The following is a 56,931-nucleotide window of genomic DNA, read 5'->3' on the forward strand; positions in this document are numbered from 1 at the left end:
AAGGCAAGGAAAATGGCTTTCATGGTGACGATCGGTTTCAGATCCCACTCAGTGAGTCCCAATGATCCGATGAAGGAGAAGTCACACTCAAGATTGGATGAAGAGTGAGGTCTAGAGCCCTGGCATTTATGGAGGGTTCAGTGAATGGAAGAGGAGGACTTGGAGTTGACTGACGCAGGATCTTTTGTCTCAGAATAGCTCATGTCATCATGACCTCAATTGGGCACAAGAAGAAAGATTCAATACCATCTCATCCCACTTTCCATGCAGAACTCATATGGTACCAAGTGATGGACAATAACACTTTCTAGATCTGGTTTCACTGATTCAAAGACATTCAGGGGAGAAAGGTGATTTATCAAGATGACAAACGTCAAGCAGAACTTCAGAAGGGACCATGGAAGGGAAAAGATTGCAACCTAGATTAGGGTCTTTGGAAATGATAATGAAATCAGAAATCAGAACAAATGTTTTCTTTGAGACAAAGAAAGTATTGGATTACATTAATTGTTCAAAGCTCAGTCAACTGCAAGACTCCCAGAATGCTTCGCCTTTGTTGGAAAGATTCAATCCTGGGATAATAACTTGTTCAGATTATTATTATTAATATTCATTTTAAAACCTGAACTTTTCTGCCCTCAGAAACTTAAATTGACTGATTAAATATTCAGCACGATGTATAAACTTTCTTTGGTGGAGAAATTTGCTGCTTACATCAGGTTTGTGTGTGGTCTGTTAGGGAATTCTCTATTGCCTCCTTGTCTATTTCTGTCCCCAATTTTGATTTCCCAAGCCCAAAGGAGACCCCAGTTGAAGAGAACCATTCATTTCTTCATCAGGATTGGCACGAATTCCTATGTGAGCGATTCTCAGAAACGTTACTTTATACACTGCAGTTCCCCATACTTTCCAACATTTCATGGATAGAACAAGGATACACAGGGCCAAGCAACAGCAGAATATGGTCAAGCTAAAAGTTAATGTGGAAGCAGTTTAGATTTTCCTGAGCTTACTGGGAAGGGATAGATTGCTAAATTAACTGATATGAACTACGTTTGTTCTTTGAGCTCAATTTTCAACTGGGATTAAAGGGGGAATATGGGAAGAAAAGAAAAAATTGAGACATTTTGAAAGATGAAAAAGTGGAATGGCAGAAGATGAATTGGGACTGTTGCTACCAAGTCAGGGCAGTTAGAGGGCATTTGTTTGAAGAATGTTTTGCTGGGAAGTGTGTTTCTGGAAGTTGTAGTATAAACAAGTATGTTTTTTTCCCCAGATTTGCTTCTGAAGCTTTCCTCATCCTGCACCCCACCAAATGATTCCCATTCCGCACTGGGTCCTGTTTTTTTCTGCCAGGGAGAATGGAGGGTGAGGTTAAAGAAGGCTGTGATAAACATTCAGATGCCCAATTTATTTCCATCACAGTATAAAACATAACGGAGCCCCCGGTGGAGCAGCAGGTTGAACTGGCTGAGCTGCTGAACTTGCTGACTGAAAGGTCGGTGGTTCAAATTCGGGGAGCAGGGGTGAGCTCCTGCTGTTAGACCCAACTTCTGCAAACCTAGCAGTTTGAAAACATGCAAATGTGAATAGATCAATAGGTACCGCTCTGGATGGAAGGTAACAGCGCTCCATGCAATCATGCTGACCACATGACCTTGGAGGTGCCTATGGACAATGCCGGCTCTTCGATTTAGAAATGGAGATGAGCACCGACCCCCAGAGTCGGACACGAGTTGACTTAATGTCAGGGGAAAACCTTTACCTTTGCCTTGTAAAACATAAATATTAAACACTATTGTTATTATTGTGTGCCTTCAAGTCATTTTTAATATGAGCTTCTCACTGGGTTTTCTTGGCAAGCTTTGTTTAGAGTGTGTGCGCCTTTGTCTTAGGTTGAGAGAGTGCGACTTCTTCCAGGTCACCCAGTGGGCTTTTATTGTCAAGCCGGATTTCAAAACATGGTCTCCAGAGTCTAACAACAGTATCACATTAGAGATGAAAGAGTAGGCAATGAGTATGCATCCCATCTGAAATCCTGTGGTTCCTCTTGCAGAATTCTGGGGTTTGCAGTGAGACCCAAAGCCGCTCTTTTTTGAGAATTTTAAAGGCCTCTCCCTAAACTACAAGCCCTAGAATTCTGCAGGAGGCTGCCACAGGATTTCAGATGGGATGCATACTATTTGCCTACTCTTTCAGCTTTAGTGTGATAAGGCTCACAGTTCAACATTTTTATCCACTAAAAGAGACTGTGCAAGATTTACCATATATTTAGACATTCCAAGAGAGATTTTGGCAGACATTGATCATAGAGTCATTTTGGAGCATCAGGTGATTTCTACAGAAGTATCCTTTCAGTTAAAAAAGTGAAGTGTTTTGTTTGCATTGTTTTCACTTTCACAGGGGATTTCAGCCCCTAACAGAAGAGAGCCTACTGTACTGTTCCAGAGGCACGCTGCAGTTGTCAAGGGGGTCAAAATTCAGGAGAGGTGAGTCTCAAGCAGCCCATCATGAAGAAAACTTGCCCATATTTTGGACTGTCACTCTATGAATGCTCCAGCCAATTTGACCAGTGGCCTTGCTGACTGAAACGTTCTGGGAGCTGAAGGACAAGACCAATTTTCCAGCCTCTTGTGACATATAGGTGGTCAATTACTAATGAAACAAATACAGAGGGAGATGCCTTCAGACTAGAGTTCTAGTTCTTTTTTGTGTTTAGAAGTCAAAATCAAAAGTAGACCCAGAAATTAATTGTTAAGCAGGGAAAATAGATGCTGTTATGTGAGCAGTGTGCTATATTAGGGTTTCAAACCATTTTCAAAGGCACTTCTAAATGTGTGACAGGTCAATTTTTCAAGATTCGATGTGGACGTGAACATAATTGTATTCCAGGGCAGATTCTGGTGAGTTTTGAACTGAAAACAGGCAGGGAGGCTTTAATACATTTAGCTTTGCTCTCCTTTGTTCATAATGAAACTGTTGTTCCAGATTCTTCATGATAGCCTTGATTTTAATCTTTCTCCTTTCATTCTTCTTCTGCTTAGGGGTGTGCTTGATGTGCTTGATCACAATTGCTGGTAAGATCTACTGCATCTCTTTGAAACAGCAGAATCCGATCTAGAAGCACAAAACAGATTCCTCATGGAAGAGACTATTCTGAAGCTTTCTTCTTGTGTTGCTCCATTGAGGTCAAGATGACACAGTGGAATTCAGAGACAGAAAAACAAAAACACCAAAATAGGCACCAATCAACTCCAAGCTCATCCCCCTCCATTCTTTGAACCTCCATAAATACCAGGACTCTGGGCCACACACTTCATTCAATCTGGTGAGTGACTACTTCTTTGTTGAATCCTCCAACCAGAGCTTCACCATGAGGGCCATTTTCCTAGGCTTTGCAGTACTACTGCTGTTCATCGTGGCTACAGAAGGTAATGGGGGAAAGGGGGATCCAACTGCTTTCCTTGAAAAAATGGTAACAGGATTGATAAGAGGTTTGCTGGCTTCTTTTATATCAAAGGTTGTGTAGTGGATTACTTCCTTGAAAGACAGGGCCATTTCTCCCTTAGAGGTTTCCTCAACAATATCTCAATGTCGGAATGGTAAATTTTGCATGTCAGCTCCTGGAATCTCAAACACCAAAATTACTAAAGTGAATTAGTATCCCAAAAGACCACCATAGGCATCTAGTTCAATCCCATTCTGCTCTGCAGGAATACACAGTTAAGATGTCCTGAAAGATGCCCATGTAACCTTCATTTAAAGACCTCCAGAGAAGAAGACTTTATCACTCCCCAAGACAGTCTATTCCATTGTCAAACTGTTTTTCTGTAATGTTCAGGTAGAATCATTTTCTTGGAACGAGAATCCATTGGGTTGTTGTATGTTTTCCGGGCTGTATGGCCATGTTCCAGAAGTATTCTCTCCTGACGTTTAGTCCACATCTATGGCAGGCATCCTCAGAGGTTGCGAGGTATGGAGAAAACTAAGCGAAGAGGTTAATATATATCTGTGGAAAGTCTAGGGTGAGAGAGGTCAGTGTGAATGTTGTAGTTGGCCTCTGGGGCATCCTTTGAATCAACTGCCCTTGGTTGATTCATGTCTGGAAATCAGACATGAATCAACCAAGAGTGTTGCCTTTTATTTACTGTTCTGATTTTTGAGTTTTTAATACTGGTAGCCAGATTTTGTTCATTTTCATGGTTTCCTCCTTTTTGTTGAAGTTGTCCACATGCTTGTGAATTTCAATGGCTTCTCTATGTAGTCTGACATGATAGTAATTGGAGTGGTCAAGCATTTCTGTCTTCTCAAATAATATACTGTGTCCAGGTTGGTTCATCAAGTGATGATGGTTCATCAAGCTATGACTGATTTCTCTGGTTGAGTTAGTCTTCAATGCCTTTCATGTCCTTTGACTCGTGTTTGGGCAATGCTGCGTTTGGTGGTCCCTCTGTATACTTGTCCACAGCTGCATGGTATCCGGTAGACTCCTGCAGAGGAGAGAGGATCTCTCTTGTCTTTTGCTGACCGTAGCATTTGTTGGATTTTCTTTGTGGGTCTGTAGATGGTTTGTAAGATGTGCTTTGTATCTATGCCCTAGAGCAACAGGAAAAAAAAGTCAGTTCCATCTTCTAAATGATATCCTTTCAGATATTTACAGATGGCTATCGTGTTACCTCTTCTTCATGCAATGAAGGAGTATGTTGTGTACTGGGAGAATGGAAATGATTCTTGGAATCCAGTCTATGGATACTAGCCAATAGGGTGCCATATCAGTGGAACAAGGACTGTGCGTCTCCATTAATTTGGCCCTAATTGTTTCCATACGATGAAAGATGTAAATGCAGCATTGGTATGGAGTTAGAGACTGTCATCACCTTTCCTTCAGACTATGGGCCTCATCACATGGAGGTCCAGAAGCCTGGGGATAGTGGGGGACAGTGTGGTAAACCCCCAGTCAGTACCCAGCTTCATGCTCTTACTGCGGTTGGTTGTGGGCTACCATCCCATGATGGTTCCCCACTGACCCCGACTTCATCAGACGAGACGAGTAGACAGTGAATCTGCTCTAGTTGCCACAACAGCAATTTGTTTGCAATTGCAAGGCTGCTATAATTAAACTCAACATGCTGGGCAGCTCCTGAAAGTCTGGAATGGCTCAACCTCTCAAACAATATGGGAGCCATCAGCTACTAGTATCTGTTGAGTCAGTCCTTGATTAATCAATGCTAACTCACACTTTCCCTTACAAACCTTGTCCTGGTCTCATCATTACCTAATTCTGAACTTTCCTTTTTGCAGCCTATCCAAGCAAAGGCAAATGCGGCACTCACTGTCATCATGCATATTGTCAGAAACATTGTGCCTATGGAGTAAATGCCGCTGCAAACTGCGCCTGTGCTGCTCAAGGATATGGATATCAGTGCTGCCTCCCACCACCGCCACCTCCTCCACCTCCTCCACCACCACCGCCACCACCTCCACCACCACCTCCTCCACCACCACCACCACCACCGCCTAAAAAACATCACTGGGCACCACCACCACAGCCTCACAAGAAAGGCTGAGCACCTGGAGAACCAAGGGAGTAGAATGGCATCAGACCTCTATTCAGCAGTAAAAAAGTAATGGTAAAAAAGTAAACAATAAAAGTTGTAAAATCTCAACATCTTTGTAATGTGTTGCATTTTGGTAAACTGAGTAGTACTTTTAAACATCACTGACAGAATTCAATTTTATATATAATTGATAATTATGATTCTGAAAAAGCTAACAAAACATCTACAAACAAATATAAAAAGGAAGAATGCAAGTCATAACACAAGATACCAAGACAGCAAAAGGAGAAATGCATTTTCCTAATATAAAAACCCACTAGTACAACAACCATTAGACTTTTCCTATGTACAGATCTAATGTATCTTATTTAAGGGTAGGCTTGTGCAATTCGGCTGGAGGGCGATCCGTTTTTGGTATCCAAATTTTGTTGGGTACTCAGACCCCTTTTTCGAGATCCTCCCAAAAATTGGTTAATGGGAAAATCTGTTTTTCGCTAGGCAGCCAAAAGATCCTGGAAGATCCGGCCCATTGGTGGGAATGGGAAACTTACAAGGCCCTGGGATCCTTTCCTTTCTTCCTTTCAAGGAGACCTGGGTTTGAGGAATGGGGTTAGGGAATCACCCTTTCTGGGATCCTTTAGTTTCTTCCTTTAAAGGGAGTCTGGGTTTGAGCAACGAGGTTAAGGAAGGGCCATTTCTGGGATCCTTTCCTATCTTCCTTTCAAGGGAGTCTGGGTTTGAAGAACGGGTTTAAGGAAGCACCCTTCCTTAGCTCCTTTTCTTTCTTTCTTTCAAGGGAGCCTGGGTTTGAGGGTTAAGGAAGCATCCACAGTGTGCTTCCGAAGAGAAGAAGCTGTGCCCAGCAGCCATGTGGGCTGTTTTGTGCGAAAAAACATGGCGGCTGAGCCCTTACCTTTACAGCCATCCAAAGAAGCAGTATTGGCCGAAGGGAAACTGGCCAAACCGAATCTGTGAACAAACCTATCTAAGAGCTTTAGGTTCTCTGCCTGGTGGTTTAATTTCTTCAATTTTCCATGTCCATTAAAAAAAGAAATACGGAAAAAGCATTTTGGCGACGATGTGCAGCTGCGGGAAGGGGTGACCAGCTAGTTGAGGACGCAAGCAGCAGAGTTTGGTGGGGAAGGAGTTGCCAAGCTCATTCATCACTATGATAAGTGCCTAGATCTGAATGGCGACTACATGAGATGTGGTATTTGGGTGTGGCTTTCAACTGCATATGGTAAATGTTTTCTCCTATACTTTGTTCATTTTTAATTCCAAAACGTAATCTACTTTCTGGATAACCCTCGTATCTGGGACACACAATAAAAATGGAAAAATGGGAGATGTGGAATTGCAAATTGAACTATACTTATTCTTATGATCTCAAAGAAAATTGGGAAAAAATGATGTACCAGTGGTACATGACCCCCCCCCCCCCCCCCCAAAGTTTGCTGTCTGCTTTGCTCTTGTCCATTATAAGGAACTTTGGGTTAGTTGATTTTGTGTAGCTTTTATTCCTGCTGGTAAGTTTGGCTTCATGGAGAAAGAACAAAGAGAGGGAGGCAGGCTGGAATTAATACAGTATGAAGAAAAGGATGCTTCTTCCTCTTCGATTTGTGCTTTGTGCTTCCTTGCCACAACTTTGTGCTTCTACCATTGTGCCACAAATTTGTACTTCCAAATTTTTAAAGTTGATCTTTCTCTTTTATTGTTCCATGGGAATGCGCAGGTTTTGCTTTGCTGTCATACTGGCTAACACACATTTTGTTGCCTAAAATGTGCTTCCTTGCCACAACTTTGTGCTTCTACTATTTTAAAGTTGATATTTCTTTTTTTATTGTTCCATGTGAATGTGCATTTATACATTATTTGTTATGTATGTTATCTAAATATTTTCTCATTTAAAAACCCTTAACCAAATAAATGGGGGGAAGGCGGGGGGAGAACTGATTAGCATTTCAATGGGAAAATTCACTTTGAGATAAAAGCATATTGAGTTAAGAACTCAGTCAAAGAAGGAATTGAACTCTTAACTCAAGATATCACTACAGTATGATCTACAGCCAAGAGCATTAAAAAATTGGCAGGAGTCATCATAGAACTACTGGGAATCATCTTCGAGATGCTCAGACTGTAAATCCATATTCTAGCATCTCCCTTCCTCTCCACTTTCCGATAAATATATAACACTGAGATGGACATTGAATTCAGGACTTTAAAGATGACAAAGAATTTGTACAACATGATAGATACAGCCTTGCCAAGATATTCTTTCAAAAACATTTATTGGATTATAATAATAATAATAATAATAACAATAATAATAATAATAATAATAATAATAATAATAATAATAATAATAATCCAGACTGACAAAGTTCTGGAACACAACACACCAGACATCACAGTTGTGGAAAAGAAAAAGGTTTGGATCATTGATGTTGCCATCCCAGGTGACAGTCGCATTGACGAAAAACAACAGGAAACCTCAGCCGCTATCAGGACCTCAAGATTGAACTTCAAAGACTCTGGCAGAAACCAGTGCAGGTGGTCCCGGTGGTGATCGGCACACTGGGTGCCATGCCAAAAGATCTCAGCCGGCATTTGGAAACAATAGACATTGACAAAATTACGATCTGCCAACTGCAAAAGGCCACCCTACTGGGATCTGTGCGCATTATCCGAAAATACATCACACAGTCCTAGACACTTGGGAAGTGTTTGTCTTGTGATTTTGTGATATGAAATTCAGCATATCTATCTTGTTTGCTGTGTCATAATAAAATAATAATAATTTTTTTTGTGTCAGGAGCAACCGGGATTGCTTCTGGAATGAGAGAATTGGCAGTCTGCAAGGACGTTGCCCAGGGGACGCCCGGATGTTTTGATGTTTTACCATCCTTGTGGGAGGCTTTTCTCATGTCCCCACATGGCGCTGAAGCTGATAAAGGGAGCTCATCCACACTCTCCCCGGGTGGGATTCGAACCTGGTAGCCTTCAGGTCAGCAACCCAACCTTCAAGTCACAAGACTTTTATTCCCTAGGCCACTGGAGGCTCCAATAATAATAATAATAATAATAATAATAATAATAATAATAATAATAATAATAATTTGTTTTATTTATTATCCACCTCTCCTGATGGCTCAAGTCAGGCACAACAAGATAAAAACATATGAACATAAAATATATACAATAAATTACATAGAAAAATATACAAAACTATAAAAACTTGCACCAAACACCGATACAAAATTGATATATAGCAGCAATAGAATGTAAATCAAAATTCATGATTGAAAGTTGACTGGGTAAGCCTGCCAGAAGAGATGTGTCTTCAACTGCATTTTAATTTCTGACACCTCCTTTAGCTGTCAAATCTCTTCTGCCAGGTCATTCCACAGTCTTCTTGGGACAGCTGATGAAAAGATATTCTGGGTGATGGTTTCCAGCTGGGTTCTGGCTGGTTGGAGAAAGCGTCCGTCAGAGGACCTCAGTGTCCTAAAGGGTGGATTGTGCAGGAGAAGGACATCTTGTAGGTAACCTGGATCCAAACCATGTAGGGCTTTAAAGGTCAAAACCAACACTTTGTACTTTGAAACACAGGTGCAAATAAACATAGCAAGAAAAAAGAGAAATGAAGTGTGGGAAAACACATAGGAAATACACATGGGCTAAGCAGGTAGTTAAAACTAAGTAGACACTAGGTTAGTCCCATTTGTTCCAGTATACCTTTAAATCATTTATATCCAATGGTGATTTGTTCAGAGAGCCTTTGCATTTTTCTAAGGCTGAAAGAGTTTGGTGTGCCCAAAAGTGTCCTGTGGGTTTCCATGTTGAGTGGAGATTCATCTCTTACACAGGAAATCACCAGATATCATGAAGACATCCAGGATTGACTTCTGGGCCACTTTAATTTTGTGGCCAGTGTAGACAAATTCTCTAAATACTGCTGTCATCAACCTCACTCTTCATCCCATCTCCTGAGCAACTTCTCCTTCAATGCATTATCAAACCAGACGTTCACCATGAGGGCCAGTTTCCTTGCTTTTGTAGTACTCCTATTGACCATTTTGGCTACAGATGGAAATTGTATGTGTGTGGTATTCATTAATGTGTTTTGAGGGGTAGCAGGTTTCAACTAGATGTATCCTGGGATTTCACTGAATCAAAAGTATGCATAGAAAATTGCATCTTATGCGTCAGGGATGGTCTGAAATGGTCTGAAATGACACTCCTTGCATGACTTCAGGAGTGTTGCTAAAGAGTTGTTTCTGCACTCCAGCTCAGTGTGGGAAAGAAAGCAAATCACAAATAAAAGCCAGTTTGGGGACATAAAACTGCTTCTAGGTATAAGGGGTCAAGGATTATCCACATGAGCAAATATTTGTGGCTCATGTGGGCACACCTATACTGACCACTTAGGTCATTTTCAAACTGGTATAGAAGAAGGCAGTTTCAATGTACAAATCCTGGAATCAGTTTGAGACCAGGTGGTGATTACATGCAATGTAGAAGCTAGCCTAAAACCACTTCTAGAATCTGCAGTATCGATAGCTTGAGACCTATGAAGAATGTATTTTTAAAAACCTCCCTCCTCTGGAAAGTGAATGTGCATGCTTTAGGTATCCACACAGTGATTTATATTCTGTGGAGCCGAGCTTGCCATGTGATGTAGTTTGCAGTAAAGGACACTGATGCTCATTAAGGGCTCAATCTTGGGCTATTCCACAGTTTTGCTTATCTTGGATTATAGGTTTAAGGTGTCTTACAGCATGCTTTTGTGATACACATTGTCTAGCTGGTGATAGAGTTTATTAGTTTTAGTTGGTAAGGTAAAGGTAAAGGTTTTCCCCTGACATTGAATCTAGTTGTGTATGACTTTGGATGTTGGTGCTCATGTCCATTTCTGAGCTGAAGAACCAGTGTTGTCCATCGCTGTCTCCAAGGTCATGTGGCTGGCATGACTAAATAGAGCACCATTACCTTCCTGCCAGAGCGGTACCTGTTACATTTTCAAACTGCTAGGTTGGCAGAAGCTGGAGCTAATAGCGGAAGCTTACCCCGCTCTCTAAATTCGAACCACCAACCTTTCAATCAGCAGGTTCAGCAGCTCAGCGGTTTAACCCACTGTGCTACGGGGGCTCCCTTTAGTTAGTAGGGGCAGGGAAAAATATGGGGAGATAATACATGGGGTCTATTTTTGTATTTGCTTTTTAGATTTTCTTTTCTTGGTTAATGTCTGTGTTTTTAATGTTTTTATTTTCAATTTGCTGGATCTAAATTACATTTTTGAAAACCCTCAGTTCTCAGCTATGTATATGTCTTCATCAGCCCCCTTGGAGACCATGTTCAGATACTGCCAGGCCAGGACAGCTAAAACCATCACACAGGACATGTAGATGGCGTAGTAATGGGTTTGTGGGACGATTGTCCTCCTGGGTGAACACAAGGAGCAGACAGAAGTGACAATTTGTTGGGTTCTGCTGGAGGAAGGATCAGTGCTGGGGATCTTCCGATAAATCTACCAAGAGAAGAGAAAAGATCCAGTAAGAGTCTGTCTCTCCAGAAAAGGCTAACATTGAGCAATTATTGCAGTGGTTCTCGACCTGTGTGTTCCCAGATATTTTGGCCTTCAACTCACAGAAATCCTAACAGCTGGTAAACTGGCTGGGATTTCTGGGAGTTGTAGGTCACAACATCTGGGGACCCACAGGTTGAGAACCACTCACTTATTGGTTCTAAAGAAATATTCAAGAAATAGAAAGTCCCTATTTGAGCAATTCAACATCCTGATTATGACTCATAATGGAAGAAAAAATATATACAGGCAATTGCATTATAACCTTTTGCAATGTGACATCATATGTTTACTGGGTTTTTAAGTAGGATCTATCTATCTATCTATCTATCTATCTATCTATCTATCTATCTATCCATCCCCTGAAGAAAGCCTTCGGAGTATAACCATGCTGAAGTGCACCCAGCTTTTTCACAAATAATACAACCATTTCTTGAGCATGTTCATCTTCAGTTTCTTTTGGGTATGGTCTATCATCCCTATATAGCTATAGTCATGTGCTGTCTTTTCATATACAGGTCTGTCTGAGCATAAGAATTTCAGAGGAGACCCTTCTATTGGTGCCATCATCCTCATGGGTACATCTGGCAGGAAAATCAGTGGAAACCTCTTTGGCGTCTCCTCCTAGACCAGTGGTTCTCAACCTGTGGGTCCCCAGATGTTTGGCCTAGAACTCCCAGAAATCCCAGCCAGTTTACCAGGATTTCTGGGAGTTGAAGGTCAAAAACATCTGGGGACCCTCGGTTGAGAACCACTCTCCTAGACTTTATTGAAACAAACTTTCGAGAAGTTCTACCACCTACTTCACTTTAATGTGCAGATGACTTTCGATTCTTATCCCAGCAAAGAACAACCTTTGACAGGTTTAACCAATCAGATACAGCTTCAACAATATTTGCAACATGCAGGGCATTTGGTGTCAACTTTCAGGAGTGAACCAACAGATACACAGATTTTGGGAAAATTATTCTACAATCCCCCAGTCAACATGGGAGTTTTAGTCCTCCTTCCCCCATTTTCTGCTAGGCTGCAAGGTATTTTCATGTTATAAAATTAAGACAAGTTCCCTGGAACCCACATTTAAAAAGTTATGTTCCAGTGGCACTGCTGCCATTTTCTTTGTATGATACGGAACCAAAGAAGTATAAGCAATTTAACACTCTGTTAATGGGGTTGAATGGGGTGAAATAATTCTTAATTGCTGCCAAACTGATTTCAACTGAAGCTGATCCTATGTCTGAGAAACCACCAAGAATCCTGGTCATCAACTGCTCTGTTCAGGTCTAGCAAATTCAGACTTCCTTGATTAAGATTATCCACCATCAATGAAATATTTTTCTTTTCTTACCTTTCACCTTATTAAACATTATTGTCATTGTTAATGAGTCTTCTCATGGTATGGCCTACAGATACCATGGACTGTGATATGTCCATGATATATAAAAAAAGGCAAAGGTTTCCCCTGACGTTAAGTCCAGTCATGTCTAACACTGGCGGTTGGTGCTCATCTCCATTTCTAAGCCAAAGAGCCGGCGTTGTCCATAGACACCTCCAAGGTCATGTGGCCACTGGCATGACTGCATGGAGCGGCGTTACCTTCCCGCCGGAGTGGTACCTATTGCTTTACTCACATTGGCATGTTTTCGAACTGCTAGGTTGGCAGAAGCTGGAGCTAACAGTAGGCACTCACTCCGCTCCCGGGATTTGAACCTGGGACCTTTCAGTCCGCAAGTTCAACAGCTCCGTGCTTTAACACACTTCGCCACTGGGGCTCCTCCATGATATATATATAGATATCAAAATGTTTATGATATGTTCAACAAATACCATGGATTGCCAGAAAGAGAAATTGATGGGTAGATATCAAGCCTGAAATCTCTGAATAAGCCAAAATGACCACGTTCTGCCCCCACGGTATTTAACTGCTTGGAAGGTGAACTGGTTGTACAGTGAACAGATGGAGGATGCTTAGACAAACAGCCAACAAGGACTTAATAACTGATACCTCTTTCATCAACCCCTTTCTCCTCCCTGGCACAGTACTCTGAAGAAAGATAAAGTTCTCGAGAGAGAGTCTCTAAATTACTTAACTTCTCTGATGTTCTTTTTTCTTTTTGGTGTCTATCTGGCTCTGGAGTGATTTCTATATTTGAATTGACTTTGTAATAACTCTGACTTGACTCCAATGTGACTCTGTCTGTGAAATGCTATTTTGTGGATCTTCCTAGCCTTCCATTTGTAAAATGGCTGATTTTCCAAGGAACAAGAAGGGTTTTGCCTGAGGTTCCACCCTTGAGAGGATACTTAAAGGAGAAAGGAGGGGGTGGTTTAAAGAGAAAGGGGCTATCGAAACTGACCCCCCAAAACTACACAAAATGCTAATTCCTTCTTACTAAAGAGGTTGAAATAGGGGAAACAATGAGGGTTCTCGCGGTGGCATGACAAACTATATTATTGTTTTTTGTGTATTTCAAGAGAAGACATGGCTAATTAGAAAAGGCAAGGGTGCTTACAAAGATAGAAGGAAGTAACAAAAGAAGAAGACCAAATTACAAATACAGTAGATATAGGATACATTAATTCCAGGAAGCCTAGCCATGAATTTGCAAGATACTGTATATACTCGAGTATAAGCCTAGTTTTTCAGCCCTTTTTTAAAGACTGAAAAAGCCCCCCTCGGCTTATACTCAGGTGAGGGTCCTGGTTGGCTTATATTTGGGTCAGCTTATACTCAAGAATATATGGTACATTTATTATTTTTCTCTTACTATTGGTATTATTACATTTATTATTTTTCTCTATTATTGTTGCTACTATTACATTTATTTTACTCTGTTTTTATTATTATTAATACATGTATTATTCCACTCTGATTGTATTATTATTATTACATTTATTATTTTACTCTATTTATTACTAAATGTATTATTTTCCATTATTATTATTATTATTATTATTATTATTATTATTATTATTATTATTATTATTATCGCATGTATTATTTTACTCTATTATTATTAAAAGGATATATAAGCACATTGTTATGATTGAGCCTCATGGCTCTGTTACTGACAGACATGGGCGTAAGACTCCTCGAGAGTCAGATACTCTCGAGGAGCGAGAAAGAAAAAGACTGCGAGACATTTTTGCAGCACCATCTGACGAAGAGTCTTTTGAGGGGTTTACGGAGAGAATGGAAGAGGGGCTGGTTACCTCGGAGGAGGATGAGATGGATTGGACTCGGGTAAGGGAGGACTTGGGTGCCACTGGCCATGATGGGATAGAAGATGAATGGGGACCTTCAGGATTAGACCCATGGCTCAGCTGGAGGGATGGGACGGGATCCACAGCTGGAGATGCTGTGGGGCGTAGTCAGAGGTGTTCCAGCTCTGATGAGGAAAGTGATGAGGAAACGCCCGGGTTAAGGAGGACAGCTGACAGTGATGAGGATTTGTAACTGGCATAAAATGGGGCTTGGGAGCAATTGCAAATTGCGTTGGGCAAGGTAATCGGGACAAACGCTTGGGATCTGTGTGGGACGCTTTCCTGAAGACTGGTGTGTTTTCCTGTGCTGAGACGTAAGTTGTTTTGGAATTCAGGGTCAGACGGCGGGAGGAATTGTGTGGGCATTTGTTTGTGCAAACCTGTGCTTACTCTTATTAGCTTGACCTTCCGTCGTCTTCTTGACGGACGCCATCTCCTGCTTTGAAAACTCGGACTGAACTGACCACGGCTTGTCTTCCCCCTTCTTGGACTTGGAAACTACAAACGTCTGCTTCTGGCTTTGATCTACGGAAAGGAACTGGGTCTACTCTTCTGCTACAATCCTTGGCTGATCTGTTCGTGTTGGAAATCCTGTCTGCTGTGTGTGTGGGAGCGACGCAAGTTACTCTAAGCACAGTGTTGGCAGCAGAGAGGAATCTGCTGCCAATTAGTTGCATTCTTTTGTATCTTTTGTTCCTCGGCTTTTGTTTTGTTTATCCCCAGGCTGAAGCAAGCAGTTTGTTTTTACCCGGATTAAACTCCGGTTTAATCCGGTTTATCTTTTGAACGTTTTTCCTTGTCCCTTTTTGCTCCTAAAGGCCAAAATTGCCTGGCCCTTGTATTTTACGGGCATTTTTGAGTTCTGTAATCCAATAAACTCTGTTATCTTGAACCTTGTGGCGTTCTGTCCTTGACAGATTGCCCAACGCCATAAAAAGTTTATTGCAGCAATAAACCCGTCAGGAAGACGATGGAGGAGTTAAGGGCCAAATTTGACCAATTACAAACGGCTTTTACCGTCAGCCAAGCTGCTCATGCTGTGAAAGGACATGTTTTGACTCCTGAACGCTTTGACGGGACCAGGTGCAAGTTGCTAAACTTTTTGGCACAAGTGGAGCTTTATTTTTCCCAGCTCAGTGCTCATGCTTTTCCTACAGACACTAGCAAGGTGGCATTTATTTTGAGTTTGTTGACCGGTCCCGCAGGACAATGGGCCACTAATTTAATTTTGGGAAATGACCCAGTCAAAGACAATTTGGATAATTTCAAAAAGTTATTAATTGACACTTTTGGGGATCCTCTCCGCACGGAGAATGCTGGGTGGGCCCTGTATCGGTTGAAACAGGGAAAGGGGACTGTTTTGGATTACTTAAATAAGTTTAACTTGTATCGCCACCAGCTGGATTGGGGGGAAAATGCATTCATGCTTTTATTTACTGCCGGGTTAAGTGATATGCTCCAGGATGAATTAGCACGCTTGGAGCCGGCTGAAAATTGGGATGCCTTAGTAGCTAAGGTGCTGCGTTTAGACGCAAGGTTCGAGGCTCGTAAACACTCGAAAGCAATGTGTGCGCCACCCATGCATATTACCAGGGCACCTGTGGTGATGGGGGAAGAGCCTATGGAGCTTGGGGTCTTTAAAAAGCTGTCTACAGAGGAAAAGAGCCGTAGGAGGCAGCTGGGTTTGTGTTTGTACTGTGGGAATGCGGGGCATTTTGCCAAAAACTGTAATGTGAAACCTTCCCAGCTTTCGGGAAAAAGGCCAGCCCTAGTGCGACGTGAGTCCAACGCATTAGGGCTCCTCAAGCAGTCAACTGAGGGGAGGAAGCATGTTTTCATACCCATTACATTATCTGTTGGGGGAAGGGAACTTGTTTCTACTTTGGCACTGCTGGACTCAGGGGCTACGGTCTCTTATGTAGATATTGAGTTTGCTAAGAAGCATGGCATTCCTAGAGTGCGCAAGGCATGCGACGTGTGGGTGGAAGGAGCAGATGGGAGACTGCTGGAGACGGGGGTGGTTAACCATGAAACCTCAGCAGTAATGTGGGAGGTGCAGGGAGTAACGGGAACGTTTGTGTGGGATATTACGAGCTTGCCTAGATATGATGTGATCCTGGGGATGGATTGGCTAGCTGTAGTAAACCCACAAGTAGATTGGGCGACACGTAAAGTAACCTTAAAGAGGCAGGACTGTTGCATTCTGAATGTTACTCAATCTGATATGGAGGGAGTGCCTGCTGAGTATGGGGAGTTCTCTGATGTATTTTGTAAAAGAGAAGCGGACAAATTACCACCGCACAGGCCATATGATTGCGCCATCAAGTTAGCAGAAGGTGCGAAATTGCCAGCAGGAAGGCTGTATGCCTTGACTGTACCGGAAAGGCAAGCTTTGCGGGAGTTTCTAGATGAAAATTTAGCCAAGGGGTTTATTCGCCCATCTAGTTCACCAACTGCGGCACCAGTATTCTTTGTAGCCAAAAAGACTGGGGAACTTAGGCTGGTCTGCGACTATCGGATCCTAAACAAATACACCATTCGGGATAGGTACCCGCTACCTTTAATCTCGGAACTGTTATCAAGGGTGCAAGGGGCTAAGGTCTTTACCAAGCTTGACCTGCGGGGGGCATATAACTTAATCCGTATACGGGAAGGGGATGAATGGAAGACGGCATTTAACACGTGTTTCGGATGCCACGAGTTCCGAGTCATGCCTTTCGGACTTTGCAATGCTCCTGCGGTCTTCCAGAGGTTCATGAACGATGTGTTCAGGGACCTAATTGACCAATTTTTAGTGATTTATTTGGATGATATCTTGATTTTTTCTAAGGACGAGAAAGAACATCGTCAACATGTCAAGCAGGTTCTGCACCGTCTGCGGGCTAATGGGCTTTTCGCCAAGGCTTCCAAGTGCGTCTTTCATGTGCCTGAAGTGGAGTTCCTAGGTCATGTAGTGTCAGGTAGGGAACTTAAAATGGACCCACATAAGGTTGACGCCGTCAACTCATGGCAGGAGCTTAAGACTAAGAAGGATGTACAAAGGTTCTTAGGTTTCGCTAACTACTACCGGGAGTTTATTCCGAATTTTGCAAAGCTCACGGTACCTTTGACGCAGCTCCTGCGTAAGAAACAGCCATTTGTGTGGGGGCGGGAAGCTCACGATGCGTTTCTACAACTTAAGTCTAGTTTTCAATCGGATAACATACTAACACATCCTGATGTTGACAAACCGTTCGTGGTAGAAGCGGACGCTTCTAGCTACGCGTTGGGGGCTGTATTGTCTCAGAAGGATTCCTCAGGGACCTTGCGTCCCTGTGGATTTTACTCGCGGCAACTAACACCCTTCGAGCAGAACTATACCATATGGGAGAAGGAGTTGTTGGCGATTAAGGTGGCGTTTGAGGTGTGGCGGCACTGGCTTGAAGGGGCACGGCACCAGATCGTGGTCAGATCGGATCACAAGAACTTAGAGCACTTGCAAACAGCAAAGAAGTTAAACCAGCGTCAAATCCGATGGGCTTTGTTTTTCTCCAGGTTTAACTTCAAGGTGCAGTTCGTGGAGGGGAAGGCAAACTTGCGGGCCGATGCTTTATCCCGCAAGCCGGAGTTTAAGACCAATGAGCAGGTAGTATGTCAGACCATCTTGCCTACTGCCTCTCTATGTGTTGTAGATAATGAGCTCGGGTTACATGACCAGATCCTTGAGGCTCAGAGGGATGATGTGTGGACTCAGGAACAACTGATGTTGCTATCAGCAGGTAACTGTACAATACTGCCGCATCTACAAGATCAAGACGGAGTATTGGTACGCAGGGGGCAGGTCTACGTACCAGTGGGGGCCCTCAGGTTGGAGGTGATTAGAGCCCACCATGACGAACCCATGGCTGGGCACTTTGGCAGGTTCAAGACCATACAGCTTATCACCAGGAGCTACTGGTGGCCAAAGATGCGGCAAGACATTCTGCGCTTTTGTGACAGCTGCGCTGTTTGCCAGCAGAGTAAGACGCCTGTTGGGCGCCCTAGAGGGTTGTTGTCGTCTCTACCTGTTCCTGAGAGGCCATGGCAAATCATTTCCATGGATTTTATTTCGGATTTGCCTAAGTCTGGGGGTTATACTTGTATTTGGGTGGTGGTGGATTTATTTAGCAAACTGGCTCATTTTATTCCTTGTTCAACCATTCCGGCGGCCCCTACGTTGGCCTTACTATTTACTAAGCACATCTATCGTTTGCACGGAGCACCCGAGGTGATTATTTCAGATAGGGCTCCGCAATTTGTGTCACGCTTTTGGAAACACTTCCATGAGTGCTTAGGGACTAAGTTAAACGTTTCTTCAGCCTTTCATCCGCAAACGGATGGACAGTCGGAACGGGTTAATGGGCTCTTAGAGCAGTATTTGCGTTGTTTTTGCTTGGATCAACCCACGGCTTGGGTGAAGTGGTTACCGGTGGCGGAGTTCGCTTACAACAATGCGGTGCACGCGTCTAGTCAGCATACGCCATTTGAGCTAACTTATGGTTTTCACCCACGGGGAGGTGTGGCGCCGTCGACCAATGTGGTCTCTTCGGACCCTGTGTACCGCTCTTCGGAAATGGCTGCATTGCATGATGTTGCCCGTCGCTTACTGTTGGAAGCTAAGGCAACGCAAAAGACTCAGGCTGACCGCCACAGGCAGGCAGGGGAGGAGTTGGAAGAAGGGGATTTGGTGTGGTTATCTTCCAAACATATTAAACAGGCTGGGGGAAAGTTTGCGCCTCGGTATTTGGGTCCCTTTCCTATCGTTAAAAAGATTTCTTCCGTTGCGTTTCGTTTGCGTTTACCGTCTAGTTTAAAGGTCCATCCAGTCTTCCATCGTTCGCTGTGGAAACTAGATACCTCTAGTCGTCGTGGTGCTATAGCGGAGGGTATCACTGCCACTTCTCCGCCATCGGGGGAGGAGGCCTTTGTGAGAGGGGATAGTGTTATGATTGAGCCTCATGGCTCTGTTACTGACAGACGTGGGCGTAAGACTCCTCGAGAGTCAGATACTCTCGAGGAGCGAGAAAGAAAAAGACTGCGAGACATTTTTGCAGCACCATCTGACGAAGAGTCTTTTGAGGGGTTTACGGAGAGAATGGAAGAGGGGCTGGTTACCTCGGAGGAGGATGAGATGGATTGGACTCGGGTAAGGGAGGACTTGGGTGCCACTGGCCATGATGGGATAGAAGATGAATGGGGACCTTCAGGATTAGACCCATGGCTCAGCTGGAGGGATGGGACGGGATCCACAGCTGGAGATGCTGTGGGGCGTAGTCAGAGGTGTTCCAGCTCTGATGAGGAAAGTGATGAGGAAACGCCCGGGTTAAGGAGGACAGCTGACAGTGATGAGGATTTGTAACTGGCATAAAATGGGGCTTGGGAGCAATTGCAAATTGCGTTGGGCAAGGTAATCGGGACAAACGCTTGGGATCTGTGTGGGACGCTTTCCTGAAGACTGGTGTGTTTTCCTGTGCTGAGACGTAAGTTGTTTTGGAATTCAGGGTCAGACGGCGGGAGGAATTGTGTGGGCATTTGTTTGTGCAAACCTGTGCTTACTCTTATTAGCTTGACCTTCCGTCGTCTTCTTGACGGACGCCATCTCCTGCTTTGAAAACTCGGACTGAACTGACCACGGCTTGTCTTCCCCCTTCTTGGACTTGGAAACTACAAACGTCTGCTTCTGGCTTTGATCTACGGAAAGGAACTGGGTCTACTCTTCTGCTACAATCCTTGGCTGATCTGTTCGTGTTGGAAATCCTGTCTGCTGTGTGTGTGGGAGCGACGCAAGTTACTCTAAGCACAGTGTTGGCAGCAGAGAGGAATCTGCTGCCAATTAGTTGCATTCTTTTGTATCTTTTGTTCCTCGGCTTTTGTTTTGTTTATCCCCAGGCTGAAGCAAGCAGTTTGTTTTTACCCGGATTAAACTCCGGTTTAATCCGGTTTATCTTTTGAACGTTTTTCCTTGTCCCTTTTTGCTCCTAAAGGCCAAAATTGCCTGGCCCTTGTATTTTACGGGCATTTTTGAGTTCTGTAATCCAATAAACTCTGTTATCTTGAACCTTGTGGCGTTCTGTCCTTGACACACATTTACATTGAAGATGATGAGAATAATGATTTAATCAGAGTTGGACTATCTTATCTTAAATTTGAGCTTTATGTAAATATTCAAAAACATTTAACCTACTGATGCCTCAATTAATATAATTGTATTGGTATCTGTTTTTATTTCTGAAATTTACCACCCTCAGCTTGCACTGGAGTCAATGTTTTCCCAGTTTTTTTGTGGTAAAATTAGGTGCCTCGGCTTATATTCAGGTCAAGCCGAGGTCCCCAAAAGTTTGGGGACCCCTGCTGTATATACTCGAGTATAAGCCATACTCGAGTATATACAGCAGGGGTCCCCAAACTTTTTAACCAGGGGGCCAGTTCACGATCCTTTGGACCATTGGAGGGCCGGACTATAGTTGGCCACTGAGCAATAATAATAATTAATAATAATAATAACAACAACAACAATTAAAAAAGAGGGTTGGGAGAGACCCTTTGGGCCATTGAGTCCAATCCCCTTTCTGCCTCTGTGCACCAAAAGCACAAGCAAAGCATCCCTGACAGATGGCCAACCTGCCTCAATGTTAATAATAATAATAATAATAATAATAATAATAATAATAATAATAATAATAATGGGTTTTGGAACACAATACTCCTGACCTCACAATCGTGTTAAAAAACAAAGTATGGATTGTCGATGTTGCAATCCTAGGTGACAGCAGGATTGAGGAAAAACAACTGGAAAAGCTGACACGATATGAGGATTCAAAGATCGAATTACAAAGACTCTGGCACAAGCCAGTCAAGGTGGTCCCAGTGGTAATCGGCACACTGGGTGCAGTGCCTAAAGACCTTGGCCTCCACTTAATACAATCGGCGCTAACAAAATTACCATCTTCCAGCTGCAGAAGGCACACATTATTCGCCGATACATCACACAGTCTTAGACACTTGGGAAGTGTCCGACATATGATCCAATACAACAGCCAGCAGAGTGTCTGCTGTGGACTCATCTTGTTGTGTTTCAAATAATAATAATAATAACAACAACAATAAAAATAATAATCCAGCATCTATCTTGTTTGCTATGTCATAATAAAATAATAATAATAATAATAATAATAATAATAATAATAATAATAATAATAATAATAATAATAATGGTTTTAAGAGAGGAAGAGACCCCTTGGGTCATTTAGCCCAACCCCCTTCTGTCCTTGTGCCGTGGGGGCCGGATAAATGGCTTCGATGGGCCACATCTGGCCCCCGGGCCTTAGTTTGGGGACCCCTGATATACAGTATAAGCAAGGCTGTTAATAACAGGGTTACTTGGAGCTCACTCTTTCATGGATTCAATAAACATTGACACCACGTTGATGGCAATGAATGACAACCATAAAACCTATTTGGAGTCTACAGAAGCAGTTAAAAGGGAGGTAATAAGCTAATGCAGCTACAGAATCCAGTGGAATGCTACTTTCTTTTCAGATGTGAAATGTGAACCAGATATATTCCCCTCAATAATAATTTAGTCTAAGAGAATCAGTGTGGCATAGTGGTTTGTGTTCTCAATTATGATTCAGCAGAACAGGATCAGAATCCTTGGCCAGCTATGGAAAAACACTGGTTGACAATGGGAAAGTGCTATACTTTTAGTTTTAGAAAACTCTGTAGGAGGATCATCTTCGGGTAAGTTGAAAATGACCTGAAGGCACAAAAAAAAGAACCATTCAACTTAAGGGGGATCAACAACAAAAGATGTGAACAGGTAGGCCTGGATTCTCTTGGGAAACCCACTAGAGGAAACAAAGTAGATGGATTAAAATGAATTGATGTAAATGTTGACTCTCCATTCCACACATGATTTAGTGGATATACTCTGTTGCTACTAGCAATAGGATTCCAGCTCGAATATTTACTAGAGTATTTTTTAAATCCCATCACACTACCATTGATGCCAATTCACCTCTTCCATATACTGGTACACGATGGCTTTGACAGCTTGGAGGTTGGTGGCATCCATCATCAATGAAACATCTTGCCCTTTCCGGATCTTCACCGGCCCCTGGAAGACCTGTGGATTGTTATAGCAGGCTGCCAAGATGACAATGGCTCTTACCTGGAAGGAAGGAAGGTGTAAAAATTAGGGAAAAAGAGACTTGCTTAAATTTGGCAAAAAGATTTTATCAGTGTTATGTGTGTGCACATGTATGAGTGCTTACATATGGGCTTTCCCTTTACCTGTCAAGTTATGGTGACCCTATGAATTTTGCAGGGTTTTCTTAGGCAAGAAATACTCAGAAGTGATTTTTCTAGTTCTTTCAATTCTTCAATTCTTGAAATTTTATCTTTTATTTATCACATCAATATTCTCCTCAAATTTCCTTTTTTATTTAGATTGATTTTATTTTGTATAATGTCTTATTATATTTCCATATTTATACTCAATATTTTTATTTAATCAATCCACCCCCACTATATAAAAAGTCTTGATTTTTTTTATTCTGCCAGAATTCTCTGTTCATTTATCCCAGTCCATTCTCAAGATTCTTTTACACTAGGCCATTACTTCAGAGAAAAATGTCTATTTTAGTTTAAAGTGTTTCTCTGTCACGACCCAGGCTGCAGAGCACCAATAACCATACACAGAGACCAGAATCTATCTAATATCTTTATTGAAGGAATATATAAAGTTAATAAAAGCAAGTATAAGAAATAGTCCAGAAGTAGACCTTTCAGGAAAGGTCTAAATTAGTCCAAAAAAGCAATGTCCAATATGGAATATTAAGGTCCAAAGTTGTAATCCAATAACCGAAACACTCACTTTGCCAAGCAAAGTGAGGGGAGATGACAAGGTCCTTTAGTCCATGAAACTAGAGCGAGGCTAGGAAGCAACTTGGTTCTTGGAAATAACAAGGCTTGATTCAAGGCAACAAGGAACGAGGAGCAAGAACAAGATCCGAGGCATTTACTTGGTAAAATCCGGGAAACAAGGCAAGGCTGGGTCTTGGAAAGCAAGGCAAAATCCGTGGAAGAACAAGGCTGGGAAACGAAGGCTTGAATCAGGAACAAAGGCTTGGAAGCGGAGTAGCTGTCCACACACACTACTCCAGTTGCTGACGAATTGACTCCGCAAGATTCCTCCGGGAGCAAGGAACCTAAATAGCCTTGTTTTCCCCACCAGAGAACACTTCTCTGGGGAACCAGAAACGAAAGTCAATCTCTGTGTCCAGATGTATGACTCCCTAGAATTTCTCATGGGAACAGGCTTTAATCATCTGAATGCTTTGCTGCTATTCTCAAACTCCTGCGATTAGCCTGTTGCACTCCTTTCTGCTGGAGAATGTAATTACGGCGCGAAAAAGGGGGGGAACTTGACTCCGGGCTTGTTTGGGAGATTTCTGGAAGACAAGCCTCCTGCAGGTGCAAAGGCTCAATTTCTGGCTGAAATGGTTCCCTTTCTGGCTGAAATGGAGGAAAACCCAAGTTCTCCTCTTCGTCAGTCACAACAGCGCTAGGAATGGGACTACATGACCCATGAGTCATCACATTCTCCCATTTAAATGAACTCTCACACATACGAGTATTATATATGATTTATCTATCTGTTTGAACATCTTTTTTCTTTTGTTTCCTTTTTGCAATTTTTGTTATTCCTCAGCTTGAAGATAAGTTTGTATCCACTCTTCCTGGTTCAGTCACATCTCCATACACAGTTTGTAAACTGTTTGTTTCAAAGTGTTTGTGGGGATCCACTTTATTATTTTTCTCATTCTGTTTCTGTTTCTTTTCTTGTTGATGTTGTTATTGTTATTGCCATTTCTTCTCTTCTCTTGCTAATGATTGCTTTCCATGGTCAATCTGATGTACTAAGACTCCTTTTCTTCGTTGGATCTGTACAGCCTAAATTTTGATTGGATTATTAATTACTATTATTATTACCTTAAAGTTCTATTCAATTCTGTTTGCAGTTTGAGTCACCCCTTCCTTAAATTGCAATAACAATGATAATATCTACAGTTGTGACAACTTTTTTATAAAAAACAAATTAAAAGCAAAATATTGAGAGAGGATAATAGAACTTTCTAACAGCAACGTAACTGGCTTATTGCTTATCTCCACTTGGAATATGGACTGTTTTCTTCCCTTTGCTCTCTCATTTCAATAATTTTGATTTACAGTCATTATAATTCTGAGCATTTCATCTTGTCTTATCTTTGGGGTTGTCAAAAACTGACACGCAATTACAGTAGAGTCTCACTTATCCAACACTCGCTTATCCAACGTTCTGGATTATCCAACGCATTTTTGTAGTCAATGTTTTCAATATATTGTGATATTTTGGTGCTAAATTCATAAATACAGTAATTACTACATAGCATTACTGCTTATTGAACTACTTTTTCTGCCAAATTTGTTGTCTAACATGATGTTTTGGTGCTTAACTTGTAAAATCATAACCTAATTTGATGTTTAATAGGCTTTTCCTTAATGCCTCCTTATTATCCAACATATTTGCTTATCCAACATTCTGCCAGCCCGTTTATGTTGGATAAGTGAGACTCTACTGTATTAATAATGTAATTTTAAGCTTGCAGTTCAGTCTTCCTCTCTTCTATATCCTCCTCCCTCAAAATAATAATCTCATTCAAAATCCATAAAAGGTTTGTTATTAGCTAAACAAAATTGCTCAATTTTCCTCCCAATTTTGGAAAGTGTTCCCAAGACTGTTGGGGATCCAATAAGCCCAATAACCACAAATTGATGGTCAAACAGAAGGAGTAAATCAGGTTCTTGAACAATTCTTATGGTGCTATATAATCTGCTATATAATCTTTCAATAAGACATTTGGTTGTGATTGCTTCCTTTTGCTTAGATGGCTTACCATAATTCTGTGCAAATCTACCTTGCACTGAGGCATTCACCGTGTGAAATTGTATATGGCCAAAATCTTCAGGCATTGTTAACCCTTGAGATCATCCAGTTTGACTCATGATTTTGTCAGAATAGGCACGTAAGAAATTAAGAATTACATGGTCTGGTTTCACAGAAAAGTTTTAGAACATGCCAAAAAGACATAAAAAAGTTATGTGGATAAGTAATGGGAAGGTAATGTGGACCCCCCTCCCTATTGCTACAAATGATGGACAACAACACTTGGAATTTTCTGACATACTAGATTTGTGGACTCATAAAGGAAAATTGCAATATTTTGTCAAATGGAAACATTTATCATCCAAAAAATTATTGAGCCCTCTCACATGACAAAATTATAGCATAATTCTTCACTGCGATGATCACAGAGTTTCTGGGATTTTGAATTTTTGGGTTTTCAATCAGAGAAATTACAGATCTAAGATCCTATAAGAGGTACCCAAGGGACAAATTCTGTCAGTGACAGTAGAACCTACCTGTGGGATAGCACAGAAGTTGAACACACTCTGGTTCTTCAGTCGGGACAGGTATGTCAAGACATCAGGGATGTGATGCAGGGCATTGGTGATGAGCTCATTCAGACATTGGATAGCTTTGTTGACATTCTCTGGCCTGGCCAGATCTGACATCGTATTTGCATACTTGCTCCACACCTGAGAACACCAAAGAGTTATAAATGCTGGGCGAACACCAAAGAGTTATAAATGCAGTTGCTTTCTGGGATGTTGGAATGGCACATCTAGAAGTCTGCCACTTCACCCTTTCACCAAAAAGACAATGATACTGAAGAAATCGGCCATTTTGGTTTGCACACATTATTGCTGAATTTGTTCATGTGTTAGTTTTATGTACCTTCAAGTGAACTCAGACTTATGGTCACTCTTTTGTGGGGTTTGCTTGCCAAGATTTTTTCAGGGGTTTGCCATTGTCTACTACGTACACAAGAAAGATGGTGACTTGCCCAAGGTCACCCAATGGATTTCCAGGGCAGAGTGGGAATTTGAACCCTGGTATCCCAGAATCCTCATCCAACACTGAAATGACCAGACCAGGCTGGACAAATTAGAATAATAGAATCATAGAATAGTAGAGTTGGAAGAGACCTCATGGGCCATCCAGTCCAACCCCCTGCCAAGAAGCAGGAAATTGCATTTAAAGTGATTTTAATGAGGGTTTCAGGCAATATAGTTGCTGTAGGGACTGAATGCAAAATAACACAATTTTAACTCAGCTGTGGTCCTTCCTGGGCTCAAACAGAATTTTCCTTCTTTCCCTATCATATATCCCACCTAATTTTTCTTACCTCTTGGGGCCAAAACTCTCTGCCTGCAAGTAGGTCTTCATGGTAATCCCGGATGATGTCGATTTTGTGTAGGAAAACCCCCATGGTGTTTGCGAGCTCGATGTCCTGGCCAACAGTAAGGTCCTCCAGTTTGGACACAGAGAAGAGTTGTGAGAGGCCGATCCCCAACTGACCAGAGGCATAATGACAGTACTGGAAAAGTTCAAAGATACGAAGCTTTAAGACATGGCTAGGAAAACACAAACTTTCAGTGTGGGTGTATCAGCAGTAAAAAAAAATGCAGTAAAAAGCTAGATGATCCTATTATTGCTTTGCTTGCCTGCATTCCCTAGAACCTTTTACTAAAAAAATATATGAACAACATAATAGAGAGAAATTGAGAGTGTAGATACTAGAGTTGTGCAAAAGTTTCAGAAGTATTGTAAGTTGCATTAAAATTCATTAAATCTGTACTTCCCAAGCGATATCCAACATGTGGGCATAGCTTGTACCTAGAACTTAAGAATCAAAACTTACCCAAATTTTTTTTGTTTTAATTTTGTAATGCTCGGAAGCTTCCCAAGGTCAATTTCATATTCATGGCAAGCAGCCCAAAAGGCTCACATTTAAATTAACGACCTCTTGCCATTAGAAAAGGGAAAGCAGAGTTCACTAGGAAAGAAAGCACAGAACTCTGGGAAATGGGTGGCTCTTGGAGGTCTCTTCCTACTCAATAGGGGAAGCATATTAATTAGTTTAGATGCTAAATGGCCATCTGTCAGGAGAGTTTTGATGGTGCCCTCCAACTCTAGGATTCTACAAAAAGGTAGAATTTGTTAATATTAGTTTCTATTGGTTAATATGAGAGACATTCAATGAAATAGCGGTTGTGGCTAAAAAAACATTTTTGTCGAAACATTACAAAATTTCCTAAAATATGTAGATGTATGAATATTTCTGAGAGTTGGAAGGAGTGATGCCCTGTTATATTGTGTTAAATAAAATGTAAGGAGATATCCCTTGTAGTTTTTTAAAATGTTGTTTATCAAAACTTTCAAAATTACCCAAAAATCAGTGGGTAAGTGAAATATTGTGACACTTGATGGTCTAAGTGGTAGAATCATAGAATCATAGAATAGTAGAGTTAGAAGAGACCTCATGGGCCATCCAGTCCAACCCCCTGCCAAGAAGCAGGAAATCGCATTCAAATCAACCCCGACAGATGGCCATCCAGCCTTTGCTTAAAAGCCTCCAAAGAAGGAGCCTCCACCACAGCAGAGAGTTCCACTGCCGAACAGTCTTCACAGTGAGGAAGTTCTTCCTGATGTTCAGGTGGAATCTCTTTTCCTGTAGTTTGAAGCCATTGTTCCACGTCCTAGTCTACAGGGCAGCAGAAAAAAGCTTGCTCCTTCCTCCCTATTGACTATCCTTCACGTATTTGTACATGGCTATCATGTCTCCTCTTAGCCTTCTCTTCTGCAGGCTAAACATGCCCAGTTCTTTAAGCCGCTCCTCATAGGGCTTGTTCTCCAGACCCTTAATCATTTTAGTTGCCCTCCCCTGGATGCTTTCTAGCTTGTCAACATCTCCCTTCAATTGAGGTGCCCAGAATTGGACACAGTATTCCAGGTGTGGTCTGACCAAGGCAGAATAGAGGGGGAGCATGACTTCCCTGGATCTAGATGCTATACCCCTATTTATGCAGGCCAGAATCCCATTGGCTTTTTTCGCCACCGCATCACATTCTAGGCTCATGTTTAACTTGTTGTCCACAAGGACTCCAAGGTCTTTTTCACATGTACTGCTGTCTAGCCAGGCATCCCCCATTCTGTATCTTTGATTTCCATTTTTTCTGCCGAGGTGAAGTATCTTGCAATTATCCCTGTTGAACTTCATTTTGTTAGTTTCGGCCCATCTCTCTAGTCTGTCAAGATCGTTTTGAATTCTGCTCCTGTCTTCTGGAGTGTTAGCTATCCCTCCCAGTTTTGTGTCATCTGCAAACTTGATGATTGTGCCTTCTAACCCTTTGTCTAAGTCGTTAATAAAGATGTTGAACAGAACCGGGCCCAGGACGGAGCCCTGCGGCACTCCACTCGTGACTTCTTTCCAAGATGAAGATGACGCATTGATGAGCACCCTTTGGGTTTGTTCACTTAGCCAATTACAGATCCACCTAACCGTAGTTTTGTCTAGCCCACATTTTACTAGTTTGTTTGCCAGAATGTCGTGAGGGACTTTGTTGAAGGCCTTACTGAAATCCAGGTAGGCTACATCCACAGCGTTCCCTGTATCGACCCAACTTGAAAACTTGAAAAAAGAGATCAGATTAGTCTGGCATGACTTGTTTTTGGTAAATCCGTGTTGACTATTAGCAATGACTGCATTTGTTTCTAGATGTTCACAGACCACTTCCTTAGTGATCTTTTCCAGAATCTTGCCTGGTATCGACGTGAGGCTGACCGGATTGTAATTTTTTGGGTTGTTCTTTTTTTCCCTTTTTGAAGATAGGGACCACATTCGCCCTCCTCCAATCTGCTGGGACTTGTCCCATTCTCCAAGAACTCTCGAAGATAATTGCCAGTGGTTCTGAAATAACTTCAGCTAGCTCCTTCAGTACTCTTGGATGTAGCTGATCTGGCCCTGGGGACTTGAACTCGTTTAGAGAGGCCAGGTGTTCCTGGACAACTTGTTTCCCTATTTGGGGTTGGATTTCCCCAAATCCTTCTTCCATTCCATGTTGCTGAGTTTGAAGATGGCTTTCTTTTTGTGAGAAGACCGAGGCAAAGAAAGCATTAAGTAGTTCTGCCTTTTCCTGTCCCTTGTTGCCATCACCCCATCTTCTCCTTGCAGAGGCCCTATTGCCTCCTTGTTCTTCCTTTTTCTACGAACGTAGGCAAAAAAGCCTTTTTTGTTTTTTTTGTTGAACATGGTAAATGTGTTCTAGCATTATAGCATTTCACCCCAATTGCTATATAAATGTTATTATTTATCCCCTTTATCTACATATTTATATCCCACCGTTCTCCCAACACAAGATCCCTGGTGAACTTATCAAGTCTAAAACAAGACAAAGCAAAAAAAAAAAAAGGGGGAAAATAAATTACAATGGAATGAATTACTGTATTAAAACATCATTAAATTTCAAAAGTGTAACAATATTTAAAAACATGATAATAAAATCAAACTGCTACATACACACACGCACAAAAAAAAAAAAAAAAACTCCCAAGGCTTCTTTCAATAAAAAGAGGCTTGCTTGCAGGTGAAGGCAACACAACACGAGATCTTGTCTAGTTCCCGAGGGAGAAAAATCCCAGTGCCCTGGAACAAGCACCAAGAAGATACTGTTCTCAACAGACAGGCCCTTCGGGATTGTGAGGCTCAATAAAGGGGAAATAATCTTTCAGATAGATAGGAATTAAGCCATACAGTGTTCCCTCACTACTTCGTGGTTCACTTTTCATGGATTCACTGTTTTGCGGTTTTTCAATAAACTCTAAAAGACTATTATAAATCATAAAAAATACAATTTACAGCCTAAGGAAGAGAGGAAGGAGAAGCCAAAGGGAGAGAAAAGGAGCCCAAGCGGCAACGGGAGGAGAAGGAGGCGATTTATCAACACACAATTGATTGATAAAAACTTAAAATAGTGTATAACTACTAAAATAATGTATAAATATTAAAATAAATATAGTGTCCCTACTTCGCAGATTTTCACTTATTGCGGGTGGTCCTGGAATGTAACCCCCATGATAAGTGAGGGAACACTGTACTTCCAATTTAATTCCTTTAGTTTACCCCACGATAATGGCTCCCTTTTATTACTCCTGCATAATAATACAAAGGAAATAGATTTCTGCCTTTAGTGGACAAATGCATAATGAATTGTTTTCAGGCAGTTAGAACTTTGTAATTACATGACTGCCATTTCAGATGATCAATGGGTCACATCCAGCATGAAGATTTTCCAGAGGAAACCACTGACCTTGTCCCAATCTTTCTCAGATTCCACCTTCTTCTCTAAGAACTCAGCCATCCCAAGGCCCACCTTGCGGCAAACGTCTGCAATTACGTCCTGATAGACCTTCGCCAGGTTCCGGAATTCTAAGGAGATCTGAAGCACAAATGGAAAATGGGCTAATTCTCAAAATAGTCCACCAAGATTTAAAATCCTGTCTTCCTTAAAATGTTTATTTAATATTGTTCACCAAGGGTTTTCAAATTTGGAGAGAAAGGAGGAATAAGTAAATGCGTACACATCTAGAATAATATGTTGACTTTTTTTTAAAAAAAATTTTTTTTATTAGTATTTAAACACAAAGGAAAAATTGGGATATACACTTACAAACAGAGCATGCAACATACAGAGACAGTAACAAACACAGAAGACAATGCATTCCCTCCATCTCCACACACGTGAACCCACCACCATGGATTTCCATCCCTGCTCACTAGGCTTGCTCAAATAATTCGATTTCCCCGTTACCCGTTATTAATTCGTTATTTTCGTTTGTTTTGAAGCAATATACGGCCTTGATTGTCCACACGTCTGGATATCGCGGTTTCGAATCGCGAGAGGCCGTTTTTTCGTTATGTCGTCGTTTTTTTCGTTAGGAAAAAAAAGCTTTTGCAAATCACCCAAACTCCCACCATTCAGGCCCTTTCCTTTTGCCCCTCAGCAAAAGGGGCGTCACGGGCTCAGCCAATGGGAGGGGGCGAGGGGGAAGGAGGCCGAGGAGGAGGAGGAAGACGGAGGGGGGAAATGGCCGCCGCCGCCGCCGTCTCGCCTCAGCTCAGGCCTGATACTCAGAGGTTTTGACGTCTGTGCGAAGCTAGGCAAGTGGGGTTTATATATCTGTGGAAGGTCCAGGGTGGGAGAAAGAACTCTTGTCTGTGGGAGGCAAGTGTGAATGTTGCAATTGGTCACCTTGATTAGCATTGAATAGCCTTGCAGCTTCAAAGCCTGGCTGCTTCCTACCTGGGGGAATCCTTTGTTGGGAGGTATTAGCTGGCCCTGATTGTTTCCTGTCTGGAATTCCCATTTTCTGGGTGTTGTTCTTTTACTGTCCTGATTTTAGCTTTTCTGTAGCTAAAAATGCATATAAAATTGATTCTATAGGGAGGATAAATGATTGGATTTCAACTCCTACAGCTTAGCTTTCTCTGCCAATAATGGTACCATATCAAACTAAACCTCCCAAGATTCTGTAGCAGTGAGCCATCTTGGATATTGTAAGGGATTTATTATTATTATTATTATTATTATTATTATTATTATTATTATTATTATTATTATTAGACCTTGCTCCCAGGAAGGTGCCTTCGCTGTGGCTCCCAACTTATCTATCTACCTTTCCACATATTCTCCACATTGTGTGTATGTGTATGTATATTATATATACATGAGCCCCGATGGCGAAGTGTGTTAAAGCACTGAGCTGCTGAACTTGCAGACCGAAAGGTCCCAGGTTCAAATCCCGGGAGCAGAGTGAGTGCCCGCTGTTAGCTCCAGCTTCTGCCAACCTAGCAGCTTGAAAACATGCCAATGTGAGTAGATCAATAGGTACCGCTCTGGCGGGAAGGTAATGGCACTCCATGTAGTCATGCCGGCCACATGACCTTGGAGGTGTCTATGGACAACACTGGCTCTTGGGCTTAGAAATGGAGATGAGCACCAACCCCCAGAGTCAGACATGACTGAACTTAACGTCAAGGGATACCTTTACCTTTACCTATACACACACACACACACACATATATGCAGGGACTATATATATATATACACAGTATATATCACACACACACCAATTTAACAAAGTTTCAGCCACAAAAACAAAGTTTCTGAAGTAGAACAATGACTTTCACAGTAAAGACAACCCAATTTAACAGGAAATAAGACTTTCAAACCAGGAACAGATTTCTGCAATTATTAAAAAATGGTTTATTATAAAAGCTATGAAAATTCGCCAAAAATCAGAGGATAAGGGAAACGTTCCAAATTTTGGTGAGCTATCAGTGTTAAATGTGTTCTACCACTGTACCAAGTTTGAAGAAGATCACTCAAAAAATGAGGGTGGGAGAGTCCTGTAAAGTCCCCTCCCTCTGTGCTGTTTTTGGGAATTGCGCATGCGCATCTGCCATTAACGAATTAATTTAGAAAATAATGAATTTTCGTTAATTTTGAATTTTTTGGGGGGCAAAATTCGGAAATACCTTCAGAAACGAAACGCTGCCCCCCTCTAGTTTTGAAACGAGTTTAGAATCAAATTTTTCGTGGATCGATCAAGCCTACTGCTCACTATGATATCTATACCTTATAATACCTACCCTTATGAATTCCTTCAATACTTGCATGACTGCTCAAGGGAAAACATTTTTTGCATTCACCTTTTCAACAGCTGAGCTGTGTAATTATAACAGGCTTTCTGAGATTTCCTCATAGTAGAAACTGCTCTTTAACAGAATTATCTCCATGACCTTCCCCGTTTGGAGTAAAATTACATATTTGTGTCAACTGCAGTTATTGTAGACTGTCAAAGGTCAGACGCCAACTGAGAGCAAAATATAGTTTATTTAAGTAACAACTCAAAAATAGCTCAGTAAATTGTCAGAGGCTTAAAACACTTAATCCTCAGTGTTATTAAGCAGTCAAAACAGAAAAAAACGCTAAAAACATGAACTGGCATATAATCCGGATTAACCAGAGATATAATCCGGATTTAACATAAAGTACTTGAACTCAGCCCAAACACACAAAATGGGCTTAAAATGGCAAAACAAACAAAGGTAAATCACCGCAAAGCCCCAAAACCTTCCCCAAAACCCAGGAGTACAGCAGCGATTCCAAACTGAGGAAAAAACCCAAACCGGGTTAAAAAGCTCTTCGCTGAAAGCGACACAAACAAACAGAACTGGAAAACGCTGATGAGTTAGCGGCAAACTGCTGCAGAGATGGAAGCCAGGCCAGGAGCCAAAGGAGCATAGCATTGTAGCGAAGTCGAGCCAGTCCGAAGTCGGGTTAAAGAAACAGCGTCAGGGTCAGGAACGAAGCGAGCAGTCAGCAACGGTAGACAGCCACGGAGATGAGAACGATGCCAAGCCGAGTTTGGGAGTGAAGAGATAAGCCAAGTCGAGATTCAGTCCAAGGTCCAAAGGGTGAAGTCATCACAAGAAGGTCCACATCAAGGGATGGCACAAAAATCCAAGACAATGAAGGCAAACAGCAGCTAATGCAAAATAGTAATAACAGTGCAGTCCAGGAAAACCCACACAGTTCCAGCCCTCCGTTGAAGAATAACCCTGATCAAACTTACATCTTTTGCAAAGTCCCAAGCCAGTCTTCAGAATCACATACAGTAAACCCAATGGCGCCCAGCAACACCTTGCCACACGCAAAGAATAGTGGCCAAAAATCCCCAATTTATTTAGGTTTCCTTGGGTGTCCAAACTTCCAACGTCCTAGGATCAGGTGTCCCAAGTTCCTCATCAGAATCAGAGCTCCAAACAGCCAACGCCCTAGGATCAGGCGTCCCAAGCTCCTCATCAGAATCAACATCATCCTGCCCACACCCAACTCTGTCCACACCTGTGGAACTACCCTCATTCCTCCAGGCAGACCATGTGGGATACCCAAGCCTCTCCAGCATCCACAGCCTCCATGGACCCAGATTCCTCCCCAAGATCCTCCGGAGCCCGTGCCCAATCTATGCCAACTTCCTCTGTCACCACCGGTTCCTCAGCATCCATTTCCAGCTCAAGATCCCCTCCCAAGTCCCCACATGAATCCTCCTCGGAAGACTCCCAATCAATCTCCCTGATTCTCTTCCTGTGTAAATCTTCCAGCGAGCCCTCCTTGCGAGGGTTCTTCCTTCCTCTCCTGATCACTCCATTATCATAGAATCATAGAATCATAGAATCATAGAATAGTAGAGTTGGAAGAGACCACATGGGCCATCTAGTCCAACCCCCTGCTAAGAAGCAGGAAATCGCATTCAAAGCACCCCCGACAGATGGCCATCCAGCCTCTGCTTAAAAGCCTCCAAGGAAGGAGCCTCCACCACGGCCCCGGGGAGAGAGTTCCACTGTCGAACAGCTCTCACAGTGAGGAAGTTCTTCCTGATGTTCAGGTGGAATCTCCTTTCCTGTAGTTTGAAGCCATTGTTCCGTGTCCTAGTCTGCAGGGCAGCAGAAAACAAGCTTGCTCCCTCTTCCCTATGACTTCCCTTCACATATTTGTACATGGCTATCATGTCTCCTCTCAGCCTTCTCTTCTGCAGGCTAAACATGCCCAGCTCTTTAAGCCGCTCCTCATAGGGCTTGTTCTCCAGACCCTTAATCATTTTAGTCGCCCTCCTCTGGACGCTTTCCAGCTTGTCAACATCTCCCTTCAACTGTGGTGCCCAATTATCACTCACAGCCTCAGAAGACTCATTCACAACATAGACTTTGGGACAATGCTGTTACAAAATCATTTATTTTGAATCTCAAAATGATGATCTAATAATGTGCATTCAGTAACATTCAACTTTGCTGACACTGACTATTTATATATATAAAAATGTAATGTGTGTTTTTCCCATGGAGTAAACAAAAAAACCATTGAACCAAATCACACCAGATTTGGCCACAAAAGACATAGTCATCCAAAATATGTCTTTCAAACAAAAACAAAAAACCTAGAAAAATAAAGTCCACATTAGAGGAAGAGGAAGAACTGTTTTTTCCCCTTGCTGCCAGTTAGAAGAGTAGGTTCCTATCTAAGAAAAAGTTAATACCAGAAGGTTCAAGCATAATTCCAGTTATAATGGAAAGGAAGTTCCAATTTTTAAAAAAATATATATAGTGAATAAAGTATTCAGGGGAAAAAAACCTAGACAAAATAGGGGACTGGACTAAGAGTGGAATTAAGAAGGAAAAGATAAAGGAGGAATTTGGGGAAATAAAACTGACATGGTTCCATGGTGTTCAGCTAGAGCAATGGTAATGGAATTGGGTAAAAAATAATACAGAGGGGAAGGAACCTAACCAATTTGAACAAATAATACAAAATGGAAGGGATACAGATGATTATAAAAAATTGAAAGGTGTAAATGGTAGAATCGATAGGATATTGGGTGGAATAAAAGGAGAGAGAAAAAAATACCACTCTTAAGGAAATATGGGAGGAGGAGTTAGAGATGAAAATAAATGAAATGGAATGGTCGCAATTGTGGAAGCAAAGGCACTTGAAAAATTTATCAGTAAGAGTTAAAGAAACTTATTATAAGATAATTTGGAAATGGTATTTAACACCATTAAAAATGTCAAATATTAATAAAAACCATCCAAAAAATTGCTGGAGAGGCTGTCAGGAAGTGGGAACATATATACATATGTGGTGGCATTGTAAATATGTAAGGAAATGTTGGTATAAAATATTTAAAGAGATAGAGGATATAATGAATATCAAATTGGAAAGAAGCCCTGGTATTGCATTATTATCAATTTATAATAACAATAAGATGGATAAAAAAAGAAAAAGAAGCAATAACAAATTTATTGACAATAGCAAGATTGCTTATAGCAAGGAACTGGAGAAAAGTAATAAATGTTCTGTCAGTCTTCACTCCCAGAGAACCTCATAAAGGTATCACTAGTTGTTGGTGCCTCACAAATAGCTTGCACTTCTCTTATCTTAGTCCAATCCATGGTGTCTCCTTCTTCTCCTTCACTCATTGACCCATCGTCCCCAGAGAATCCCTCAAATGACTCTTCATCAAATGACCCTTTTTCCCCTTCTGGCACCCATACTACTGTTTGTAACGTTACCCACAGGCTCTACTACAACAGGGATTCAGGTATTAGTTCCATTGTTTTACATTTGTAGAAAAGCATTACAATCAACAATCTATATATATAAAAGAGTGATGGCATCAGGGCAGCGGACAAAACAACAAAACTACAGGCCCACCAACCTCGAAATTTGACAACACAACCCATCATTCACGGCTCTAGGTTGATACAGCAAAAAGAAAAGAAAAATAAAGTCCTAATTACAGGGAGAGGAATAATAGTTTTTATCCAATTGCTGCCAGTTTGAAGGCTAAGCTTCTTCAAGGGGGGCCGGGCTGTGGCGCAGCTGTTGAGCAGCTGCCTTAAATCACTCTGACCATGAGGTCATGAGTTCGAGGCCAGCCCGTGGCGGGGTGAGCACCCGTCAATTAAAAATAAAAAAAATAGCCCCTGCTCGTTGCTGACCTAGCAACCCGAAAGATAGTTGCATCTATCAAGTAGGAGATAAGGTACCACTAATAAAAGTGGGGAGGCAAGATTAACTAATTTACGACCTGGTATGAGGAAGTGCCGTCAGTGTGGATGATGAAGCAGCTGCTCCCCCCTGTGGCCAGAATTGAACATCCCCTCAGAAGAAAGTTAACTTGCCTCTGCGTGTGTGTCTCTCAGTCTCTGTTTGATGTGTTTATGGGCATTGAATGTTTGCCCTATGTGTGTTATAATGTGATCCGCCCTGAGTCCCCTTCGGGGTGAGAAGGGCGGAATATAAATACTGTAAATAAAAATAAATAAATAAGCTCCGCCCACTTGGTCTCCTAGCAACCTACTCAGCCCAGGGGACAGGCACAGTTAGGCCTCACTTAGGCCTCTTCCACAGATTATCAGATTTTAATTGGATTATATGGCAGTGTAGACTCAAGGCCCTTCCACACAGCTATATAACCCATTTAGAATCTTATATTATCTGCTTTGCACTGGATTATCTTGACTCCACACTGCCATATAATCCACTTCAGTGTGCATACTAAACATAAAGACAACCATACAACAGACATTCAATACCACCACTACCTCAACAATTTCTTACCAACACCACCAGACAATGCCACAGCAACGCGTGGCCGGGCACAGCTAGTCATATACACACACACACACATACATACACACACACACACACATACATACATAAAGGTAAAGGTTTCCCCTGACATTAAGTCCAGTCGAGACCGACTCTGGGGGTTGGTGCTCATCTCCATTTCTAAGCCGAAGAGCCGGCATTGTCCATAGGCATCTCCAAGGTCATGTGGCCGACATGACAGCATGGAGCGCTGTTACCTTCCCGCCGGAGTGGTACCTATTGATCTACTCACATTGGCATGTTTTCGAACTGCTAGGTTGGCAGGAGCTGGGGCTAACAGCGGGCGCTCATTCCGATTCCCGGTATTTGAACCTGGGACCTTTTGGTCCGCAAGTTCAGCAGCTCAGCGCTTTAACACACTGTGCCACCAGGGGCCCCATACATACATACACACAAGTATCTATGGTATCTAGTGATAGTTGAGAAACATGTTGAACAGCTGAATAAAGCATATATATACATTCAACATACAAGCAGAGAGGCAGAGGCTCACCGTTGGAAAATCCTCCAGCACATGCTTGTTCTTGTCATTGCTGCCCATGAATCGCCAATCCGGCTGATTGAGGAAGGAATGGAAGTTGTGTAAAATGGGAATCTTGGTTTCCAAGCTGATTGTCATATCATCCTCCACTATGTCCAGAGCCAGGAGAACCAGGTACAGGATGCAAACTACATGGCTGGGTAAGGGGAGTGGGAGGGTAAAAATCATCTGTAACAATTACCAGGAGCAGTAGGCAACATTTCAAGGGAAGGAACTAACAAAACTACTTCTGCACCATAGCACTTGGTGCTATTCTATAGCCAGAGGTTCTTTGTTTGAATAGGGTTCATTATTATCCACAGTTTCATATATTCATGTTTAATAAATTCTAGAAATTCATAAGTTTGTGATAACTTGACAAGTGACTTAAAGGCATACAAACACATCAAATTCTCCCTATATGCCCTTTACCTATCTATACATACCTTCCAGATGCTCAGTGATGTTTCCCAAGGGGTCACGTATAAGGCACTTTGATATGCTTCTATCTCTTATGTCCCAGGGCATTGCTCTAACCGTTACTGCACCTTGGCTCTGCTACATCTCAGTTTGTCTCTCTTCTTGCTACCTTTAATTACAACAAGCCACTCTGTGATAATAATGTATCTTATTAGTAAAGGTAAAGGTTTTCCCCTGACATTAAATCTAGTCGTATCCGACTCTGAGGGTTGGTGCTCATCTCCATTTCTAAACTGAAGAGCCGGACTTGTCTGTAGACACCTCCAAGGTCATGTGGCCGGCATGACTGCATGGAGTGCTGTTACCTTCCAGCCTGAGCAGTACCTATGTATGTACTCACATTTGCATGTTTTCAAGCTGCTAGGTTGGCAGAAACTGAGGCTAACATCAGGAGCTTACTCCCCGGATTCAAACCGCCGAACTTTTGGTCAACAAGTTTAGCAGCTCAGCAGTTTAACCTGCTGCACTATCGGGGGCTTCTATTAATGTATCTTATTAAGCAGCACTAATATGACAGGTCAGTGTTTAAACTGCAGTAATGCTTGCTTTCCAGGACTAGGAGTCTGGTCAGCTTAGCCCTAGGCACCTTTCTCGCTTCCTTTGCATAAAGATTAATAGGCAGGAAAGAGAAATAACTTCAGAATCCAGAAATCTTGCCAAGAGCCTTGTTCCTGGGGTTTAATCTACTCTGTTTTAAACATCTATATAGTACTATGCAAGAGGTCATTTCCAAGATCCTTTGTGTTATAGTGTTACCTCCCAATCCTCCAAAGAGGTACAGATTTAGTTCAAGATACAGACAGCCAAATGTGATATATTCGGTCACATCATTTAATCAGAATACAGAGATTCACAAGCTTGTGGGTGGAAACAAATTGGGACACAAAGTAAGGGAATCAGCATTTTTATAGCTTAGTCTTACACATATGGCATGAGAAAAGATATATACGTGGGCCAATTGCTAACAGCCACCCAGGTGAATGAACACAAGCCCTGTGATTTGCTTGTGCTTTTCCTACATAATATACTGTATATACTCGAGTATAAGCTGACCCAAATATAAGCCGAGACACCTAATTTATCATAAAAAGCTGGGAAAACGTATTGACTCGAGTATAAGCCGAGGGTGGGAAATGCAGCAGGTACTGGTAAATTTCAAAATAAAAATAGATACCAATAAAATTACATTAATTGAGGCACCAGCAAGTTAAATATTTTTGAATATTTACCTTATTTCAAAGAAAAACAGTAAACTAGCTCTGTAAGTGGAAAAGTAGGGTCAACAAAAACAATACGGTATTAACAATAACTTAACAACAACAACAACAAAACTTCATTTGTACCCCACCCTATCTCCCCATGGGGACTCAGGCCATCTTCCAACATAGTAACAGGCAACATTCAATGCCTATAGAAACAATGCAGAGCTAGATATAGATCTATAATTATATATACTAATTTCACATATGCATTTTCCCCTGAGACTTTTGCAAATCCTCTCTATATATGTGCATTTCCCTCCTGCATCTATCTAGAAATCTCGATATGTGTGTGTGATTTTTCCCCTCTGTAGTATTTCCAAGCCCTATATATTTATATTCATATATATCTATCTAGACATCTCTCTCCATATAGATAATTATATCTGCATAGGATTTGCAAAGACTTGCAAATATGTGAGGCAAACATTCATATATATAAAAATAGTGTATACACATAGATACAGATATACAGGTATATGGAAATCTCTAGATACCTATATGTATATAGGATTTGCAAAGACTTGCAAACATATGTGGGGGAAATCATATATAAAATTAATATATAGAGAGATACAAATATTTAGGTGTCAGAACCCTGCTACTAGAGCCTGGATGTGGCTCTGAGTTTCAGGGTCACTGACATTGATAAGACACCTGCGTCCCAGGACTCGGAGGAGAAACGGCTGATGGACTTGGCGGGGAATTTGCGCGGGGTTTTACTGAGCGGGAAGAGACTGTTCAAATGAGGGGGAGGGTATATAAAGGAGGGTTGGCCGGAGCCTCCCATTCTTGGCTTTTCTGATGTTCATGTTTCCTACAGTAAAAGTTCCTGGTGATACCACAAAGAGTCTCGTGTGTTCATTCAGGAGCGGCTGTGGTGAGCTGACACTAAGCCAAGAATACGGACACCATCCCGCTGTAGCGGTGAGGTGTAACATGCAAGTGGAGGATGAAGAGCTCTTGGGCGCAGGAGGAGGAAGGTCGGAAAGGGCCACTCCCGAGACGGACGCTGAGTTCCACCAGCTGGCGGCCCTGGCGTCATCCACCGCTTATGCCCAGCCAAATGGGGTAACCCAGAGGCGTGGAGTGGTGCGGGGAGACAGCACCGGAGGAGAGGAAGGTTCACCTTCCCCAGGCCCACAAAGGATGGTGTTTCTGGAGGAGAGGATGTCGGCGATGAAGACCGTCTCCCAGGGGCAGAGGTCGGTATCTGAGTATGCGGAGGAGTTCCAATGCCTCGCTGAAAAGGTGCCGGAATGGTCTGCAGTGACGAAGATAGAACTCTTCAAAGAGGGGCTCAGGCGGGAGATCCTCTCCTGGGCGGTGCATCGTGATGAGCCTGACACACTGCGCGGATGGATTCAGCTGGCGGGGCGCATCGAGACATCGCTGGCCCAGGCGAGGAGGCACCGAGGAGGGCTACAGCAGCGGCCGCAGATGAAAGAGGGGAGCCGGAAGGAGGGATCAACCCCAGCCGGGAGGAGAACGGAGCCGACAGGGAACGTGAGCACCAGCAGGAGGGGCTGCTTCGTGTGCGGCCGTTTGGGCCACAGGGCTGCCGAGTGCTGGCAGAGAAAAGGGGAAGGCGGAGGCCCGCCCAAACCAAGAGCCGTGGCAGGGAAACGCGCCGAGGAAGAACCACCGATGAGGCACCACTCGGGGGGGTTGGTAAGTCAGGACAAAGCCATGATAGTGGTCCCCATTCAGCTGGAAAGTGGCAGCAAACAAGCAACCTGCAAAGCATTTGTGGATTGTGGATGTTCCAGGAACATCATCTCCCCTGAATTAGCCGAGGGATTGGGATGCGAAAGAACGAACCTAGAATCCCCAATAGCTTTCTCGCAGTTGGACGGATCCACAGCATCGGGATCATTAGCTGAGTACAGTGCCGAAGATGTAAAGTGTAAGATAGGGAGTTGGGAAGGAAAGGTGTCATTTGTGATATCACAAATAGCCAGCTATAATGTTATACTAGGCATGCCATGGCTGGGGCAGGCCAACCCGCAAATCAACTGGGAGGATAAGAGCATGATTTTCAGGATGAAGTTGGAAGGAGGGAGCCAGGAAGTGGAAAGGGAGCCGGGGAAAAGGGGGGAGGAAGACTCTATCAGGATAGCAGAACTGGCAGATAAATTACCCCCAGAGTATCGGGATTTTGTGGACGTATTTGATGAGAAGGAAGCAGACAGTTTCCCACCGAAGCGGAGAGTTGAAGTGAAGATAGAGCTAGTCCCAGGAGCAGAGCTTCCTAAGGCAAAAATATACCCAATGTCGGCTAGGGAAAAGGAGGAACTGAGAAAATACATTGATAAAAACCTAGCGAGGGGTTTCATAGAGCCCTCAAATTCCCCTCTAGGGGCGCCTGTGTTGTTCAGGCGCAAAAAGGACCAAACGCTGAGGCTCTGCATCGACTACAGGGGCCTGAATGCAATCAGTTCTGGAAATAAATACCCCCTACCTTTAGTGAAGGACTTGATCGCCCAGTTATCGGAGGGACAGATATTCACTAAATTGGACTTAATTGAAGCGTACCATAAATTGCAGATTAAACCAGAGGACAGGTGGAAGACGGCCTTCTCCTGTGCATTCGGATTATTCAATTATCGTGTGCTCCCTTTCGGTTTGTGCGGCGGAGGCGCCGCGTTCATGCAATTAATCAACGAAGTGTTGCATCCATTGTTGTACAAGGGAGTCTTTGTTTTTTTAGATGACATATTGTTAGTATCTCGGACTAAGGAGCAACACATAGAACTAGTCAGGGAAGTCCTGCAAAAGTTGAGAGAAGCAAAACTGTATGCGAAGCTTGCCAAGTGCGAGTTCAATAAAGACCAGATAGACTTTCTGGGGTATAGGATTTCATCACAGGGAGTGGCGATGGACCCTGCGAAGGTAGAAGACGTGAGGGGGTGGGAAGCCCCCAAAACACGGAAGCAGCTGCAATCCTTCCTAGGGTTCGCAAACTTCTATAGAACATTTATCAAGGACTTTGCGCGCCTCACTTTGCCATTAACGGATTTGTTAAAGACTAAAGGCAGGGGAGAAACAGCCAAAGTGAAGGCCCCAGGGGCCAAACTGACCTGGACAATAGAATGCCAGGAAGCTTTCGAAGCCCTTAAGAAGCGTTTTACGGAGGAGCCTGTCCTACAGCACCCTGATATGTCGAAAGCCTTTGTATTACATTGCGATGCGTCAGACCGGGCATATGGGGCAGTTCTGCTACAGAAAGACGAGGGGGGGAACCTGAAGCCATGTGGCTATCTGTCAAAAAAGTTTAGCGATACAGAAAAAAACTGGCCGATTTGGGAGAGAGAAGCCTTAGCGATTCTAAAAGCACTAGAGTGCTGGAGACACTTCCTGGAAGGAAGTGGAACACCGTTTGAGGTGTGGACTGACCATAGAAATTTACAGTATCTAAGATCCCCTCGTAAACTATCAGCGAAGCAAATTAGATGGGCCCAATATTTCAGCCGTTTTGATTTCAAACTCAGATTCTTTCAGGGGAAACATAATATACTCGCTGACGCTCTCTCTCGAATGCCTCAGCACGGGGGAGGAATTCAGGAATCTGAAGGGAGTATTTTTCTTGATAAGCAATGGGGCCTGGCAGTACTAACTCGAGCACAAGCGGCCAAAGAAAACAAACGTACTGCCATTTCCACGGGGGGAGGAGAAATATGGGAGGAAGAGTTGAAGCGAGCGTATGGAATGGACAAATGGTTACAAACAAACAAAGAAAAGGGAGAATTGTGTGGGGATTTGGTGTTTGTAAATAAGAAATTGTATATTCCTGAATGTTTAAGACGAGAAATGTTAAGGAAGTACCATGATAACAAGGGTGCGGGTCATCTAGGCCCCACCAGGACTATTAAACTGTTGGCCAAACAATGCTGGTGGCCCGGAATGAGGAAAGACGCCAGGGGGTACGTCACGCAGTGTGAATTATGTGCAGAGGGAAAAACACCACCGGGGAAGCCCCAGGGGCTATTGCAGAAGGTGGTGGAGCCCATGAGGCCATGGGAATGCGTAGCCATGGATTTTGTAGGCGAACTACCCCCCAGCAGAGGCCACAGATACATTTGGACAATATTGGACCTATTCTCAAAACAGGCACACTTTGTGGCTCTGCCAAAACTTCCTTCAGCTGAAAAACTTGCTGATTTGTATGTGAAGCATGTATATCGCCTACATGGGTGTCCCGACAAGATAATTAGTGACCGGGGAGTCCAATTTACTGCAAAATTTTGGGGAAAATTCTTACAGCTGTTAGGAGCAGAAAGGAACCTGAGCTCGGCCTTTCATCCCGCGACCAACGGGGGGGTCGAACGTACCCAACAGACACTGTGCCAATTCTTAAGGATGTACACCAATTATAGACAGGATGATTGGGCGGACCTTCTTCCGTTTGCTGAGATGGCTTTTAACGGGGCCGTACATTCGGCCACAGGTCGTGCCCCATTCGAAATAGTATACGGACAGGAGGTGGCACCTTTCCCCAGGCTACCCGAGTGGAAGGAAGGGGAGGGCCAGACCGACGAGGAATGGCCGGCCAAAATCAAGCAAGGGTGGCAAACCGTGGTAGAGGCATTGCGGGAAACACAAAAGAAGTACAAGCTCTTTGCGGATCGTAGGCGCCGAGAGGGGGACAAATTGGGCGAAGGAGATCTGGTTTGGCTGAGCACAAAAAACCTGAAATTGGGGTTCCCATCCAAGAAATTGGCTCCACGCTATATAGGGCCATTCAGGGTAGCAAAAAGAATAAACGAAGTGACCTATGAGCTGAGGCTACCAAAGGACCTAGGAAAGGTACACCCGGTATTCCATTGCAGCCTGTTAAAAAAGTATAAAGGAACTCTGGACAGCGGAGAACAATAGTTGTGTTTAATCTTTTCCTTCCAGGACGAAGGGGAGGAGGACGCCATGTCAGAACCCTGCTACTAGAGCCTGGATGTGGCTCTGAGTTTCAGGGTCACTGACATTGATAAGACACCTGCGTCCCAGGACTCGGAGGAGAAACGGCTGATGGACTTGGCGGGGAATTTGCGCGGGGTTTTACTGAGCGGGAAGAGACTGTTCAAATGAGGGGGAGGGTATATAAAGGAGGGTTGGCCGGAGCCTCCCATTCTTGGCTTTTCTGATGTTCATGTTTCCTACAGTAAAAGTTCCTGGTGATACCACAAAGAGTCTCGTGTGTTCATTCAGGAGCGGCTGTGGTGAGCTGACATTTAGGTATATAGGGATTGCAAAGGCTTGCAAGTGGAAGTGCCTACATATCTGTAGCAGAGATTAACAAATATTTCAGGGGAAAATTCTTTTATAAGGTTAATGGGTATATATATATATATATATATATAGTCTTCTTCCTGACTTGCAAGGGCTTATTTTTCTTTTCAAAACATTCCCTTGGTTAAGAGAAAGGGAGGCTTTGGAAAAACAAACACACTGATAAGGGAGGAGAGAGATATATCATATATTGCAAGCAATGGCCTCCAGGCTCCGCTGCCCGGATTGACCATTATAAGCCGAGGGAGGCTTTTTCAGCTGATAAAAAGGGCTGAAAAACCCGGCTTATCTTTGAGTATATATGGTAATATATAAACATTTCTTGGGGCTCCACAGGAAACATTTGCTTCAAACAGTGCTCTGCGGCTGAAAAAGTTTGAGAACTCCTGCTCTAGTGTGATGAGGTCCTCCAGCATAATCTACAGATACAAATAAAGCCTTTCACATCTGATAAGCTTGTATTATAAGTTGCCTAATATGCCGTGCCCTTCAGAATAATTTCCATTCAAGATGATGAATGGCAAAATGACCACTCATTAAAAAAACATAGGGGAAAGGTTGTGTAAGGACATGGAAGAAATCCTTCTCAGCTCTGCTACCGGGGCTGGGCTGTGGCGCAGGCTGGTTAGTAGCCAGCTGCAATAAATCACTCTGACCAAAAGGTCATGAGTTCGAGGCCAGCCCGTGGCGGAATGATCACCCAACCATTAAAATAAAATAAATAGCCTCTGCTCGTTGCTGACCTAAGCAACCCGAAAGATAGTTGCATCTATCAAATAGGAAATTTAGGTACCACTTATATGTGGGGAGGCTAATTTAACTAATTTATGACACCCTAAAAATCGTCCAGCAAGTGTTTGGAATGAGGAAGTTGCCGTCGCAGTGGATGATGAAGCAGCTGCTCCCCCTGTGGACAGAATTGAGCATACCCTCAGGAAGTTGGAAGCTGGAGAAGTTTAAATTGCCTCTATGTCTGTCTCTGTTCTATGTGTATATGGCACTGAATGTTTGCCAATTATGTGTATATTGTGATCCGCCCTGAGTCCCCTTTGGGGTGAGAATGGCGGAATATAAATACTGTAAATAAATAAATAAATACCTTGAAGGCCCAATTTGCACACATAGTGTCTGTCTGGGACTCCTCCCCAGCAGTTGTGACTCTCCCTCCTCCTTCTCGAGGCAAATCCATAGACACACACACACACACATACTCTGACTCACCGCAGCTTCCCATCAAGCATGTGAATGATAGCCGAGTAGCTCTGACTACTCTGGTTGACATACCGGTAGCAGAGGCAGAGGCTTTCACTGAGAGAGTCCTGCAAGTAGATAGAGCACAGGCAGAGGGAAGAGAAGGCAGTCTTGGTTCAGTGGGTCAGAAAGAGAGGCCACAAAGATGACAGTAAAGCAGTAAAGATGGTGGAGTGAGAGATGCCTGGAAAAGGTGAGTTTCAAGCAGATAACTTAAAGGTGGAGGCCATGTAGAAAAAGTAGGTGTAGCATGTAACAAGTGTAAAATGAAGTTCAGCAGGGACAAATGTAAGATACTCCACTTAGGCAGAAAAAAATGAAATACAAAGATACAGAATGGGGGACGATGCCTGGCTCGACAGCAGTACGTGTGAAAAAGATCTTGGAGTCCTTGTGGACATGTTAAACATGAGCCAACAATGTGATGTGGCGGGGAAAAAAAGCCAATGGGATTCTGGCCTGCATTAATAGGAGTATAATGTCTAGATCCAGGGAAGTCATGCTCCCCCTCTACTCCGCCTTGGTCAGACCACACCTGGAATCACACTGTGTCCAATTCTGGGCACTGCAGTTGAAGGGAGATGTTGACAAGCTGGAAAGCGTCCAGAGGAGGGAGACTCAAATGATCAAGGGTCTGGAGAACAAACCCTATGAGGAGCGGCTTAAAGAGCTGGGCATGTTTAGCCTGCAGAAGATAAGGCTGAGAGGAGACATGATAGCCATGTATAAATATGTGAGGGGAAGTCATAGGGAGGCGGGAGCAAGCTTGTTTTCTGCTGCCCTGCAGACTAGGACACGGAACAATGGCTTCAAATTTCAGGAAAGGAGATTCCACCTGAACATCAGGAAGAACTTCCTCACTGTGAGAGCTGTTTGGCAGTGGAACTGTCTGCCGCGGAGTGTGGTGGAGGCTCCTTCTTTGTAGGCTTTTAAGCAGAGACTGGATGGCTATATGTCGGGGGTGCTTTGAATGTGATTTTCCTGCTTCTTAGCAGGGGTTCGGACTGGATGGCCCATGAGGTCTCTTCCAACTCTATGATTCTATGATTCTATGTGCAATAGAACTGGAGTGTTCAGTGATTGGCAAATGCTTAGCCTGGGCCACCATAGCCCCAATCTTTTGACATCAAGAATGGAGAAATCAGTTTGCCACCACCCGTTTCTTGGCCATACCAGCAATGCAGACAGTGGAGAGAAGCCAACCCACCAACACGACTTCCTTTCCCTGAGCACTTTCTTTCCCCAGCCTTGGAAATATGTCTGGATCCCAAGGAGTATTAACTCTCCCTTTTCCAGAAGTCGTAAGAAAATAGATGGAGGATGTAATAAAATTGTTGTTTGAGGCCTTCCAAACAATGGAGACGTGTCCTACTTGTATCAAAATGGATTAAGGTCTCAAAATTTGGAAAATTCTGCTTTTATAACTTTCCGATTCCTCCAGTTTGCAGGAGGGGGTGAATTTCAGACCCTCTTCCATGACTTCTCACATTTCATAGACCTTGAGAAGGGCAGGTTGCTTACCTATGAATGCAGCTCTTTGAATGATTGGGTTGTTGTGTGTCTTTCGGGCTGTGTGGCCATGTTCCAGAAGCATTCTCTCTTTCGCCCACATCTATGGCAGGCATCCTCAGAGGTTGTGAGGTAATCATTCAAATAATCTTTGAATGATTATTTGTGACCTCATAGTAATGGGTGATCTCCACCTGTGTAATGCATAATTTGTAATCTTCTAGAGCAGTGCAATATGCATTTTGGTGCTAGCCCCAGTTTATTGGATGCCAAAGCCACTTTAACACCTTTGCAGAAGCATTTGAAAAGCTTGGCCTCTCACAACATCGAGAAAAACAAAGTGCTTTACCAAGAGGCATCATCCAATCCCTCTGCAATTCCAGAAGGAAACCTTAATGGTGTAACTATAGAAAATGTTAACATCAGTGCTGAAATAAAGCACTGTCTGAGCTCTGCGAGTGCAACATTTTTTCAAATGAAGCAGAGAATGAGGATTTGGACATTCATTGGGATGCCAAGATACTTGTTTATGAAGCTATTGTCCTCCCAGCTTTTTTGTATGCCTGTGAAACATGGATCATCTACAAATGTGACTCATTAACTGATTCTGTCCTCATAGATAAAGGAGTTAAACAAGGTTGCTTGTTGCACCATCGCTCTTCAATTTATGTCTGAATAACATAATTCCAATATTGTCTGGCCCAATAATTTTTTTCTACCCTCAGTTTGTTAAAAGTCTGTTGCCTGTTGTTTTATATGCTGATGATATGGTTTTAATTGCACTTGCTTGTATAGGTCTGAGAAGTGCGTTTTCTAAGCTCAGTGTTTTGTTTTTGTTCTAGGGGAAAGCTGGACATACCAAAACAAAGATAATTGTGTTTCAGTTTCCTGTTAATGGTCACCGAGTGAACAATGCTGACAATTTAAGTAGCTGGGCATTCTTTTTACAGAAATGAGGAGGAGTTGTTTAAAGCTACGGACAATGCGATTGCTGTTGCCCGCTTTTAGTCCAAAACTATTTAGCTGTTTGTGATTCCTTTATTTTATCACTTTTAAACTTATTTATTATGCAATGCTTTTGACACGAAATAAAAAATAAATAATTTTACAGAAAGCCTCTCCTGAAATCTCCATATAGAAGCTGCAAGAAGATTGCCCTTGAAATATATTGGACCAATTTTTAGATTTTACCAAACTGCAGGGTTTTCTGAGTCCTAAAAATATTCCAGGGTAAAGTCATTACACAGATTCTGTACGGTGCTGGGCATGGGATGGCTCTCGAGTGGCTAAACTAACTAAAATAGCTTCAGTGGCCGGAGGTTATGGATATCTTTAAATGGTGCTTGCTGTAAGTTTTTAAATTGTTTATTTCATATGTTTATTGGGTTTTTATATCAGGTTATGATGTTTTAACTGATTATGTATTCTGGTCAGATGTATTTGTATGAATTTTATATGCGGCTTTGAATCCCACCCATGGGAGAAAAGTAGGCTAGAATGAAATAATAATAATAATAATAATAATAATAATAATAATAATAATAATAATAAATCCAGCAGATAGATCTCGTTTGCTGTGTCATACTATGTCTTTGTGTCAATAATAATAATAATAATAATAATAATAATAATAATAATAATAATAATAATAAACTGTTTATCTGGCAACATTCAATTTTCCAAGTGTAAGCAAGCTTCTACAACCCCTCATATTTGTACCATGCCTACAGCCATTCTCATTCCCCCTTGGGCCTCCATTTGAGTATTTGTGGAGCATCAGAAATGGATGATCTATCACATTACATGCTCTCCTACTCATTATATTCAGAAATAAGAAGCAAATACTTGTGATCTATTCTGTCTTACCTACATTCAAACAATGTGTCACAAAAGATTTTGTATCTTCTGTGTGATATTACTGATTCTATGGTAACTAGCAAGGCTTTTTTCACGCTGGCAGCAATGAAAATTCAGGCTAATTTTATTCCTAATATGGGCAAGCAGTCCATGATAAGGATGATGATGATGATGATGATGATGATACAACCTAGCGCTATTCAAACAAATTAGCCTACAACTTGTCAATCACCATGCAGACAAGTTTGATGGAATATATAGCCCAACACAGACATCACCAGGACATGGAAGATGCAATAAACATAATTTATTTATTTATTTACAGTATTTATATTCCGCCCTTCTCACCCCGAAGGGGACTCAGGGCGGATTACAATGAACACATATATAGCAAACATTCAATGCCAACAGACAAACAACATATATAGACAGACACAGAGGCATTTAACTTTTTTTTCCAGCTTCACGATTCCGGCCACAGGGGGAGCTGTTGCTTCACTGTCCACTAGTGGCTGTACTTCCTCATTCCTTTCCTCGTGTTTTGCTGGCAGTTTTTATGATGTTGTAAATTAGTTAAATTAGCCTCCCGCATAAAGCGTACCTAAATTTCCCTACTTGACAGATGCAACTGTCTTTCGGTGCTGCATAGGTCAACAGCAAGCCGGGCTATTTAATGGTTGGGGGCTTAACTCGACCCGGGCTTCGAACTCATGACCTCTCGGTCAGTAGTGATTTATTGCAGCTGGTTACTAGCCAGCTGCGCCACAGCCCGGCCCTGGTAGCTAGAGTAATCAAGTAGCTTCTGTATTTCAAACCTTGATGGGAATGTATATGTGCATACAGGACACATCCTTTAAAAGGCAATGGACACAAAACACAATAAGATGTGTTTCAATAATCTGATCAGAACACAAAATAACATTTATAGAGTGGGATGTGTGTTGATGGGTGGGTGGTAAATAAAGATATTACAGTGGGCACGTGGTATCCTCTGGGTTTGGTTCCAGGACTACTTGTGGGTACCAAAATCCATGGAAGCTCAAGTTCTATTTTTAAAGTCATGAATGGTTGAATCTAAATATGCAAAATGCATGGATACAAAGGGCCAAGTGTAATATATTATTACACATTGAATGTTTTTACTTTAGTAAAATGCATGTACAATTAGGTATTAAGAGCTGATAAATCAAGAAGCTTTTGCAGTTTTAAACTCTTCTTTGTGTGTGTGTGTGTGTGTGTGTGTGTGCACATGCACTTTCAAATTGCCTTTTGATGACTTTGAGAGAGTTTCTTAGGCAAGGAATGCTGACAGGTGACCTGCCAATGCCTTCCTCTAAAATATACCTTGCAGTTTAGAGGAAGAAATAGACAAAACCACATCTGAGTATTCTTTGTATAAGAAAATTCATGAGGTCACAAAAACATGACAGGCAGCTTGAACATGACAGGCAAATGCACCCACACCCAGTGAATGGGGAAAAAAGAGGATGGTTGGTACATCTACCAGCCCTCCCAACAACAACAACAACAACAACAACAACAACAACAACAACAACAATTATTATTATTATTATTATTATTATTATTATTATTATTTTATTATTATTATGTCACAGCAAACAAGATAGATATGCTGGATTTCGTATTGCAAAATCACATGTCGAACACTTCCCAAGTGTCTAGGACTGTGTGATGTATTTTCGGATGATGTGGACAGATCCCAATCAGGTGGCCTTTTGCAGTTGGCAGATTGTAATTTTGTCAATGTCTATTGTTTCCAAATGCCGGCTGAGATCTTTTCGCATGGCACCCAATGTGCCGATCACCACCGGGACCACCTGTACTGGTTTCTGCCAGAGTCATTATTATTATTATTATTATTATTATTATTATTATTATTATCATTATCATTATCTGCATTTCTATACTGCTTTTCTCACTCCTGGGGGGACCCAAAGCGGTTTACAACATAATAAATGGCAAAATAAAATGCCTCACGTATGTATAAAAATATATCACATATCTAAATCAAAAACATCTAACTGTAGATTAAACCATTAAAACTATAAAAACATCAAACAAGCATACACATCAAACATGTAATTGCAGCAATTAATGTAGATCCTTTCTCTCCCCCCCCCCATCTCCCCATATATTATATTATAATTTTATATATGTACAGGCAATCCGACTTGCAAACAACTCCTAGTTCAGAACGTAGGGGCTGAGGCGACAGGAAGTGAAATGAATCTTAAGTTATATATTATATTATTATTTTATTTATATACAGGCAGTCCCTGAGTTACAAGCATCCGACTTGCAAATGACTCCTAGTTCAGAACATAGGGGCTGAGGCAACAAGAATCTTAATCTTATATATTATATTATTAGTATTATTATATTATACTACTACATTATACAACAAACCCAGCCACCCAGGCTAGTGAAAATAAAAAGACTCCATAGATCCCCTGGACATTTTTGGGGATTGTGGGTTTCAAATCTCAGCAAAGTTATGTAACAAAAACAACAACATATATATAAGAATAGTTAGCCAGCAATATTTCGATATATAAAAACTAGAAATCAAAGATGAACAACTAATTTAGAAAGGGGAACAGAAGAAGTGCCCAATGACACAGAACTCACCTGGTCCATCTTCGGCATCATGGTCTTGTAACCGCCCATCTTGAACCATACCAAGTTGTAGAGCTCCTTGGGATGTCTCAGCCATGTCTTCAACATCTCCATAGTCTAGGATAAAACAATTAAGGTGTGCTGAGAAGGTAAAATCATGGACATGATTCTATTTGCAAGAAAAAATAGAATTGCCTCCTCCTACATTTCCTATCTATATTTCCACCTCTAACAATGGTCCCTTAAATGCCCAAATTCTTACTATGGATTCCCATTCTCCAGATGTCTCCCTTGAAATGCTCCACCAACCTAAGTTACCCTTCTTTCTCCCCTCTGTGTTCTGTTTCATCTCCATCTTGGGAAGACACTTCACCTAGCAACAGGCATTGGTACACCTGTCTGGGAATACTGCTAGGGAGCCTTAGTGCCCATCCGTTCGGAGGGTTACCATAAAGACAATTTAACAGCGAATAACAAAAGACAGTATTTCTAGAAATTCCTTAATGCCTGAAGCATTAAGATCAGGATATTTCTTAACAACAGAACAAGATAGTACATTTCTTAACAACAGAACAAAAATAATTGCCAATGCATATATCTGAGCAGAAAAAGGTACAAGACCCCGACACATGTTGCGTTTCATTAATTTACGGATTTATCTGAATCAGTGCTTTTAGCACGTTTCAACATGTTAGGGTCACAAAGTGATTTAAACCATGAAATACATGAACATTTAATTTAAATACAGACTAAATGACTCCTTAAAATGAATAAAAATCAGCCAATCCTCCCACCTTCTTTCTGGTCATGCAGGTACTTCTGTTGATTTCAGAACAGGGAACCCGCAAACGCCAGTAGCGCAGCAACAGCAAGACAGGAGACGAGATGACTCACGCCTTCCCTTGAACACTGCCTCTACACTTCTCACTCCATTTTCTTTTTTATCTCACTTTGACTCATTGTGCCTGTCTTTCCCTTGCCTCCCACCTCTTTCCCCGATTCGCATCGCAATTCTCTGTCTTTTTCATTTCAACTTATAGCAACGTTCTGGATCTCCAAGCATCCTAGTCAGCAACAGCAATGCTCAGATCTTAGAAATTCAAGACAGCCATGCTTTGCTTGATGGAGTCAATTCATCTATAATGTGGTCTCTTTTCCTTCAGCTTCCTGTTTTACCAAACATTATCATCTTGTCCACTGAGTCATTTTGTCTCACAATATGTCCAAAGTATAAAAACCTCAGTTAAGTCACCTTGGCTACTACAGAGAGTCCTTAAAGTTAGTCTTATTTTGCCTATGCCTCATGTCCCCTCTTTCCACTTTGCCTCACCTTCTCTTCCAGCAACTCTCTTGCAGTAATGTTATCCATTGTGTTGTGACAAAGTTAATTACTTTTCTTTTAAGTAACAGCTCAATCTGCTCCATAACTTCTTAAGTCAAATATCCAGGCATGACAGTTGAGACTCACCCTGACTTGAGTCCAGGCAATCTTCATAATATTACTATACTTTCGGTGAATACTGTAGAATATCATTAGCTAAAACAGCTTTGGTCCCCTTCAGGCAAAGTTGGGGTATTATTGAGAAATCAGACCCCTCAATATGAATTATATGTTGTGTATTCGTTCCATCGCTTCTGACTTTTCGTGACCTCATGGACCAGCCCAGGACAGAGCTCTCCATCAGCTGTGGCCACCCCATCTTCTTCAAGGTCAAGCCAGTCTCTTCAAGGATGCCATCCATCCGTCTTGCCCTTGGTCGGCCTCTCTTCCTTTTTCCTCCCATTTTCCCCAGCATCATTGTTATACCCCAGCCGTCTTTGGGTTCTGAACCTGGTTCAGAAATGAACTTTGACCAGGATGAAGCTTATTCTGACTTTTTACCCAGTTCTTCTACGAGCTCCTTTCAATTACAGACCCCAGCTGTGGATAGCTCCAATGTTTCCTTAATTGGGAGAGATACTGAAAACATTACTTCCGTGGTAGAACCAGATGTCCCGAGTTCCCCAGAGAATGTATCCTTTAACAGAAGTGAGTTTTTGCATCAACAGAGATCACAGAAACAGAAGCTTCGAAGGAATCAACGTTTGGCTTCTAGAGGGGATAATGGATAGGAGATTGCCTTGGGAACCTTTGGGGAATTGGTTTCCCTTCGCTGTGATTAGATCTAAGTTCCATAAAAGTGTCTTGCACTGTGAACAATTCGTGTCAACGTAGCGACTTCTGAGAACACTTCACAGTTTCCAGTTCCCTGATTTCACCAAGCCAAGTCTCTTGTTCCTGGCGGCCAAGCCGAGCCGCGACTCCCGATTTAATCCGGAGTAAATTTACGTCCTTGCCTTGTTCCTGAATCCAGATTGCTTTCAGTTTCGTCCTCTGCTTGCCTCAATATCCAAGACTTCCTAGTGACTTTGGACCTTGTTATTCACTCCTGCTTTCTTCTTGTTTCCCCGCTCAAGAACTTCCCATCAGTTTTGAGCGTGTTTCGGTTTCTGGACTTTGGACAATAATATTGGACATATCTCTTCAACTCTTTGGACTAATTCATACCATTTCTTAAATGACTATTGCTCACTCATCCTTTCCACTTATTCTTTCCTGAATTTATTATTGTTTTAATAAAGATATTATATGATTATTGGTCTCTGTTTGGTTTCCAGTGCTCACGCTGCCTTGGGGTGCAACAATCATGATTTTTTCCAGGCTTTCCTGTCTTCTCATGTTGTGGTCAAAGTTCTTCATCTTTGCCTCTAATATCCTTCCCTCATGTTGTGGTGACTCCCAACCATAAAATTGTCATTTTGCTACTTTTATGAATTGTAATGTAAATATTTGATATGCAGGATGTATTTTCAGTCACTCGACCAAATTTGGCACATATACTTGATATGTCCAAATTTGAATATTGGTGGGGTTGTGTGGGTGGGATGATTTTGTCATTTGAGAGTTGTAGTTGCTGAGATTTATAGTTAACTTATGATCAAACCACATTCTGAGCTCCACCAATGATGGAATTAAGCCAAACTTGGCACACAGAACTCCCATGATTAACAGGAAATACTAGAAGGGTTTGGTGGGCATTGACCTTGAGTTTTGGAGTTGTAGTTCACCTACATCCAGAGAGCACTGTGGACTCAAACAATGATGCATCTGGACCAAACTTGGCACAAATACACACTATGCCAAAATTTGAACACTGGTGGAGTTTGGGGAAAATAGACCTTGACATTTGGGAGTTGTAGCTGCTGGGATTTATAGTTCACCTACAATCAAAGAGCTCCCTGAACCCCACCAATGATTGAATTGGGCCCAACTTCCCACACAGAGTCCCCATGACCAACAGAAAATACTGGTCTAAGGCGACCTCTCTGAACCCCCCTCATGACCCCCCGATTAAGAAACGCTGAGTTAGGTGAAACCAAGCTGTAGATGTATATGAGATATATGAGCCCTGACTACCCACTTGATACACAACACTGAGATAGTCTTTTAGTAAAGACTCAAAATGCCCACAAAGGAGGTATACACTTTATTGCAGAATGCACAAAGACAGCTTTATTAAGATGCTTATTTGATTTTTAAAATACAGATGCAAATAAACAAGTAAGAAGGAACAGAAATGTAACATAACATAAGCCAAAAAAGCAAGCGAAGGAAAATACATTGCAAATAATAATATACATTAACCTAAGCAGACATTGGCATTGGACAGACTCAATTGTCCCATTGAATTAATGGGTTTTATCTTAATAATTTATATACTGTATATACTCGAGTATAAGCCTAGTTTTCAGCCCTTTTTTAGAACTGAAAAAACCCCTCCTCGGATTATACTCGGGTGAGGGTCCTGGTGGGCTTATATTCAGGTTGGCTTATACTCAAGTATATATGGTATATTTATTATTTTTCTCTATTATTATTGGTATTGTTATATTTATTATTTTACTCTATTAATTATTATTAATGCATTTATTATTTTACTCTATTATTTTATAGCATTTATTTTTATTATCATTATTACATTTATTATTTCACTCTATTATTATTATTAAAAGGATACATAAGCACATTTACATTGAAGATGAAAATAATGATTTAATCAGAGTTGAACAGTCCTATCATAAATTAGTTTGATGTAAAGATTCAAAAATATTTAAACTACTGATGCCCCAATTAATGTAATTTTATTGGTATCTCGGCTTATACTGGAGTCAGTGTTTTCCCAGTTTTTTTGTGGTAAAATTAGGTGCCTCGGCTTATATTCGGGTCGGCTTATACTCGAGTATATATGGTATGCAACGAACTGGATCGAAGACAGGTTAGCTTTAGAATCCTTGTTAGCATCACAACCAAACAATGACAGCTGCACAATGTATGAAAGAACTTACATCTCTTACTAAATTTTTTGAATGCGCTTTGCATTGTTGTTGTTGTTGTTGTGTTATGGTCTTAAATTGATGTTATTGTACACTGCCCTGAGATCCTAGAACTGGTATTCCCAAACCTTTTAAACAGGGGGCCAGTTCACTGTCCAA

The 56,931-nt window shown here is 42.1% G+C and overlaps 2 protein-coding genes across 3 annotated transcripts; one reads left to right on the plus strand and one right to left on the minus strand.

Moving 5' to 3' along the window:
- Positions 1 to 3,045: 3,045 nt before the first annotated feature.
- LOC134295963 (uncharacterized) lies at positions 3,046 to 5,666 on the plus strand. The gene is made up of 2 exons (XM_062969584.1): positions 3,046 to 3,431; positions 5,302 to 5,666. Exons 1-2 carry the CDS (start codon positions 3,374 to 3,376, stop codon positions 5,565 to 5,567), a joined length of 324 nt encoding a protein of 107 aa, XP_062825654.1. The 5' UTR covers positions 3,046 to 3,373; the 3' UTR covers positions 5,568 to 5,666.
- Positions 5,667 to 8,658: 2,992 nt separating this feature from the next.
- Positions 8,659 to 54,056, minus strand: LOC100553538 (squalene synthase). Of its 2 annotated transcripts, none has more exons than XM_062969594.1 (9): positions 53,193 to 54,056; positions 52,411 to 52,515; positions 46,366 to 46,463; positions 38,096 to 38,279; positions 30,679 to 30,807; positions 26,715 to 26,906; positions 25,888 to 26,064; positions 22,442 to 22,594; positions 8,659 to 11,085 (listed from the first exon to the last, which is right to left on the minus strand). In XM_062969594.1, the coding sequence occupies exons 1-9, from the start codon at positions 53,205 to 53,207 to the stop codon at positions 10,864 to 10,866; spliced, it is 1,275 nt and encodes a 424-aa protein (XP_062825664.1). In that variant the 5' UTR covers positions 53,208 to 54,056; the 3' UTR covers positions 8,659 to 10,863. The 2 variants fall into 2 exon arrangements, with proteins under 2 accessions (XP_062825664.1, XP_062825668.1); XM_062969598.1 differs by having other exon boundaries at positions 52,708 to 54,056.
- Positions 54,057 to 56,931: the final 2,875 nt, after the last annotated feature.

The sequence above is a fragment of the Anolis carolinensis genome, chromosome 1 (assembly GCF_035594765.1).
Source record: "Anolis carolinensis isolate JA03-04 chromosome 1, rAnoCar3.1.pri, whole genome shotgun sequence".
NCBI lineage: Eukaryota > Metazoa > Chordata > Lepidosauria > Squamata > Dactyloidae > Anolis > Anolis carolinensis.

Excerpts from the sequence above, each read along its gene's own strand:
- LOC100553538 (XM_062969594.1), bottom strand. Across the intron at positions 26,907-30,678 it reads CTGAGAAAGATTGGGACAAG|TACTGTCATTATGCCTCTGG; the intron begins GTCAGTGGTTTC and ends GAACTTTTCCAG. Across the intron at positions 22,595-25,887 it reads ACTTCTGTGCTATCCCACAG|GTAAGAGCCATTGTCATCTT; the intron begins GTAGGTTCTACT and ends CCTTCCTTCCAG.
- LOC134295963 (XM_062969584.1), top strand. The coding sequence starts at position 3,374 with ATGAGGGCCATTTTCCTAGGCTTTGCAGTACTACTGCTGTTCATCGTG. Across the intron at positions 3,432-5,301 it reads GTTCATCGTGGCTACAGAAG|CCTATCCAAGCAAAGGCAAA; the intron begins GTAATGGGGGAA and ends TCCTTTTTGCAG.